Source organism: Aquarana catesbeiana, linkage group LG12 (genome assembly GCF_042186555.1).
Source record: "Aquarana catesbeiana isolate 2022-GZ linkage group LG12, ASM4218655v1, whole genome shotgun sequence".
NCBI classification, from domain to species: domain Eukaryota; kingdom Metazoa; phylum Chordata; class Amphibia; order Anura; family Ranidae; genus Aquarana; species Aquarana catesbeiana.
The window spans coordinates 221182551-221254639 of record NC_133335.1 but is presented as its reverse complement, the minus strand read 5'-3'; the positions used below and the strand labels follow the sequence as shown (position 1 = coordinate 221254639).

The following is a 72089-nucleotide window of genomic DNA, read 5'->3' as shown; positions in this document are numbered from 1 at the left end:
TTTTATATTGGCTTTTGGAATTTACAAATGCAGCAATTTAGAAATCAGATGAAAGGTTTAGCACTGGAAAACACTTTTTGATAGATAAAAAGTGAATTTTATATACAACTATATAGAAAATGAGGGACAAATGAGGAGGAATGAGGGACATTGTTCCAAATCAGGGACAGTCCCTCGAAATCAGGGAGCTATGCCCACCCCGCATTGGAATCCATGAACCGGCGCCCCGATATGTAGATCAGGGGGCCGGACGCATGGACAGGGGAGGCGGCGCCCGTGCGCCCCTTTATGGATGGGCCTCCACTGGTTAACACTAACTTGCTTTCATCCATCAGGGGCAGCTGACAAAAAAAAAACTCTGTGAGCTTTGTTCATGAACAGAACACCATGCAAAAAGGGAAGCTGGCTCTCATCCATAGATGATACACTGAAAGCAAATAGATACTATCGGGCAGATCTGTGGGGCAAAATCCAATGGACAGATGGATTATGACTTCAGTTCTAGGATTACATTAATCAGGAAATATACTTGTTTTCATTTTAAACATTCTTATCACTCCTTTGAATCATTTTCATTACATTTAACCCATCACTTGCTGAGCGGCCGTAAAATTGAATTGCCTAGAATACTACACTGAATACTACAATGACGATCAATAGAACAATATGTCCCATTGTTTCGTGCAACAATCTGCTGCCCCTAGTGGTGGGCAGCAGGAACTGTGCCTGGGAACAGGTGGATGCTACGTGAGCTGCAAAGGTTTTTTTGTTAATTTTTTTTTTTTTAATATTCAAACCACAAATAATTTCTCAGAAAGAAACAGACTCCTGCTTAATGCCGCTGCTGAGGTTCACAGAATGACTACTGTTCATTAAGCGCTGCGGTTCCTAATTCTGTTTACACAAAGGTTTCAGAAAAGTTTATCTTTTTTTTTTGTCTCCGCAACATTTTTACTGGTCCAAACTTTGTGAATTAAACAATTCGCTACCATTGACGTTTGATATGACATTTTATCCCATGGCCCCAGGACCACCTACCACTATGATCGCGTTCCTTCTTTCGAAACCATGGCTCACAGACCTTAAAGACCAACTCTGGGGAAATTTGCAGCCACTGCAAGGGTTAACCATTCGTTTATTCAAGTAACAGCACTTTAATTTATCAAAAAAAAAAAATTTGAATTTACCGTGTATCCTCACAGGGTGACACTGTGGATGCACCAATAAAAGTATGCCAACGTCCCGATATTGAATGAAAAAGACTATAAATTACAAAGATGGACTTTGTAGGCACACACATAGGATAAAAATGATTTGAAATTTTAATTGGATAAATTTAAAAAGGTAATGTACAAAACATAAAAGAAACACACATCATACAAATGTTTCTTTTATGTTTTGTACATTACCTTTTTAACTTTATCCAATTAAAATTTCTAAAATAATTTTTATCCTATGTGTGTGCCTACAAAGTCCATCTTTGTAATTTATAGTCTTTTTCAGCACTTTAATTTACCTGATCCTTGTACCCCCCCAAGATTCTCCCGTGTAGTTCTGGGCTGATTCCTCACCGTTCTCATGATCATTGAAACTCCACGAGGTGAGATCTCGCCTGGAGCCCCAGACCGAGGGAGATTGACAAATAATTTGTGTTTCCTCCATTTGTGAATAAATCGCACCAACTGTTGTCACCCTCTCACCAAGCTGCTTGGCGATGGTTTTGTAGCCCATTCCAGCCTTGTGTGGGGCTACAATCTTGTCCCAGACATGCTTGGACAGCTCTTTGGTCTTGGCCTTGGTGGAGAGATTGGAATCTCATTGATTGCTTCTGTGGACAGGTGTCTTTTATACCGGTAACAAGCTGAGATTAGGAGCACTCCCTTTAAGAGAGTTACATAGTTAGTCAGGTCAGGTTGAGTGCTTTTTTTACCACTACTATTCCTTCATATTGGCTTTTGGAATTTACAAATGCAGCAATTTAGAAATTGGATGAAAGGTTTAGCACTGGGAAACACTTTTTGATAGATAAAAAGTGGATTTTATATACATCTATATAGATCAGACCAAAATGAGGGAGAAATGAGGAAAGAGGGACAGAGGGACATTGCTCCAAATCAGGGACAGTTGGGAGGTATGTTGGAACCCATGTTCGACCACACCCAGAAGTCAGTTGTAATTGCCAGGCCAAGCTGCTGTGGGTGGATGCGCAGACATAAAGGGGCGAGTGCTTATGACATTATTGGCCTAATTTTGCCATATAAGGTCAATGTCATATTAGGTCAATGACATCACACAAAGGGGCGGGCATGTTCATGACATCATTGACCAAATATGGCCATATAAGGTTGATGTCATAGTAAGTCAATGACATCAAACAAAGGGGCAGGGATGTTCATGACATCCATAGGTGTGTGCCGGGGGTGTGTCGGGTGTGCCTCAGAACACCCTAATCACCCTGTGCGGCATAAATTCCCCCTACTGATATTTCGCCAACCCCCCCCCCCCACAGGGCTCCCCCAAAAATTGTACAAAATAATATAAAAATAAAATTGTAAATAATAATACAAAAATAAAATAATTAAAATACAAAAACTAATGGCACATACTATTACACATATATACATACATACACACACGCACGTGTGTTTGAGCTTTGGGGTGCATACCCTAATGCAATAGGCTGCGCACACCTATGATGACATCATTGACTTAATATGGCCTTATAAGGTAAATGTCATATGACATCACACAAAAGGGGTGTGGAAATGTTCATGGCATAATTTACTTAATATGGCCATATAAGGTCAATGTCGTATTAAGTCAATGCCATCACACAAAGGGGCGTGGAAATGTTCATGACATCATTGACCAAATATGGCCATATAAGGTCAATGTCATATTAGGTCAATGACATCACACAAAGGGGCATGGATGTTCATGACATCACACAAAGGGGCGTGGAAATGTTCATGACATCATTGACCAAATATGGCCATATAAGGTCAATGTCATATTAGGTCAATGACATCACACAAAGGGGCATGGATGTTCATGACATCATTGACCTAATATGGCCATATAAGGTCAATGTCATATTAGGTCAATAACATTAAACTATTAGGGCTATGTGGCCATATTAGGTCAATGATGTCATAAGCATCCCCACCCCTTTGTTTATGTGCTGCAGCTGATTGGCCAAGGAAAGCTGTCTCCCAGGTTCGTATGAACCCAAGCTCATAATCCTAGCACCAGTGGCGGCCTCTCCATTAGGGGCGCTGCCCCCCAAATCCATGCGCCCGGCCCCTAATCTACATGCAGGGCACCGGACGCATAGATTTCAATGGTTTTTTTTTTTCTTAAACACATGATTAGAGCCTGAGGCTCTAATTGGCTTCAAAAAAGGGTAAACTGAGCCCACCCAGTTGTGTGGCATTAGCGAATTAATATTTGCTATTTTCTTCCTGCTTCTACTCCCGTCCAATCAGGAAGAGGGTCTTAAGATCGATTAGCTGTGAGGAGAAGCGACCATATTGGCTGCCTAGGAGGAAGCTGCCGAGGAGGAGGAGGAGGAGACGCAGGGGGAAGCCACCGAGGAGGAGGAGGAGACGCAGGGTGAAACTGCCAAAGAGGAGGAAGAGATGCAGGGGGAAGCTGCCAAGGAGGAGGAGATGCAGGGGGAAGCTGCCAAGGAGGAGGAGGAAACACAGGGGGAAGCTGCTGAGGAGGAGGAGACGCAGAGGGAAGCTGCCGCGGAGGAGGAGATGCATGGGGAAACCGCCGAGGGGGAGGAGACGCAGCAGGAAGCCGCCGAGGAGGAGGAGGAGATGCAGGGGGAAGCTGCCGAGGAGGAGATGCAGGGGGAAACTGCTGAGGAGGAGACGCAGGGGGAACTGCCTGGGAGGAGGAGATGCAGGGGGAAACTGCCGAGGAGGAGGAGGAGACGCAGGGGGAAACTGCCGAGGAGGAGATGCAGGAGGAAGCTGCTGAGGAGGAGACGCAGGGGGAAGCTGCCGAGGAGGAGGAGACGCAGGGGGAAGCTGCCGAGGAGGAGCAGGAGACGCAGCGGGAAACTGCCGAGGAGGAGGAGGAGATGCAGGAGGAAGCTGCTGAGGAGGAGGAGGAGGAGACGCAGGGGGAAGCTACCGAGGAGGAGGAGGAGACGCAGGGGGAAGCTGCTGAGGAGGAGGAGGAGACGCAGGGGGAAGCTGCTGAGGAGAAGACGCAGGGGGAAGCTGCTGAGGAGGAGACGCAGCTGGAACTGCCTGGGAGGAGGAGGAGATGCAGGGGGAAACTGCCGAGGAGGAGGAGGAGACGCAGGGGGAAACTGCCGAGGAGGAGGAGAAGATGCAGGAGGAAGCTACTGAGGAGGAGGAGGAGAAGCAGGAGAAGCAGGGGGAAGCTGCCAAGGAGGAGGAGGAGACGCAGGGGGAAGCTGCCAAGGAGGAGGAGGAGATGCAGTGGGAAGCTGCCGAGGAGGAGATGCAGGGGGAAACTGCTGAGGAGGAGACGCAGGGGGAACTGCCTGGGAGGAGGAGGAGATGCAGGGGGAAACTGCCGAGGAGGAGGAGGAGACGCAGGGGGAAACTGCCAAGGAGGAGGAGGAGATGCAGGAGGAAGCTGCTGAGGAGGAGACGCAGGGGGAAGCTGCCGAGGAGGAGGAGGAGACGCAGGGGGAAGCTGCCGAGGAGGAGGAGATGCAGGAGGAAGCTACCGAGGAGGAGGAGGAGACGCAGGGGGAAGCTGCTGAGGAGGAGGAGGTGACGCAGGGGGAAGCTGCCAAAGAGGAGGAGGAGACGCAGGGGGAAGCTGCTGAGGAGGAGACGCAGGGGGAACTGCCTGGGAGGAGGAGGAGATGCAGGGGGAAACTGCCGAGGAAGAGGAGGAGACGCAGGGGGAAACTGCCGAGGAGGAGGAGGAGATGCAGGAGGAAGCTGCTGAGGAGGAGGAGGAGGAGAAGCAGGGGGAAGCTGCCGAGGAGGAGGAGGAGACGCAGGGGGAAGCTGCCGAGGAGGAGGAGGAGACACAGGGGGAAACTGCCGAGGAGGAGGAGGAGATGCAGGAGGAAGCTGCTGAGGAGGAGGAGGAGGAGGAGATCCAGGGGGAAGCTGCCAAGGAGGAGGAGACGCAGGGGGAAGCCGCCGAGGAGGCGGAGGAGGAGGAGATGCAGGGGGAAGCCGCCGAGGAGGAGGAGACGCAGGGGAAAGCTGCCAAGGAAGAGGAGGAGACTCAGGGGGAAGCCGCCGAGGAGGAGGAGACGCAGTGGGAAGCCGCCGAGGGGGAGGAGACGCAGGGGGAAGCTGACGAAGCTGCCCGTTAAGTGCAGAGCTTGTGGGTGGACGGGCGAGTGACGGGTGGGGGAGGAGGTTGACTGAACAAATGGGGGAGGGGGGTGTTGTTTGGTTTGCTTGACGCCCCCCCTTCCTCCCCCTATCAAAAAATGGAGCATCAGCCACCCCTGCCTAGCCATGGGATGCTGCAGCCCTGAACAGAAGCACTCTGAGAAGCCTACTGAATCTGGACACAGTGTTTTTTTTTTACAGTATAACTGAGGCTAAAGGTAAACTATTCAATTTTAAACAGTATTTTTCTAATGACGTCAGATACGGCAGAAGATATCTCATGTAGGCAGGAAAGGAGCCAAATATTGGACATGTTTTTCTCCATGGGTGTGACCGGTGCTGCGTACCGTGCAGGTGTGTACACCCATGTCCTGGTCACCTATGGACCTTCCTCTGGTGCACTGCTGTTGGTACAAAGCTTTACCATCTGTCCCCCATTAACTTTGCAGCATGTTTGGCACAATCTATCGCTCTCACTCCGCACAGACGTTTTGCGTATGGTTATTAATGCCTATATTCTCCGACAGCACCGCTTGGCACACCGCTGCATGCTAGATCCTATCTCTTCCTAACACCCCCCGCCTTCTCTGGCAAACACCCCGCGCCTACTATCAGTACACACCCCGCCCCGCCATGCGGGCACGTGCCAAGCCTCTACTACCACCAGGTGTCTTATTTCTTATGGTTAAAGCTGAACTCTAGATGTAAAAGATACAAATTTATGCAGCTCTGTGTTCATTAATAAATAGTTAAGGGGAAACAGGAAAATTTGATTATTGCAGTGCCAAGAACACATTTGGAACACATACCTTATAAAAATATTTCTTTATTAATATACAATTTTAAAAGAGACATGTACAAGAGTTCATACACATATATCAAAACCAATTAATTTGAACAGAGAATAAGCTTCAACCATTATTAATTGATACCCAAGATGTTGAGTGGTGATCGATTCAATCGTTGATCCCTACTAGTTTCGCCAAAACATTGGCTTCATCAGGGGAGTAAGCAAATCATAAAAAAAGGAGTAAAAGCACTGAAAAAAGGAAAAGAAACGATACATTAGTTGTCAAACCAGTTCTCCCAAATTCATTCACGCAAAAAATCATGCTACGGAAAATCCCAAAGTTGTCCAACTAAAACAACCCCCACTCTCCCACCACCCCCCTCCCCCAGAATAAGAGAGGGGAAGCGTGATACCCCAAGATTCCCACATCCCAGACGTACCATGCCACACTGTGGGAACATCAACATTAATAAATGTTTTTTTTAAACTTTGTAGATTTACTGCGAGCGAGCGGCACAGCCGGGCACCGCAATGTACCCAAACTTTTACCTGTACCTGAACTGGTTTACAGGTGCCCATGCGTGGAAGTAGCATGAGTTTGTCAGCAGGTTTCAGTCAATCAACTGAAACTTGCTGATCGGCTGTGTACAACCACAAGGGCAGTGATCTGATGTCAGTTTGCAGCAAAATAATCCAGGGCCACTAGGGGCACTGGCCTATCAATCTTTACAGTGTACTCTAGTGAAGACCAAGCTGTCCCTTAGACTCCATACCCTGGGTGTGCCCACGTCACCTGCCAGTGGTGTCACTGTCAACCAAAACATCAGCAGGACAGGAAGCGAGGGAAAATTCTCTAAACTTTATATACTCCTCCATATACACAGATAGTACATTCTTGATATACAGTGCCTTGAAAAAGTATTCATAACCCTTGAAATTTTCCCTATTTTGTCATGTTACATCCAAAGACGTAAATGTATGTTATTGGGATTTAATGTGATAAACCAACGCAAAGTGGCACATAATTGTGAAGTGGAAGGAAAATGATAAATGGTTTTCAACATATTTCACAAATAAATATGTGAAAAGTGTGGCGTGCATTTGTATTCAGCCCCCTTTACTCTGATACCCCTAACTAAAATCTAGTGGAACCAATTGCCTTCAGAAGTCACCTAATTAGTAAATAGAGTCCACCTGTGTCTCATTTAAAGGGGTTGTAAAGGTAAAAAATTTTTCACCTTAATGTATTCTATGCATTAAGGTGAAAAAACCTCTGACAATACCGCCGCCCCCAGCCCCCCCGTTTTACTTACCTGACGCCTCGAAAGTCAGCTTCGCGTTCCCGACATCTATTCCTCCGCTCACCCTGGCCGCTGATTGGCTACAGTGGATGGATTGGAAGCAGCGCAGCCATTGGCTCGCGCTGCTGTCAATCACATCCAATGACGCGGCGCGCTGGGGGGCGGGGCCGAGTGATACAGTGAGCGGCTATAGCCGCCGGCTGTATCACGGGAGCGCGCCCGCAAGCACTAACCACCATGCGAGGGAGCTCGCATTAAGGTGGTTAATGCTTGCGGGGAGGAGCTGAAACAGCCGCCGAGGGACCCCAGAAGACCAGGTTCGGGGCCACTCTGTGCAGAACGAGCTGCACAGTGAAGGTAAGTATAACATGTTTGTTATTTTTAAGAAAAAAAATAATTACCTTTACAACCCCTTTAATCTCAGTCTAAATACAGCTATTCTGTGGAGCCCTCAGAGGTTTGTTAGAGAACCTTAGTGAACAAACAGCATCACAAAGGCCAAGGAACACACCAGACAGGTCAGGGATAAAGTTGTGGAGAAGTATAAAGCAGGGTTAGGTTATAAAAAAATATCCCAAGCTCTGAACATCTCACAGAGCACTGTTCAATCCATCATCCGAAAATGGAAAGAGTATGGCACAACTGCAAATCTACCAAGACATGGCCGTCCACCTAAACTGACAGGCCGGGCAAGGAGAGCATTAATCAGAGAAGCAGCCAAGAGGTCCATGGTAACTCTGGAGGAGCTGCAGAGATCCACAGCTCAGGTGGGAGAATCTGTACACAGGACAACTATTAGTTGTGCTCTCCACAAATCTGACCTTTATGGAAGAGTGACAAGAAGAAAGACATTGTTGAAAGAAAGCCATAAGAAGTCCCGTTTGTAGTTTGTGAGAAGCCATATGGGGGACACAGCAAACACGTGGAAGAAGGTGCTCTGGTCAGATGAGACCAAAATTGAACTTTTTGGCCTAAAAGCAAAACGCTATGTGTGGCAGAAAACTAACACTGCACATCACCCTGAACATACCATCCACACTGTGAAACATTGTGGTGGCAGTATCATGTTGTGGGGATGCTTTTCTTTAGCAGGGACAGGGAAGCTGGTCAGAGTTGATGGGAAGATGGATGGAGCCAAATACAGGGCATTCTTAGAAGAAAACCTGTTATGGCGCGTACACACGACCGGACTTTTCGACCGAACTGGTCGGACGGAACGAATCCGTCGGACAATTTGATCGTGTGTGGGCTTCATCTGACCTTTTCTGTCGAAAAATCTGTTGGACTTTAGAAATAGAACATGTTTCAAATCTTTCCGACGGACTCGAGTCCGATCGAAAAATCCGTTTGTATGCTAGTCTGACGGACAAAAAAGGACGCAAGGGCAGCTATAGGCTACTGGCTATGAACTTCCCTATTCTAGTCCGGCTGTACGTCATCACGTTCGAATCAGTCGGACTTTGGTGTGATCGTGTGTAGGCAAGTCCGTTTCCTTGGAACTCTGTTGGAACTCCGTCAAAAAGTCCTTCGGAGTTCAGTCTGACGAAAAGTCCGGCCGTGTGTACGCGGCATTAGAGTCTGCAAAAGACTTGAGACTGGGGCGGGGGTTCACCTTCCAGCAGGACAACGACCCTAAACATACAGCCAGAGCTACAATGGAATAGTTTAGATCAAAGCATATTCATGTGTTAGAATGGCCCAGTCAAAGTCCAGACCTAAATCCAATTGAGAATCTGTGGCAAGACTTGAAAATTGCTGTTCACAGACGCTCTCCATCCAATCTGACAGAGCTTGAGCTATTTTGCAAAGAAGAATGGGCAAAAATGTCCCTCTCTAGATGTGCAAAGCTGGTAGAAACATCCCCAAAAAGACTTGCAGCTGTAATTGTAGTGAAAGGAGGTTCTACAAAGTATTGACTCCGGAGGGCGCCATACAAATGTACCCCCCACTTTTCACATATTTATTTGTAAAAAAAATTTGAAAAACATTTATAATTTTCCTTCCACTTCACAATTATGTGCCACTTTGTGTTGATCTATCACATAAAATCCCAATAAAATACTATTTACGTTTTTGGTTGTAACATGACAAAATGTGGAAAATCTCAAGGGGTATGAATAATTTTTCAAGGCACTGTAGTGGCGCCTTCAGTGCTATGAACCCTGGAACAATTTCTAACCAGGCTCCATAGATACTTCAAGAGCCAGAAGAAGGTGGGTAATGGAGGCTTGCAATGTATTGAGCCATTGCAATAAAAGTTCACAGAGACGTAATATAAACATATGGTTAGCTGGTGACATTAATACTCTGCTGTGTAACGTATGTATTAGCGGAAGAAATCTGGACAGCTGTTTGATTAATACATTTTTTTTCGGGATAAGAGCCCCTGCGGTGTATGAGGGATATAAATACCGCACTGCGTAGGAGTAAACAGACCGCGACCTTAGCGAGACGTTAATAGGTATTAATGGTTAAATAATATCTGTTACACAAGTGTTAACATATAACAGGGCTTTTGATCAATAAAAGTTCAAGTTTAAATACACAGAGCCTGCCAAGTGTCGTCCAGATAGGAGCGACTGATCTCTCCTGCCCCCTGCTGGTGATACCGCAAGCACCACTGTGATTAAAATACGACTTTTAAGTGTTTTTTACCTTTCACCGTAGGATACAAAAAAACATTCAATCAAAACGGAGGCGCCGATTCACACCAATTGTGCCGTGGTAACACATTGGTAACGTGCGCCACTGCCGGAATATACAATGTGGTTGTTTTGCAGTGCCATCCATTGGGCTACAAACCACAGCACACCATAACGCTTGGTTATCTGTGTGTTGCAAAAAAATTGCATACAGCTCTTATTTTCTCTGTGTTGATGGAATAAAAAAAAAAGTAAAAGAATGAGGCTAATGATGGGCCGTATTTTGGCACAAAAACAGACCCAAGATAGCTGAAAGCAGCCCTCCGTAACCACCAGGAGCCATTTAAATCCCGCTGTACCCCTATAAACCACCAAAACACCTTAACCCCCTCCTTGGCGCTGGCAGCACGCAAATATGTGGCCTCTCGGCGGGTGAGCCTTGGCACAGAGCGGTCGCATATTTGCGTGAATCGGTGCAAATAGAGCTGCACACCTCCCAACATTTGGAGATGGGAATGAGGGACACCTACTAACAAATGCATGCAGGCATAGGACACGCCCCCCTGCCACACCCCCTTAAAGGAGAAATAACCCCCAAAAAAAGGTTAATTAAACCCACAAGGGCTTTTTTTTTTTACCACTACTATTCCTTTATATTGGCTTTTAAAATGTACAAATGCAGCAATTTAGAAATCAGATGAGAGGTTTAGCACTGGGAAACACTTTTTGAAAGATAAAAAGTGCATTTTATATACAACTATATGGATCAGACCAAAATGAGGGACAAATGAGGAGGAAAGAGGGACAGAGGGACATTGCTCCAAATCAGGGACAGTCCCTCGAAATCAGGGACAGTTGGGAGGTATGGAGCTGTGCTTAGAGCGAGCGCCCCGCACAGTTACCGGTGGCTAACGGAAAGTTCCCAAACGCTGCTTGCGATTGGGAGCTTTCCAATTATGTGACAGCCAATCACATGATTATAAACTTCTGCCCCCCCCCCGACATAGTAAACCTCTTAAAGGGCCAGGCGCCAAGAGGTTAAGATCCCATACACATCTCACATAGCGCGTTCCTGCTCCTGATTTTTTAAGAGCGATTAACACGCGTTTCTGCATGTCGCGCATAGGGCAGCCCATTCACTTGGGTGGAGTCCATGCTCGTGACGTTACCACGCCCACCGACCCCATGAGGCTGTCGGCTTGAATCCGGGGACGGATATACATTGAATATATGCTGGTTTTAAACTTCCTCTATGTAAGTACAGTAATACCTCGGATTGCGAATAACAGGATTTGCGAGCGTTTTTCGCAATACGAGCTATTTAAAAAAAAGAAAAAAATTCTGACTCGATTTGTGACCGTTGTTTTGCAAGACGAGCAGAATTCAAGCTGCTGGGGTGTGCAGTAACGCATGTGGCTAGAGGTGCGGGAGCGCCAGTGACGCTCGGAGACACTCTGTTCCCGAGTGTCTCCGAGTGGTCTCCGAGTGTTTCCGAGTGCCTCCGGTGCCCCCCCCCCCGCACCTCTGGCCACATGCGGCACTGCATAGACCAATTATCTGAGTTTCCATTAATTCCTATGGGGAAACTCGCTTTGATATACAAGTGCTTTGGGTTACAAGCATTCTTCTGAAACTAATTATGCTCGCAATCCAAGGCACTACTGTAGTTGGTATCTTTTATCTTCAATACGTTTTTATACAGTTTCACACTACAGGAGTTTCTTTGATTCATCTTACATGCATGATTTGCCGTAAACCATCGATTATTCCCTATGTGAGTGTTCCCATTACAGTACAGTAAGGGTAAAAAGTATTCTTCACTTCACTGTGCCCATCGTATGCAGCCACTGTGCCCATCATATGCAGCCAACTGTGCCCATCATATGCAGCCAACTGTGCCCATCATATGCAGCCACGGTGCCCATCATATGCAGCCAACTGTGCCCATCATATGCAGCCACTCTGTCCATCATTTGCAACCAACTGTGACCATCATATGCAGACTCTGTGCTCCGCAAATGCAGCCAACTGTGACCATCATATGCAGCCAACTGTGCCCATCATATGCACCCTTTGTGCCCCGCAAATGCAGCCAACTGTGCTCCATCAATTGCAGCCTTTGTGCCCATAATATGCAGCCACTGTGCCCCCCCCCCCTCCCCCCGCCCGCTGTCTGCCCGGCACTTACACCATCGTGCTGGTGGGTCAGGCAGCGTGACAGGTGGCGAGCTGTGGGATGGGTAGCATGGTGATCGCTCTGTATCCTCCATGCGTCCTCCGTGCGTGTCTTCTTCCTGCTTTGCTAGGCGGCCAATGAGATCGCCTCTACCTTCAGCCAATCAGGGCCTCCTGATTGGCTGAGAGGCGGTTCTGTGTTAGCAAAGCAAATATTCATTTGCTTTGCTAACACACCTGGGTGCACTGCAAGCCGGATGCCTGAATGGGGGTGTCTATAGTGGCCGTAGATAGATTGTTATCCATAGTGCACAGAGGGGGGTGGTTGGGGAGAGGGGGCAGCGCCTGAGCACCCCTAATGGACGCACTGCCACTGGTACAGGCCCGTCTGAAGTTTGCTAATTAACATCTGAATGATTCAGAAGAGAACTGAGTGAAAGTGTTGTGGTCAGATGAGACCAAAATCAGCAGGGGGTCTAATACTTTTTTCCCTCACTGTAGCTGCTGACTTTTAATATACAGAAACTTACCAGCCCAGGGATCCAGTGTCGTCATCGCTGGTCTTTGGGTTTCCAGCACCGCCATCCTGGTGAGTTTCCAGCACCGCCATCCTGGTGAGTTTCCAGCACCGCCATCCTGGTGAGTTTCCAGCACCGCCATCCTGCTTGCTTCTAGCATCTCATTTTAATACGAATGGACTTTCCCATAGGAAAACCAAATACACCATCAGAAGTGAATTCATTCAAGAACATTTTTTCATCCCGCTCCTTCAAATTTTCTCATCACTGCGGTCGGGAACGAAGTTGATTTGACTCTACGAACAAATTGAAGATGGAAGGAATGTTCCAAAGTAAATGCTACTAGTGTATGATGGTTGGTATGAGTTGTAAAAACTTTATTGAGACATTTCCCTGCACAAAGTTAGTACCAGATTATTGTTTTGTGTTAGCCAACAATCAGCGGAGACAATTTGTAGTTTTAAGGCTCGCTTCACAAATGTCCGGCCGCGGTTTTAGTGCGGCTTTTAAAGAAGTCCGGTGCGGTTTTGTTCACCAGTTAAGGTGAGATTCAGGTGCAAATTTTTACTCCAAATCCCACCTGAACCGGACTGAAAAATGTACAGGACTCTTTAAAAAAAAAAAGGGACTGCGGACGGCCTAGACATATGGTATGCCCCATTGAAAGCTGGTTCAGTTCACATACACTATATTGTCACAAGTATTGGGACGCCTGCCTTTACACAATTTTATTGAACAACATTAAAATAAGTCCTATAGACAATAGGGACTATGTGGTTTACACAAGAGGGTTTCACTAAAATGAGAAAAGATTTTTTTTAAAAATGAACACATAAACATATAATATCGTACAGCAATGGATGAAAAATAGCCCATGCCCAGAGATCAGACACTTTTCATCCATTTCTGTACGATATTATGTTTATGTGTTCATTTTTTTTTAAATCTTTTCTCATTTTAGTGAAACCCTCTTGTGTATTTACTGAAACCTGAATGTGTCCTGAGGAAGTTCTATACGAAATGCGTAGACACATCGGGGGCCTGTATCATGTATTTTTTTTATATAGATGATTTTTTACTATCTTTTGTCAATGTCTTTGTATTGTATGTATTTATATTGAATAACATTGATTATATTGTTATTTTTATTATGCTTTCTCAGTTTTGTTGTGCCTCTAAAGTCCGCTCAGGGGGTCCTTGTTGAACCCCCTTCTCTTTTCTTATGACCTTTGGAATGAATTAGAGCGGAGGCTGCGAGCCAGGCCTTCTCGTCCAACATCAGTGCCTGACCTCACAAATACGCTCCTGGAAGAATGGTCAAACATTCCCATAGACACGCTCCTAAACCTTGTGGACGGCCTTCCCAGAAGAGTTGAAGCTGTTATAGCTGCAAAGGATGGGCCAACTCAATATTGAACCCTACGGACTAAGACTGGGATGCCATTAAATTTCATATGCTTGTAAAGGCAGGGGTCCCAATAGTTACAGCATTATTTGCAATCCATTTATAGCAAACTGCTGGGGACTGGCTGCCATGTATAAAAGTAACCCGGATTTTCAGGATCTCTAATTTTCCTATAAGTCTTTACGGCCGCTGAAGAATGCAGTTAATTCTTCCTTCACATGGAGAGAATGGAGCCATTGGTGGATAATACAGCCAAGAGTAATAACACAATTTTGGATTATTGTGTGCTAAAGGAACCATTACCACCGAGGGCCGCATCTACCATCCGTCCGCAGGGGCGCTCGGCCGTGAATTGAAACTTTGTTTATATCGGCCTGAGCTCATTACCGAGAGTGGAAATCTGACATTTAATCTGAAAGAAAAACATGCTGTTCAGGATTTAGGATTATCAGTGCGTGTTAAATCTTTCCTGACACAATCTCCTCGCCCCTTGCCCGGGGAAAGTGCTATAATCCCAAGAACGTTCTCATACATGGGGCCATCCTACGGATTTCTTTTTTTTTTTGTTTTTTTACTCTTGGTGAAGTCGAGTTCACTGCAATCCCTCCGTCACGGCGCCAGAGGAAGTCATCATAAAATTAGGAAGCAAATATAGGATTGCTTCACCAAGGTGTGCGAGCGCGTCTTGTCTGCGATCGTCTGTGAGGTCATCCGGTGCAACTAAAACCGATTGAATTAACCACTTCAGCCCCGGAAGATTTGGCTGCTGAATGACCAGGCCATTTTTTGCGATTTGGCACTTCACCGCTTTAACTGACAATTGCGCGGTGGTGCGACGTTGTACCCAAACAAAATTGACGTCCTTTTTTTCCCTACAAATAGAGCTTTCTTTTGGTGGTATTCTGCGTTTTTTATTTTTTGCGCTATAAACAAAAAAAGAGCGACAATTTTGAAAAGAACACAATGGGGGTTATTTTCTAAAGGAAAATCCACTTTGCACTGCAAGTGCATTTGGAAGTGCAGTCGCTGTAGATCCGAGGGGGACATGCAAGGAAAATAAAAAAACAGCATTTTAGCTTGCACATGATTGGATGATAAAATCAGCAGAGCTTCCCCTAATTTCAGATCTACCCCTTAGGCTACTTTCACACTGAAGCATTGTGGGCGCTGGCGGTAAAGCGCCGCTATATTTAGCAGCGCTTTACCATCGTTTTAGCGGCACTATTCGGCCGCTAGCAGGGCATTTTGAACCCCAGCTAGCGGCCGAAAAAGGGTTAAAACTGCCTGCAAAGCGCCTTTGCAGCGGCTCTTTGCAGGCGGGTTTGGAGCGCTCCCCCATTGTTTTCAATGGGAAGGGGTGCTTCAGGAGCGGTAAATACACTGCTCCTACAGCGCTCCAAAGATGCGGCTTGCAGGACTTTTTAGACCGCCCTGCAAGCGCACCGCTCCAGTGTGAAAGCCCTCGGGGCTCTGCATTGTGTTGCCCTCGGGGGGTTGCCCTCTGGGCTTTCACATTGGAGTGCATTGAGCAGGTCTTTCAGGGCGCTTTGCAGGCACTATTTTTAGCATTTTAGCGCCTGCAAAGTGCCTCAGCGTGAAAGGGGCCTAAGATTTAGAACGACTGCACTTTCAAGTGCACTTGCAGCGCAAAGTGGATTTGCCTTTCGTAAATAACCCCCAATATCTTTTACTTTTTGCTATAATAAATAGCCCAAATTTTGTTTAAAAAAAACTAATTTTTTCCTCAGTTTAGGCCGATATGTATTCTTCTACATATCTTTGGTAAAAAAAAACAAAACGTAAGAAGCGTATATTGATTGGTTTGCGCAAAAGTTATAGCATCTACAAAATAGGGGATAGTTTTATGGCATTTTTATTATTTATTTTTTTACTAGTAATGGCGTCGATCTGTGATTTTTAGCGGGACTGCGACATTGCGGCAGACAAATTGGACTCTTTTGACACATTTTTAGGACCATTGTCATTTTTACAGCGATCAGTGCTATAAAAATGCACTGATTACTGTGTAAATGTCACTGGCAGGGAAGGGGTTAACACTAGGGGGCGATCAAGGGGTTAACTGTGTTCCCTCACTGTGTTCTAACTGTAGGGGGGAGGGGACTTACTAGGGGAAGAGAGAGATGGTTGTTCACACTTTGTATGAACACACGATCAGTCTCCTCTCCCCTGAAAGAACCGGGATCTGTGTGTCTTTACACACACAGATCCTGGTTCTCGCTCTGTCATGAGCAATCGTGGGTGCCTGCCGGTCATCGCGCCCCCCCCGGACACTCGCATCGGCTCCAGCGGCGAGCCGTGGGCACGCGCGCGTGCTTCCGGCAGCGAGCGCGTGCACCCCTAGTGGCAACAATGGGAAGCGACGTAAGGTAACATCGATTTGCCCAGCCGAGCCAACCTGCCGCATTAACACTGCGGCGGCTGGTCGGCAAGCGGTTGAATAAAAATTGCAAACCAAAGACCCTCCGTCCGATCGATTTAATGAATTTTTTATATTATTTTGACTCTAGCAAGTCGATTGGCCATGGCTAAATTTTGATTCTCTGCGTGTGACAGAGATCCGATCCTAATTCAGATTGATTAAAGTGTTACTAAACCCACAACAGTAAAATCAGTCAATGCAGTAAAGCATGCTTTTTATACGCACTTTGGAACCTAAGGGGTTCTGCATTGTGTAAAAAGGCTGTTTGATCCTGTATTCTCTGATCCTCCTCTTCTTTCACTGTCCCCAAACCATCTCCTGATAGAACAGGGGCTAGGGGGGTCAAGCTGCACATGCTCAGTTTGGTGTGTATTGCTAGAGAGTTTTTTTTCTTCTTTTTCTTGGGAGGGTGCATGTTATCAGCACAGGGCCAATCAGCGCTGTCCAGACAGAGGGTCGGGGGTCCTGCAGCCTCATAGGACAAATAATACAAAGTAGCAGCGCTGAAATAACGTGAATAAAAAAACGTGAAATAAAGAAGAAAATAGTCCAAATTGATGGTTGTATATAGTTTATTGTACACAAACAGCATGAGTGATAGATGAATAGTCCATATAAAGCACAAATACGTGGATTTATATGATATGACACCTCTTGACGACAGTGCACCTCCACTACATGAATTGCGTGCTTACCAGAAGGCAAGTTTTTAGAAGCCTGAGGCTAAATACCCAGCCAGGGCCTTTATCCAAAAAGGAAGACAGTTATCCACACATAGGTGTGTGCAGCCTGTTGCATTAGGGTGTGCACCCCAAAGCTCAAACACACATGTGTATGTATGTATGTGTATATGTATATTACACACACCCACACACACACTCTTATGGCAGAGCCAATGCAGTCAAAGAGAGGTGTGGTAGCACTTTATTAATGGCAGAACTGGTCAGAGGGAGATATTTCCCATCTCCCCGCCGACACACAGAGTGCTAATGCTAATGCGCTTGGGGTGATTAGGGTGTGCCCAGGCACACCTGGCACACCCCCTGCGCACGCCTATGTATCCACAGTTGGTATTGGGAAGGAACCTTAATTGAGCACCAAATACCCTGGGAAACTCGAACATCGGCCACCAAGGAAACAGTTAGTGTTACCCAAAAAATATAAAGAGAAACTCCATAGTGTAAACTGTACCAAAAAGATTTAATGGGATAAAGGATTGCACTTACAAAGTAGAAGATAAAAACGATCATAAAACACAGCCGGCCAGCAAAGTGAACACCCGTCCACTGAGTACAGCGCGATGACGTCAGCACATCAACCTCCCTACGCGTGTTTCGTCACAATCTGACGTCGTCATAGGACAGCATCATTGGACAGTCAGAGGAGAATGCAATATCCTGGTACAAGCTTTAACCAGACACTGATAGAAGTCACAAGACTGCTATATACTGCTGATGAGCAAAGGTATTTAGATGTTTATATTTACTAAAATAATTGCATTTCCATGTTCTTTGTACTGTGGGAGAGCAGATATAGTGACTGCAGGCTCCTGGGTTTAGTAACACTTTAAATCCAAAACCGAAAATGTTATATATTACAGCTTACCAATCATTAGATGTGGCGCCAGCATTAGTTTCACCTCTGTTTTCACCTGGTGATCTGGCCAGTAACACACCTCCTGTATTAGAGCGCCCCCACTCTGGTTGAGCACAGGGGGCACCTTTGGACAGCAACATTGTCAATCTGGGGGGAAGGGGAGTGTTAGATGTACTAGCAGATTTAAATAAACTAACAAATTGAAGCCAAACTCTACAGTGGGGAAAATAATGATTTGAACCCCTGCAGATGTTGTAAGTTTGCCCACTTACAAAGAAATGAAGGGTCTATAATTTGTATAATAGGAGTATTTTGAATGATAGAGACAGAATATCAACCTAAAATCCAGAAAAAAACACACAAATGTTATAAATTGAGTTGCAGTTCAGTGAGTAAAATAAGTATTTGATCCTCTACCAACCAACAATAGTTCTGGCTCCCACAGACTGGATACAGTATGTGCTCATGTGGTACACAGATTAGTCCTGTCAATTTAAGAAGATGCTCACCGCACTTATTGAACGAATCCAAACTATTAATCCCTAGATTCTGGAAACAGACCACCTGTCCAACATTGACGGACTGGAAAAAGGAGGTTAATCTGATAATGGAAGCTGAGAGGTGGATTCAAGTAGTGAAGGGTCAACAAGGGGAATTTGAGAAGACATGGGCGGGCTGGATACAATGTGCATCTGAGATGGGTTAATGGAGAGGTAACATGGAATGGGGAAGTATGAGATGTGACAGATCTGTAGGGGTTTTAGTACAGTTGTATGTGGTTTTAGCCATAGGAGATTAAAGAGTGGAATTATGAATATTGGTCAGGGTTTTTTTTCTTTTTTACTTCTCTCCATCGCCAACTCTTCGATTCCCCGATATTGTGGAGCATAATATCTGCTCCTAAAGAGGAGAGAGGGAACGAGTAACGTAATGTTGTAGCGGCGAGGGGAGGGATGGAGAGGTGGGTTAAGGAGTAAGGAGACCACAGGGGGGTGAAATGGGAATTTAAAATATGGGGAGGATAGAGATTGTACATGGTTATCACTGGTTTGGAGAAGGGGGGTTTTTGGTCTTTTTTTTTTTTTTTGATCTTTTGGATTTGGTTTTTCACTTAAAGAGTTGGGGGAGAAGTAGGCCATGAGGGCTGCTTATATATAAATACGTTAGATAAATATATGTAGCGCTGGTAGATTTGCAATCTACCGCATGTTAGGTAAATTTAGTAACTTGTTCGTTAGGAAGGGTAAGTTTGCCTCTGTCCCAGCTTGGCTAACGTTGTGTGTGTTTCCGTGCTGACCGGTGGGTGTCGCTGTTACCACTGGTTAGTGTTGGAAAGGCAACGTGTCGAAGCATATGGATGCTCTTCTGTCCCGGAGACAACTTGGTGGAGGTGGTCCTCCGAGTTGCATTCTGGGCGAGGGTATTTGTGGGACAGACGCCATATTTTGGGGTTCGTTTTACAGCCACCTGCTGGCCCTCCTGGCTGACAGGTATGCATTAAGGAGCTACCTCGTGGTCCTCTGTTCCGGAGGCCCACGATACTACGGCGCAGGGGTGGGCCCAGAGGCTTGTCTGGGGCCTACCACCGCGGCCGAGGAATGGTCCTGAGCTGTCGGTCCTGTGTGACGAAGCTGGACAACCGAGGAGATCCCAGGGGAGGACCCTTCATGGAAGGATCACGCAGCGTGCTGGTCTATAGAGGGGCCTGGTGACTCGGTTGGAGGACGTATCCGAAAGTAACTATACAGCATAGTGTTGCCGGGTTGGCTTAAAGGTTCAGGCACTGTGACTGACATTCATTACAGAAAATCTGATACATCCTGTGGCAGAGGATCGTACGGATTTTGTTCCCAAGCAAGTCTGTGGCAGAGACTTTGATTCGTGCTGTGTACTGGCTGCTAGACCGGTGAGAGAGGCCTATCCAGACGAGCAAGGAGTGTGTCCCACGAGGGGAGTGCATTCCATACAATATCTGAATTCTACCCGAACATTTTTTTAAAGAACCCTACAAGAAGATGTTTGAGTTTCTTCTGCAGTTTCCTTTCCGCCTCTTTCCTGCTATTTCCTAAGTCAAGTGTTTAATAAAGCATTGAAAACGTACTCAAGTGTTGGTGCGTGTGTCGTCCGGAGGTAAACTCAACGGAACCCTAGACCCGGTGCCGGTGAAACAGAGGGAAGCAGAGTGAAGGTAACAGACCCGCTTAAATCAGCAGCTCCACCGAGAGTTATTGCTACATATATAATCACGTTGTACAAGCACTTTATTTTTTTATTCACAAACGAATGGACATTATGGCCATTAGTGGCCTCTTATATGATCTTGGTGGTAGGAGAGGTTGTGCTATTTTTTTTTTTCTTTTATAGGGTATGGCTGCAGAAGTTCACAGTAGGATTACACTTGATTTTGAGTTGAAGGAATGAAGTGGGAAGTAAAGGGATAGATGAGATCCACTACAACCAAGGATGACGTAGAGGAGGGAGGGGGCGAAGGGAAGGGGAAAGGAGTGAATCTTCTTGGATTTTTTTTTCTTTTTTCTCTTTCTTTGACACAAATATATTCTCTTGGGGAGGGAGGGTGGGAGGGAAGGTATCACAACTGGTAAATATAATATAAGATAGTTTTGTATCTATTTTTTTTTTCTTGTAACCACTTTTCTCCTTTTATGATATATTGTTGGAATATGAAATACAAGAATGTATGATATTGAATGGATATGTTTAGGTATAAAGCAAAAATAAAAAATTTTGATTATAAAAAAAATTTAAGAAGGTGCTCCTAATGACAACTCGTTATGTGTATAAAAGACACCTGTCCACATAATTTCTTTTTTCTATTCAAACCTCACCATCATGGCCAAGATAAGTATTTGATGCCCTATCAATCAGCAAGATTTCTGGTTCCCAGGTGTCTTCTATACAGGTAACAAACTGAGATTAGGAGCACTATCTTAAGAGCCCATTCACACAGGGGCAACATGACTTCCAGCGCGACTTTGGGAGGCAACTTGGACACGACTTGAGTATGAATCACAGCACGACTTGGGGCAACTTACAACACAACTTGAAGTCGCCTCCAGGACAGGGAACTTTACAAGTGGCCAATCAGAGCTTATCAGCTGTGTGTGAGAAGGAGGGGGCTGGCTGTTTAGTGGAGGAAATTACTTTCTGTTTCCTTTCTGCTTCCTGTAAAGTTGCCTCAGTATGAACAGTGATCAGACTTGGAGGCAACTTCTATTGAAATCAATGGGTACAAGTTGCCTTCAAGTCGGATTGAAGTAGTACAGGAACCTTTTCTGAAGTCGGAGCGACTGCAGTAGTGTGCATTAAGACAGATCCATTCATTTACATTGATTTTTTCATGTAGCGCGACTTGAGGCAACTAGGGGCGACTTGGGGCGACTTGAAGTCGGATCCAAAGTTGCCCCTGTGTGAATGGGCTCTAAAGGGAGTGCTCCTAATCTCAGCTTGTTACTTGTATAAAGGACACCTGTCCACAGAAGCAATCAGATTCCAATCTCTCCACATGGCCAAGACCTAAGAGCTGTCAAAAGACGTCAGGGACAAGATTGTAGACCTGCACAAGGCTGGAATGGGCTACAACACCATCAGCAAGAAGCTTGATGAGAAGGAGACAACTGTTGGAGCGATTATTTGCAAATGGAAGAAATACAAAATAGCCATCAATCACCCTCGGTCTGGAGTTCCATGCAAGATTTCACCTCATGGGGTGAGGATGATCATGAGAAAAGTGAGGGATCAGCCCAGAACTACACGGGAGGAGCTTGTGAATGATCTCAAGGTAGTTGGGACCTCAGTCACCAAACAAACCATTGATAACACAATACACTGCCATGGATTGAAATCCTGCAGCGCCCACACAGTCCCCTTCCTCAACAAGGCACATGGACAGGCCCATCTAAAGCTTGCTAAATTTAAACATCAAAATGATTTAGAGAAGGATTGGGAGGAAGTGCTGTGGTCAGATGAGACCAAAATTGAGCTCTTTGGTATTTATTTGACTTGCTGTGTTTGGAGGAAGAAAAATGCTGACTATGACCCAGAGAACACCATCCCTACAGTCCAGCACGGAGATGGAAACATGATGCTTTGGGGCTGTTTCTCTGCTAAAGGTACAGGCTGGCTTTGCCACATTGAGGGGCCAATAGACTGGACCATGTATTGCAAAATCTTGGATGAGAACCTTCTTCCCTCAGCCAGAACACTGAAAATGGGTCTTGGATGGGTCTTCCAGCATGACAATAAAAACATACTGCCAAGGCAACATAGGAGTGGCTCAAGAAGAAGCACATTCAGGTCATGGAGTAGCCTAGCTATTCTCCAGACCTTAATCCTATAGAACATTTATAGAGGGAGCTGAAATTTCGAGTTGCCAAGCAACAGCCAAGAAACCTTAAGGATTTAGAGAAGATCTGTAAAGAAGAGTGGACCAAAATCCCTCCTGAGATGTGTGCAAACCTGGTCACCAACTACAAGAAACATCTCACCTCCGTGCTCACCATTTTTTGAGGGGGGCAGCAAACAAACCACACAACCCCCCCCCCCCAGTTTGGTTGGTCAATCAGTCAAACCCCTCCGCCCCCCTTCGCTCGTTCGTCCGTCCACCAGCCTCACACTTACCACATCTAGGTCGCAGGCAGCTTCAGCTCCTTCCTGCGTTTCCACCTCCTCGGCGGCTTCACAGCAGGTTCACCCAGCGTCTCCTCCTCCTTCCTCCTCCTCGGCAGCCAATATGATCGCTTCTCCTCTCAGGCTAATCGGGTCTTAAGACCCGCTTCCTGATTGGCTGGGAGGAGAATCAGGAAGACAATAGCGAATATTAATTCGATATTGTCACACAACTGGGTGGGCTCAGGGCGCAGTGCTCTGAGCCCCAAACCCACATTTTTTTAAAGCTAATTAGAGCCTCATGTGCTTAAAAAAAAAAAACATTGGGATCCATGTGTCCGGCGTGTTGATAAGGGGCTGGGCGCATGGATTGGGGGGAGGGGGGCGCCCCTGCACCCCTTATGGATGGGCCACCACTGGGTTTTACAGTGGTGGCCCAAGCAAGCACCCCTATCAGTAGTAAATGGTTTGTCTCAACCTTGTCACTAATATGGTTGCAGGGAGAACTTGTTCTGTTGAAAAACACCAGACTTACCGGCCAGATCGCCAGAATTAAATAAGCAAAAGAACAAGCCTAAAAAATAAATCTGATGAAGCCATCACATCTAGGAATTGGTAAGCTGTATTGAATTGTATTGTAATTGTACTGTCTTCCCCGATGTTGTAAAACTGTTGGCGCTATATAAATCCTGTATAATAATAATAATAATAATATACAGTTGTGCTCAAAAGTTTGCATAAATAGTGCATCCATGTGAGAACTAACAAACTCATTGGCTATTTATACACAGATAGTAATTGTGATTTAAAAAGCCACAAATGTGGGAAATGAACCTTTCATTGCCATTTTAACCTGTGTGTGCCACCTTCTGTGTCTGTACCAAGGCCAAACATTCCAGGGTACGTAAACTTTTGATCAGGGCCATTTGGGTGATTTTTGTTATCATTATGATTTTAAAAGGAGCCAAAAAAACAATGTGATAATAAATGGCTTCATGTGATCGCTATCTTTGAATAAAAGACAGTTTTTTTGGCATGATCAGTCATATTTTCAATATAAATGCCAAAATTTCACAATTTCTGCCCGGGTATGCAAACTTTTGAGCACAACTGTAATAAATGTGTTCTTTTGGGTTGAACATACCTCCCAACATTTTGAGATGGGAATGAGGGACACCTACCAGCAAACGTAGGTAGGCATGGGACACACCCCCTGCCACACCCCCTTAAAGGAGAATTAACCCCCAAAAAAAGGTTAATTAAATCCACAAGGGCTTTTTTTTTTAACCACTACTATTACTTTATATTGGCTTTTAAAATGTACAAATGCAGCAATTTAGAATTTGGAAGAAAGATTTAGCACTGGGGAACACTTTTTGAAAGATAAAAAGTGCATTTTATATACAGCTATATGGATCAGACCTAAATGAGGGACATATGAGGGGGAAAGAGGGACAGAGGGACATTGCTCCAAATCAGGGACAGTCCCTCGAAATCAGGGACAGTTGGGAGCTATGGGTTTAATACGACTTTAAATGATTACCTTACTTATTGAAAGATTGTATTTTCAATCGATATTCCCAGTCGACTGCAAAGTACAGAACAACGATATGTTCGTGTTGCATAATTTGAGATTCTAATCAGTAATGAATCGCTTGTTTGTGATCGGTTGTACCCAGGGGCAGACTGACAACTCATGGGGCCCTCCCGGGCAATAGGAGATTATGGGGTCCCCGGGCAATAGGAGATCATGGGGCCCCCAGGCAATAGGAGATTATGGGGCCTCCAGGCAATAGATTATGGGGTCACACAGTATACACACACAATATACACACACACACACACACACATATACAGTATACACACACAGACACCCAATATACACACACAGTATACACATACAGTATACACATACACACACTGAAAAGGTACTGGAGAGGCGGGGCGGCTATAATCTTGGGATTTTTAAAAAAACACAGATTTTTACATACTGTCCCTGGTTTTATTGAGGCTGGCAACCCCCGATGGGGCCCCTTAGTGACATGGGGCCCTCGGGCAGTGCCCGAGTGCCCGAATGGTCAGTCCGCCCCTTGTTGTACCTAAATCAAGCATAAATTGCAGCATGTACGGCCATTGCTAGTCCTGCGCTCATGAGGCCAATTAATTTTTTCTTCAAGCCAAACCTGAACACTTTACACACCGTACATTTTTTGTTTTGTTTTAGTATACACTATAGGATTGTAACAGACCCGGGAACACCTTTGGGCACGTAGTTGCTGCAGCACACATAGTGCGCCCTCACTCTCCTGTCAGGCCCTGTCCTCAGCCACATTCCTGTCTGAATAATGTGTCCAGGTTTCAGGTGGACTGAAACCCGGACACATGCTTTAAAACCCGGACTGTCCGGGTGAATCCCGGACAGGTGGCAACCCTAAGGCCAATTGAGGCAGCTGCACACACACACACACACATAGGTGGTGCTATTGCCCGAGGCGGCCACCAAAAAAAAATGACTGCCTTGGGCAACAACTGCCCCAGCACGGCCCTGCTTGTGTCCATTATCAAAAGTCACATTCCCTTGGCCAGCATGCGTCTGTGCGTGGCAAGATCCAATGACACCATTATGCTGCCTGGAACTGTCTCTGCCATGCATAGAAGGGTGACAACGCTGCCACTCCTAACAGTGCGTGCTAAGACAGTGTTATCGCCTAGTTAATTAAAGTCCAGAATTATGGGAAGGTGAGAATTTTGATTGAGGATTTTACTTAGTACTGTCTTAGCCTAGTTAATTAGTACTTAGCCTCGTTAATTAAAGTCCAGAATTATGGGAAGGTGAGAATTTTGATTGAAGATTTTACTTAGTACTGTGTGTTTACTGTATGTATTTCCTGTTCTATCTTTATCTATTTTTTTTTCATTATTATTTAGTTAACAGCTATATAACAATTTCTTTATAAATAATTTCTTCATTTAAAAAAAAAAAATGGAAAGGAAACATAAATGCATAAATGTTGCTAATCAGGTGGAACAAAGTATAGGAGACATTTTTTACTGTATTAATCAAATGAGGTGCCCATTCAGGATAATGGCGAAACTCCTACGGAAAACACTTGAAATGAGCTATTAAATGAAACACTGCTGAGGGTTTACCGAATTACTGCCATCTTGTTTAGGGATAGATATGTACTCGGTTTCTTAGAATGATCCTCCGGCCTTTATACACCCACGCTAATAGCCGATTTCCTGTTTGCTAATGGCAGAAGTATCGATCAAAACCTGAAGACACGAAGGTGTATCAGCAGAGGATGAGGCTAATAGAGCGGGCCCCCGGGGGAGACTTCTAATGTCTTCAACTGCAAGGCTAGCCATGGATATGAAAAGGCATTGGACGATAGCTCTAATGTTCTGTAGGATGATTGTGATTGTATGGCCATTTAGGCAGAGCTAAAGACTAATGGCCCTTCCACATGGTGCTGCTTCCCTTCATTCAGCAGGGGATCCATGAGCAAATCCCCTGCTGAACCAGAGCTGAACGGGACAGATAGCAGTTTTTTTGCATCCATGCCCGTTCAGTTTGTTTCCACATTTGGACAGCGGACATAGGTGGACCTGTGATGGCTTCAAAGGTGGTTGGATGTAAACTGGTTTTTGTCCATTCACCTCAGGCTACCTCCGATCCATCGCGTTTAGGTCCTGAAAAATGGAAAGGTTGCAGGCCTGCTTTTTTTTAATGGACCTGGGCAGATTCAGAGGTAGGTCGGTGTACACAGACTGCCCATAGGGCTGCATGAAGCTTCCAGTCAGGCCTGCATGAAAAACTGACTGGCGGACCTGATCGGAAAGCCCATGTGAAAGGGCCCTAAGGGGTCAGCATGACAGTCAAGCAAATAGCATTTTCAGAAGGTGCCACTTGGAAGATGTCTCTTTGGACGAAACGTGTAGGACGGAGCTAAGCGGTGACGTCATCACGCCCGACTTCGGATGTGACATTCCTATACTTTTTCTAGTCTTGTGAATACATGCAATTTTTTGTAATAAAGTAGGGTTGGAATGTACTTCACAATTAGTATTCTCCTCTTTTCCTCCTGTATAAGTGATTGATGCGGCACTGGTCTGAACAATTTTTCTAATGGAAATTTGAACAGGGCAGCCCAGAAGCATGGAGTGCTGTGCCTGGGATTAATTACCATCCATCCATTTTGGTGTTATCCCTTAAGCGCTGTTAGACCTCTTTGCAATTGGGGTACAACCCTCTGGTAAGTGGCTGTGTGGATTTTGCGCAGTGGTGGTGTCCTTTGAGATGAACCATCTTTACTGTTTGGTGGATTTTGGATACATTTTGGGACTCATGTACCGGGGACTTTTTTTGACTGTTTATGGACAAATAATATGAGAACTGTTCAATTCACAATTTATTCACTTAGATTGTTTGTGTTGGATTTTTGTGATTGAGTAAGGTTTATATGGACCACTTAAAGTGGTTGTAAACCTCAGATATGAAATATGAACAAAGCCTATCCCTCTATAGTGTGTACTTTTCTAAATTAAAAGCACTAAATAAGATTTCTGTCTGCTGCTTCCTCAGCCTCAGCTCTGTTCCTGTGTGCTGTATGAAGGGGGGTGTATCCCTTCCCACCAATCAGCATATCACCTGAGGCCAGTCACTTCACTGGGTATATGTAAGGGTTTACGACCACTTTAAAGTGACAGCGCAACACATTTTTGTTATTTTATTAGGGTATATTTATAAATGTGTTTAAATATTGGTGAGGGCTGCTGTAAAGCTTTTAGCGCGGGTTGCTTATTTCTATTTTTGATCAGGAATGGAAACCTGCATCTTTTGGTCACCACAGGTTTACTTTAGGAATAACTAAACACAAGATCGTGCGCTGCGACTGTTGATCCTGCCTGTATTGCCAACTCAAACCCGTCATGAAGTTATAGATGTTTCCAGGGATGTGCGCGAGACAAGATCCACATCTGGTGGTCCTGCCCCTTGATTGGTGGGGTTCTGGTCGAGGGTCTTTGGACTCTTGATGACACTCTTCCACATCCCTTTCCACGAAGATGCTAGACATGGTCTTCTCCACTGCCCAACCCGGGGCTTCTTTTCCCATCAACAGAAATTGGCCACATACCTTTTAATTGCTGCCAAATGCGCTATAGCCGGAGCCTGAAAGAAACCATCAGTCCGATTCACAGAAGTGAAGAGCATCCTGACTACCGTAATGATTCATGAGAAGATGTCCAGTATCCTTCATGGCTCCAATTCCAAATTTCTCCAAGTGTGGGCCCCATGGTCGTTATATGCTCTCCTGACCCTGCACCTGACTATCCTGGGCGCTCCTGGCTTCCACCATGTGTTACCTAGCCTGCTGGAACCTCTCTCTTCTTCCTAGTCTTGCTGGCTTCTTACCTCCATTTTTTTTTCCTCTCAATCCTCTCTCTCCTTATGCCCCCCCCTTTTTTAATTTCCCTCTCCCCCCACCCACACCCGGACTACGGTCCCTCGACCTCCAGTGGATAGAGTTTACCATTCCTATCCCCCACACCCGGCCCTGGGCCTTCGAGCCCAGACTTTCATGGTTGCCACCGACAACATTTTCCGGAGGTCGTTGGTTTATAGCTTTGTACACTTTAAAACTCTTGAATCTACTCTGAGATCACTTTGTCACATTGTTACTTATGTCCCCTGTGTAGGACTTATTTGTTTTGCATGCATATTCTGTCATGTTCTCCTCATCTTTTTTTTTTTTAATACAAAATATTGTAGCAGAAAAAAGGTGAAAATTGTATAAAAAAGAAAAAGAACATGGCAATTGCTTATGATACACATTATTTTACAAAACCAGATGTCATCCAGTTAGGGTTTACATCCACTTTAATAGGATTATGAGAAGTCTCTCCTTCAATCCATTCCTGTATCTATGCTGGAAGCCCAAGGCTGGAGTAGAACTTGATGAGATGGAGTCCTGTTACAGCTGAAACTCCTGATTAAGCTGCATTAGATGGCCATAAAGAAATCATCTCGGGCCTCTTTGTCATCTCCTGATTGGGTTTGTGGTAAATAAAATAATTGATTCCCTGGAGACGTTGAACTCAGGTCATTAGACACAAAAGCCACAGGGCTCCAGCCAACACACATGCACTGCTCATGGAACACAAAGTTCAACATCCAGTACCAGCCTTTTCAACCATTTTTTCCCCCTGAGAAACCCTTGAAATCATTTTCATAGCTGGAGGAACCCTTGCTAATGTAGCGCTACCCCAGTAGGAGCCGCTGAAAACTGCCCAGGTTCTTTTTCCCAGTAGTTGTCCCGCAGTCAGGCACATGATCACAGTCACTCTTTGGCTCAAAAACATGTCCAGGGGTGTTCTTTTTGGTGTTTTTATTCTTGGAATTACTTGGATAGGTTTGGGGGAATTGAGTGAGATATTCCAAAAAGAAACTATTACAAGATGAGGACAATAAGGTTCCTTCTGTAGAACTGAACCAAAAGTCGTTGCAAAAGCAAACTGTGGACTTGGCTTTGTAGTAGAAGCAGTTAAAAGCTTCTTTCTATTAGCAATCAGAGCAGAGTCCCTTCACAAAGAACTAGATAGACTGAGCTCATCAGGACACCAGCCAATTTGCCCTTTACACAAAGACACAGCTGACTCTCTAGCACGGTGGAAGATCTTGCACAGCAGTCTATACTCACAAATGTCCTTGGAAAGTTGGTTGCCTCCTTCCAACATCTATGCAACACCTTTTTCCTGATACCACATTAGATCTTCAGTCAACAGCCCCTCAGTCAGCTCTCTGCAACTTCAGCATCCAGGCCCCTCAGCTAGCCCAGCTGAGGCCTCAACAGCACATAGCAGGGCTTCCCAGAGGGCAGCAAGCCTTCCAGGCTGGACGTCTCCTTTCCAGGACAAGATCCCATTGCTCTGTGTCTCAGAGTATTTATACAGACTCCCAGCAGTCTTCAGGGCCACCCTCACTGGGATTGGCAAGGGCTGTATAAATATTCATACTGCCATTTACATTACTCCACACCTATGTTCCAGCGAGATCCACAGTTGTCTGGAAAGCAGAGGAATCAAACCTGCTGCAGCTGAAATACTGATCAGACCAAAATAATCAACTCCGCTCCACTAATTACAGTGAGCAGCACTAAATTTACCTAACAACAAAACAGCATCTCGATACAGTGAGCCAGAACTAAATTTACCCAATCCTAGCACCTATCTAGGAGGGTGCTACACTAAAATAAATTAATTAGTGATCAAAATGCCCCTTATGTTGATGACCAGTTGGAAGAATGCCCCCCTTACAGAGGTGAGCAGAATGCCATCCTTACAGACAGCTAAAAAGACAATTGGTGTCATGCACCAGGTTCTGCCAAGTGGCAACAACCCCAAAACTATGCAAGTACCATCAAATGAGAGGTAAGTCAGCCAAAGCTCAAGGAACCCCTAGCAATCTTTGGAGGAACCCTTTGGATCCATGGAACATGCTCTATATTGCTTATGGCACAGCTAAGGGTGGAAGCCACTGAGAATGTATATAAACATGTTTGGCTCCTGACAAGCCATGTTTAACTTTATGGTGATGGTGGTGAATGTTGTCACAAAACACTCTTCTTAAATTTCTTAGGTGCTCCATTAATAAGATTCCTGTATTTGAGTTCCGTCTCCCTGGGTTTGTGTGGGTTTCCTTGCAGTACTTCAATTTCTTCCCATGCTACAAAGACATGCTGATACATTAACTGGCTTTTGGCATGGCCCTAGTATGTGTGTACAAATTATCTATGCGCATGTGTTACCACATTCTGTATGCCTGAGCAATTGGGGAGGGTTGAGGAAAGACCTGGCAACCTACCTTGTTTCACCATTCATTCACCAAGAACACATACATTGGGTTGCAATTCAAAATCAATGGCACCAGCAACGTACCACCAATCCATGTTTTACCGCATGTTGCTGCAACGTGCATATGTGAAGCCAGGATTAAAGATAGGTGTGTACTTGTGCTTTTTTATCTTTTTGGGTGGGCATTTAAAAGACACAGTCCAGATTAGCAGGGGCAAAACTACCAGTAGTACAGGAGGAGCAAGAGTCATGAAGTGGTAGGGGGCCAGGGTTGAGGCATTCTCTTTAGAGTACTTATGGTTAAGATGAGACACAAGGTGACAATGTCTCTCATCATTCTAAACCAGACTTTCCTAACCAGGGTTCCTCTTGCAGTTTCTAGGTGTTCCGTGAGCAGTGGCAGATTAATCCCCCATCTACACTGACCAACAATGCAAGGGGGCCCTTTTCCACTGGCCACCAATGTAAAAAGTCACTTGTGTACTGACCACTAATGTAAGGGGCCATCATCATTTTCACCGTCTGCTTTCTCTCCTATTATTATTAATTTCAATTTTGTTACTGAAAATTTTTTTTGTTGACAACAGCGGGTAGGTGTTAACCGATTGCTGACCGTAAAACGTATACATACGCCAGCATGGTGGCTCTCCTGCGCTAGATCACGTACCTAGTTAGTACATAATCCACGGGCACACACGTGCCTGGCTGTGCTCTGATTCTGGGACCCGGTGATTGGCGCTGAACACAACTCTCTCATTATAAACAATAAAGAGCTGTTTTCACAAACAGGGAATCTTGTTGTTTTTTCATTCCCTGCTAAGCAGGGAATAAAAGCAACAAGATCCTTAGTAAAAGCAGAACACATTACACACATAAACACTTGTTAGGCACACATTTAACCCCTTGATCACTCTAGATGTTAACCTCTTCCTACCCAGTGTCAATATTACAGTGACAGTGCATTTTATTAGCACTGATCACTGTATTATTGTTACTGGTGATGTCAGTGGCAGTTCGTCAGTTGCCCCCCAGCATTAGGTAGTGTCAGACTGCCTGTAGGCACTATCAGAGTCCCATTGTAAGTCACTGATCACTGTAATTAGTAGTATAAAAAAAATTCCAGTAATACAGTATTTCACAAAAGTGAGTACACCCCTCACATTTGTGTAAATATTTTATCCTATCTTTTCATGTGACAACACTGAAGAAATGACACTTTGCTACAATGTAAAGTAGTGAGTGTACAGCTTGTATAACAGTGTAAATTTGCTGTCCCCTCAAAATAACTCAACACACAGCCATTAATGTCTAAACCGCTGGCAACAAAAGTGAGTACACCCCTCAGTGAAAATGGCCAAATTGGGCCCAATTAGCCATTTTCCCTCCCCAGTGTCATGTGACTCGTTAGTGTTACAAGGTCTCAGGTGTGAATGGGGAGCAGGTGTGTTAAATTTGGTGTCATCGCTCTCACTCTCTCATACTGGTCACTGGAAGTTCAGAAGTTCAACATGACACCTCATGGCAAAGAACTCTCTGAGGATCTGAAAAAAAAATAATTGTTGCTCTACATAAAGATGGCCTAGGCTATAAGAAGATTGCCAAGACCCTGAAACTGAGCTGCAGCACGGTGGCCAAGACCATACAGCGGTTTAACAGGACAAGTTCCACTCAGAACAGGCCTCGCCATGGGCGACCAAAGCTTAAGCAGAGCGTGATCCCCTCCCTTCGGAGACTGGCCCGCAGGGCAGTATTCCAACATGATAACGATCCCAAACACCTCCAAGACGACCACTGCCTTGCTAAAGAAGTTGAGGGTAAAGGTGATGGACTGGCCAAGCATGTCTCCAGACCCAAACCCAATTGAGCATCTGTGGGGCATCCTCAAATGGAAGGTGGAGGAGCACAAGGTCTCTAACATCCACCAGCTCTGTGATGTCATCATGGAGGAGGGGAAGAGGACTCCAGTGGAAACCTGTGAAGCTCTGGTGAACTCCATGCCCAAGAGGGTTAAGGCAGTGCTGGAAAATAATGGTGGCCACACAAAATATTGACACTTTGGGCCCAATTTGGACATTTTCACTTAGGGGTGTACTCATTTTTGTTGCCAGCAGTTTAGACATTAATGGCTGTGTGTTGAGTTATTTTGAGGAAGCAGCAAATTTACACTGTTATACAAGTTGTACACTCACTACTTTACATTGTAGCAAAGTGTCATTTCTTCAGTGTTGTCACATGAAAAGATAGAATAAAATATTTACAAAAGTGTGAGGGGTGTACTCACTTTTGTGAGATACTGCATATACAGTCAGGTCCATAAATATTGGGACACCGACACAATTCTAATCTTTTTGGCTCTATACATTAGGTGTGACCAAATCAACTGTTTGGAACATCCTTAAAAAGAAAGAACGCACCGGTGAGGTCAGCAACACCAAAAGACCCGGAAAATGTGAGGGGTGTACTCACTTATGTGAGATACTGTATATCCCATAGTTTGTAGACGCTATAACTTTGACATAAACCAATTGGGATTTATTTTACCTAAGACATGTAGCAGAATACATTTTGGTCAAAATTTTATGAAGAGATTTGATTTTTTTTACATTTTTTTATTGGATATGTTTTATAACAGAAAGTAAAAAATATCGGGTTGTTTTTTGTTTTTTTTTTTCAAAATGGTCTGTCTTTTTTTGTTTATATCGCAAAAAAAAAACAGAGTTGATGAAATACCACCAAAAGAAAGTTCTATTTGTGTGAAAAAATATTTTATAAATTTTATTTGGCGACAGTGTTTCCAGTTAAAGTAACACAGTGCTGAATAGCAAAAAATGTCCTGGTCAGGAAGGGGGTAAATCCTACTAGAGCTGAAGTGGTTAAAAAAAAAAAAATCAGTCCTGGTGGTCAAATACTCTAAATAGGATGCCACATTGTGTGTTCTCTTATTTAAAGCTTTCTTTAACTTACTGATCACTCTATAGCAGCCTTTCTCAGCCAGGGTTGCATGGACCCCTAAGGTACCTCGGACCTCTAAGGTTCCTCTTTAAGTTGCTAGGGGCTCCTTGAGCTGTGAGCAATGGTGAATTGATCTCCTGCCTACACTGACAGACAATATAAGAAGCAGAACCTCTACACCAGGGATATGCAATTAGCGGACCTCCAGCTGTTGCAAAACTACAAGTCCCATCATGCCTTTGCCTTTGGGTGTCATGCTTATGGCTGTCAGAGTCTTGCTATGCCTCATGGGACTTGTAGTCTTGCAACAGCTGCAGGTCCACTAATTGCATATCCCTGCTCTACACTAACCGCTAATGTTGTTGATTAAAATCGTATGTGATTGTAATTGTAATAGTGTGCTTGCAACAATACAGTTGAGTACCGTCTGATATATTTTTTTTATTTGCACTAACAAGCTTTAGGGAGTCTTCCCCCTTCTTCTCGGCCCAAGCAGTACCCCCGAAAATTTGTACTGAAAATGTAACTTGTTAGCGCAAATAAAAAAAAAAAGTATGATGGACCGTGCAGTATTTTCCTGGAAACGCTGTATTGTTTCACTGCATGTACTGATATTTGAGCTCCATCTGGTGGAGGATTTGCCAAATTTAGAACACGCAGACACTTAAAAGTAAAGCTAAAAGGCAAAACTTTTTTTTTTTCATTTTGGAGAGATTAAGGGAGGGTTTTAACCCCTGTCAGTTTTTTTTTTTTTTTTTTTGCCATCTGTGTCCCATTGGGGAGATTTCCCTTTACTTCCTGTCCCATAGCCAAAACAGGAAGTGAGAGGAAATCCCTGGTTGTCACCAGGGTCACTAACTAGTGTGCCCATTAGAAAAATTTCTATCAATTACTGTTCTGGGGACAACCCAAAATTTGGGATTTTCTTTCACTTTCGATGAGAATGGTAAACATTAATCTCCCCTAACGGGGCCACAGCATGAATACCACATTCCAATCTCTCTCTACTCTATCAAAAAAATGAAAATTCACCTCTTTCACCAACACATAGACCATTATATCTATACTTGGTCCTATTAGTAGGCATCATACTACCACATATTCACCTAATTTGATATAATCCATTTTTAATCGATACATCACTTATTAATCATTATTTTTACATTATCCATGACCTCATTTACACCTATCCAACACACCTCCCCCCCTTTCTTTTTTCCTCCTTTTTCTCTTCCCCCTCTACTTCTTTATCCTCTATTCCCCCTCTCCCATCCTCCCAATCCCATACCTTGTCCTCTTTCACACTTTCATTCACTAGTTCTTTCCTTTTTACCCAATTCTATTTCCTTTTCCTCCTAGAACCGGGTGTTTTTTCAAGTATGCACAATCAGTCCATCGGGTCATGCATTTTGAGTGGCCTGGTTTGTCCCCTGGCTGCCGCCATCCCCAGGTCCCCTCTTTGGCATTCTGGGGGGTGTTCTCTGCCCCTACCCTGGGTGAGACTACTTAACCCGAGCCGCCTTTACTACCCCATTTAGGAGCTGTGATTGGCCATGGGCTGATCTGTAAGTATCTTTTTTAAACTGATTTTTTTCATCCCGCCCTTCCTGTTTAGAGGGTTTACATTTACTAATAGATATCCCATTATTTCAAACCTTTCTAGTTTAAACAAGCATCTGACTCCTGACGATTGGTTACAAGCCAAGAAACACTTCGAGTTAACAACCTATGGATGCCAAAAAATATATTTTTATCTAAAATCATTCTATTCTTTGCATTTACCTCTGTATTAATTGCATTAATCATGTTTACTATTTGATTTATTTGTATTGATTGTACCATCATGTCCAGTGATTAATTATATTAAATATGTTTATATGAATATTATTATGTAAATACTGTGTGATTACGGTATTCAGCTTATATTATTAATTATTATTATATTTTTAATACCTTGGATCATTGATTTGGTGCCATGACATTACATTAAATGAAATTTAATTTACAATCTCCAAATTACTTTCGCTAAACAATTAGACTAGGGCTGAAACAACTAATCGATTAATCGACAACTAATCGATTATGAAATTAATCGATTACTATTTTCATAATCGATTAATCGGTCAGTAACATAATGGGGTTAAGAAAAACTAAAATGAGCCCTTTATAGTACAAAAAGAGCAAATAATCACTACTGTAACTATTACTTTCACAGTTCTACAGTAAAAAAAATGAACCCCTTACAGTAGTGATTATCTGCTTTTTTTTGTACTATAAAGAGCTAATTATAGTTTTTTTTTAACCCCATTATGCTACTAAACGTCTTAGACCTGGTTGCCCTTCAGTTCATTTACATGGTTTCCTGTGGAACGCGTTCACATCTATGCTTTTTTTTAGCCGCTGCGTATTTGGAAAGGGTCAGGGACTTTTTTTAACGCAAAATGGTGCTTTTTTGGTTCAATATACTTCAATGGAGAAGCTGCAGAAAAGCATGTAATGTGTTTTTGCAGAAATTTGTGTTTTTTAATCTGCCCAACAACAAGTTGGCCAAAAAAAATGCAAAAACGCAAATCGCCGCAAAATCACGTGTGCAAAAATCAAAATGCACAGCAAAAAGCACTGCAGAAATAGATCAAAAACAAACTGCATAGGTGTGTACTGAGCCTTATGCTGGCCACACAGATCAATTTTCAGACGAGAATATTCAGACAAAAAAATCTTTGTACATTCGCTGAATGAAAGAATGTTTGAAATTTTCACTTGTTTTTAACATTCTGTTTTTAAAATGAAGGAAAACCATATACACCGTCTGAAAATTCCTTTGACCAAGAAGTTTTCTATTATTTCCAAATTGTCACCATGGTTGAAAATGAATGTTGATTTGACCCCCACTAACAATTAGAAAATCGAACTAACGTTCTTAAAATTTTTTTTTTGAAGGTGGACATTGTTTGTTTTTTAAATAAAAAAAATTGGATCTTTGACTCTGATGATATTTACCAGATTCACCATTTAATAGTATATATCCTCCAATAGCATATACAGTATATCTCTCCTCTAATAGCATATACAGTACATCTCCTCTAATAGTATATCTCTTCTGTCTGTTATTCTCAGAGTGGATTAGATATTTTGCTCCCTAACCATATAGTTATTTATATTTACCACTACATAGAGATATTTAAGAATAAATTGCCTTTTTTTTTAAAACTTTACATATTAACTAAATTATACACCACACTTTTTTTTTTAAGCTTATTAACCGATTAATCGATTAATCGAAACAATAATCGGCCAACTAATCGATTATGAAAATAATCGTTAGTTGCAGCCCTAAATTAGACCTATATTCTTTGACATACCTCACTCAAAGTCCCGTCCAAATATCTCTGTCTTTGATTCCATACAAACCAGGGATGGGGGCATGTCATTGTTCATACCTAGGCTGGCACAGGTCACAACTCCATTCTCGAAAAAAAAAGAACATCTTGGCTTTAGTTATACTCAATGGCGACCCTAGGGGGGGGGGGCAGAGGGGGCACTGACCCCCCCAACATTATGCTGTGCCCCCCTTCTCGGCGGCTTTCGGTCGTTCTCTGCAGCTCTCGCAGTCCCGCGTGAGCCGGCGAAAGCCGCCGACAACAGCCGAGAGTGGCCGAGCACCGCCAAGATATACAGGACATCCGGCTCTGTATCTCGGCGGCACCATTTTTAAATGGCAAGGTACTGACAGTGTACAGACTGTCTGCAAATGACACAGGGGCAAGGCTGCAATTGACACTGACAAGGCTGCAATGATGGACAAGGCTGCAGATGGACACTGACAAGGCTGCATTGATGGGCATTTAAATGTAAGTTTTTTTTTTCCTTAAACTTCCCTCCTAAAAGATTGCATGTTATACGCCGATAAATGCGGTAATTTGCTTGATTTAAAAAGTCAACACAGCATGAAATTATCAGCCCCTGATATTAACAGGCAGTTGTAAAAAAAAAATCACACTGATGGGCAGCACTGACTGGCATCACTGATGGGTACAGATTGGCATCACTGCTGGGCACTGTTGGGGCTGCACTGATCATCAGGGCACTGAGTATATGTACAGTCTCCCCTATGAGGAGATGCCGCTGATCGTCTCTCCTCTCCTCACACTCTGTCAGTGTGAGTCGAGGAGAGATGATAACCGGCGTTTCCTTGTTTACATGTGATCAGCTGTGATTGGACACAGCTGATCACATGGGTAAAGAGCCTCATCATTGGCTCTTTATTGAGATCGGGGTTGCACCATGTCCCAGGGACACAGCACGCCCACGACAATGGGCGCGCAAGCGCGGTGAGATTAGGGTGATGTCATATAACGTCATATCCCAGAACAAGAGAGCACCCTGCCTGCCGTCTTTTGTCTATACGGAGGTGGTTAAAGTTTGGATATTATTTTCAACCATGTGTGTTATTTTAAAGCGCTACATAAACTGTTGGCGCTATATAAATCCTGTATAATAATAATATTTTTGGGTGCCTCAAAGTAGACTTTCACCACTGATGCTCCCCTTCCCCAATTTTTTCCCCCCCTTTCGTTTACCATTTTCTACAAAAAATGTTGTCCGTCCGCCCCCTAGCTGCCATTCGCACCTAAGCGACAATGACGTCTTCAATACTCTGAAGCCTTCTGGGATATGTATGTCACATATCCCAGGGTGCCTCACTTTCCAATCACAGTGGCTGGAGGAGAGCGGGCCTGGCACGCATCATCAGGGGGCTTGGCTGTCTGGACCAGCTAGAGGCACCTAGAACACGACGTCTGGAACAAAGATGACAGTGCAGGACCTGGCTTGTGAAAAGTGGCACGGTCGATCACAGCAGGACAATGCTGGATCTGCTAGGTAGGTACACTATATTGCCAAAAGAATTGGGACACGCACGTGAACTTTAATGGTATCCCAGTCTTAGTCCGTAGGGTTCAATGTTGAGTTGGCCCACCCTTTGCAGCTATAACCACTTCAACTCTTCTGGGAAGGCTGTCCACAAGGTTTAAGAGTGTGTCTATGGGAATGTTTGGCCATTCTTACAGAAGCACATTTGTGAGGTCAGGCCTTGATGTGGACGGGAAGGCCTGGCTTGTAGTCTCCGCTCTAATTCATCCCAAACGTGTTCTATCAGGTTGAGGTCAGGACTGTCAAGTTCCTCCACCCCAAACTCGCTCATACATGTCTGTAATGACCTTGCTTTGTCCACTGGTGTGGGTTTTTTTTTCAGGGTTTGGGTTTGGTCCCTTAGTTCCAGTGAAGGGAACTCTTAAGGCATCAGCATACCAAGACATTTTAGACAATTTCATGCTCCCAACTTTGTGGGAACAGTTTGGGGATGGCCCCTTCCTGTTCCCACATGACTGCGCACCAGTGTACAAAGCAAGGTCCATAAAGACATGGATGAGTGAGTTTGGGGTGGAGGAACTTGACTGGCCTGCACTACAGTCCATTTAACATGGTTTCCTATGAGACACGTTCACATCTATGCTTTTTTTTTTTTTTAACTGCTGTGTTTTTGGAAAGGGTTAGGGACTTTAACGCAAAATGGTGTGTTTTTGGTTCAATAGACTTCAATGGAGAAGCTGCAGAAAAGCATGTAGTGCGTTTTTTTGCTGTGACTAGGTGTTTTGCGTTTTTTTATCTGCCCAACAACAAATTGGCCACGAAAAAAAAACAAGAGCATTAAAAATGGTAAGTGGTTTGTGAAGGTGGAGGTTGCACACAGTGAATGAAGGCTTAAAGTGGTAAGTACAACAGTGGTTGTAAAGCACATGGTACGCTAAGGTACTTTTTTTTTATGCATAATGCACTTTATTTGGGACTTTTACACAATTTTTTGGACTTGTTATATTGGTTTGATGTTTCATATACAGTAAAATCATGTGGTTTTATGTATAAACTAAGGGTATTTTTGTATATATAGTATTGAGCACATAATTAGCACTGTATATATAATTCTTTATTCATTTATATACATAATTTTGTTTTCTTTACTTTGCTGGAATTTTTTATAGTTTGGCCGAGCGCTGTATTTATATAACTTATATCTTAGATTACATTCTGATCCAGTATATTATCTGTATGAAAAGTAGGTACATAGCGCGGGTTTATGAGTGTACACCTTGTCACTTTGCAAAACCAGAACAGGGTTCTTGCATGATAAGACTGCTAGTTCAAATATTTGCCTCACAGAGTTGAGGACTACAAGAAATACCAGCTTTTGCAGTAAGTGCGAAATGTCTCTACTGGGTTCAAACAGCACTCTTTGATTGAAGAAAGAGCTAGTTTCAGATCCTACAAATATAGGGGAACTACATGGAAGACTCCCAGTATAAGGTCTAAATAAAGGACTGAAAGGCCAGTGGTCTCTGAAACAAGGACATAGGGCAGAAACCTGGCCCCGGAAGAGCCAAGAAGCAATGCTGGTCCAGACCCAGCTGTAGGAAAAAAGGAAGACGATTCACCCAATGGAGAAACTCCTGAGGTGGAGGCCCTGAGACACACACCAAATTACATAAGGCCTTTCATATCCAATTATAAACCTTGCTGGATGTAACATTCCCAGCTGGTAGCATGGTAGAAATCACTAACCCAGAGACCGAGTCCATGATGTAACAAGGGGGCGGGGTATCCGAGTGCTGTCACCTGATGGCCATGCCCCATGGTTATATAGGAACTGTCAGACATGGAAGCTGACAGAACGGAGAGAGCCAGCGTTTTCTTTTTTTCATCTGGTCGGCGGCGGAGGTGGACATCATGATTGACAGGGGAGATTATTAATTTTTAATAAAACCAACTCATGCATTTTTTTTTTACACTTTGCTGCTTTTTTGGGGGTGAATGAGTAGGGGCACAATGTACCCCATACTCATTCACATAGGGGGGGGCTAGGATCCGGGAACCCCCTTTCTTAAAGGGGGCCTCCAGATTCCGATAAGCCCGATGCCTGCAGACCCCCACAACTACCGGCCAGGGTTGGGGAAAGAGGCCTTTGTCCCCATTAAAATCGCCCCCCCCATGTTGAGGACATGTGGCCTGGTATGGTTCAGGAGTGGGGGTGCTCACTCGTCCCCCCTCCTTTCCTGACCTGCTGGGCTGCATGCTCAGATAAGAGTCTGGTATAGATTTTGGGGGGGACCCCACACTGTTTTTTTTTTTGTGGTGGGGTTTCCCCTTAAGATCCATACCAGTCCCGAAGAGCCTGTATGGATTGGGGGTGGACCCCACGCCGTTTTTTTTTTTTTTTGCGATTTTGCATTGTTAACATTGACCTTGACACTTGACCTTGGAGCCCACGTCGCATGCCACAAGTACGGTTTAGGAGATATTCCCCTCGCAATGAGCCGCTGACTGCAGCGGGGCATGCACACAGGGGATTCTCGGCAGACAGCCCGGCAAACTCCGGAGCTTGCCGGACAGAAGTTTCCCGCACGCATGCGCAGAAGTGATGACATCGCGGCTCCGGCCACTCACAGCGCCAGAGCCGCGATACCCGTAAGACACGCCGAGGGGAAATGTCAGATCCCTCGGCGTGGACCGGGTGAGATGCCGGCGTCTCGTTCTAAGGTAAGTATCTCATAATGCGCTAGTATGCGGTGCATACTAGCTCATTATGCCTTTTCCCTTGCAGGTGTAGAAAAAAAAAAACAGCGGGTATACAACCGCTTTAAGATGGTGATCTGACTTGGATGTGACTTCCATTCAATTCTTTGGGCTGAAATCTCACCCAAGTTGGACCAAAGTAGTACAGGAACCTTGTCCAAAGGCGTGCCAACACAAGTTGGACCAGTTAAGACGGCTCTCAAAGGGAATCATTGTTTTTTACATGTCATGTGACATGTGCTCTCAAAGTCGGAGCATGTCGCACCAGTGTGAACCAGGCCTAATTCAGAAATCAGCCATGTCAATAAAGCTAGTTATCATGAACCATGATGGAAAATCAGTTCTTAACCCCTTCCCTACTGTCCCCTAATTTTTTACAGTTTGGAATGCCTGATGACGCTTGGAGAGCAGCCTTGTGTGTCAAGCCAGGGACCGAGCCGGTTTGCAGGGGTAAAGCTTGAGGAGTATCTGGAGTGCCAAGCATGGAAGCGTGGGTGACGCTTGAGAGAGATACCACCACAAAGCCTTGAGGAGCTCACGAGATTCAGAGTCAATGAATCAGAGAGTCCAGTGAGAGACCAGAAGCTCAAGGGGCTGAAGAACTACAAGTAGACATTGTAGTGAGTCTGAGAGAACTGTTGAACTTTGTGTTAGGAACTGTTAAGTAATGATGCCATAGGAGACAGCATTCCTGCACGTGCTGGGGCGTTTCCCTGTACGGCTGTCCTCCTATAGCAGTCTCAGAGTCTGCCAAATAAAACTGCAACTACTTAAGGGTGTCCTGGCCCTAACCCTCTCTCTTTAAAAGATAAAAAGGACTGTTAAAAGAAATAAAACCTCTTTTGCATCCAAGAAGTGTCTGGCGCCCAATGACTTTCACTATCTTTGCACCCACTATGCTTTACAACCCACTACATATTGAAGGATGTCAGCTGTCTTTGGCCTTGAAGGTCCTCATTAGGCTGGAAGAGGTTAAAGACTTTGCTACATATGCATGAAGGTAAAAAAAAAAAACCTGTGTGCAGCAGCCCCCCTAATATTTACCTGAGCCCCATCACGATCCAGCCATGTGCACAAGAGCCTCGGCTCTCCAGGGACTCTCCTTCCTCATTGGCTGAAACAGCAGCGGGAGCCATTGGCAATCACAGCCATTGAGCCAATAGGACAAGAGAGGGGGCAAGGCAGCGCCACGGCTGTGTGTGTGAATGTACTCGCAGAGCAGTGGCTTGGGAGTGAGCCTACTTGGGTGCCCCCATAGCAAGCTGTTTACACTGGGGGTAATTGGCAGGAGTGAGGGGCCAGGAGCGCCGGCAGGGAAAACCAAAACCATTACACATTACACTTTATTTTTAAAAATATCACTTTAACTTTTTTTTAATATCACTTTAAGAGAACATGTCCACTCTACTGAGAACACTAGAAAAAAGTGAGGCATGATGGTTATGGGCGGGGTTATACTGTGCTGGCCAATAGCTTTTTTGTTGCCAGTGTCAATTTCTCTTGTAGTTGACAGTATAACCCAACAGTGCGAGAATTCTGAAAATTCCTGTGTCCCTCAATGGACAATGAAGACAACAGTTTTGCATGTCATACACCTGTCGAAAAATCACTTGAACGAGTTTTCGAAAAACGAACACATGGTTGTGAGAGCAAACGATTTTGCCCTCATGTAATGACCGAAATTTTATCGATAAATCATTCAACTGACATAAATTAATCCATTTTTCGTTCGTTTTGTCACATAAGCCTGTTCGGGCGAGAAACACATTAACCTTTCAATTTATCGTCCGTTCAGCCAAAGTTTTCCAAAGTTTTCCTTCGATTTTTTTCGGCTCAAAAACGTCACAACCGATTTTCGATTTGTGCCCATTAACTAGACGATGAACAAACTGTCCAAATGACAACAGATTTTCTAATGATTATTCGTCTAGTGTATGCCCACCATAAGACACCGGTGTGCACTTTTTTTTTTTTTAAACTGCTAAGTATTGGCACTGTGCACTTGGCAACACCTGTGACTTTGTTCCTGAGTTCAGTCTTTATCAGTAAGCAGCGCAAGTCAACAAGCCCCAGAGTCTATTTTTGCCTTCTTATTTGACATTATTTCAATATCAAGTAATGAGCTCACACTTTCGTACTAGGAATTCCTAGCAAACTGGGTAATGATGCCAAGAGACTTTTTTTTTCCCCTGCTTGTGCCAGGCAACCCGCTTATGTTTAAGTACAAGCTGATCTGGCTGAAGGGTTGAGCAATCTTCCGGCTCGGGGTTAGTACATTCCGGAGGCGACGCACATCAATACTGTCATGTGCTGTAGCTGGGACAACAGAATGAGGACATTAAATGTTTATATTGTGCTTGTTATAACAGAATTTGTTGCAGTGCCACTGTAACCAGCCCTTAGATATGGTAACTGGGTTGTTTCTTTTTTTTTTTTTTCACCTGGTGCTCCTACCAGTAACGCATTTCCTGTGCTACAGGGACAACGCTTACAGTTCTGTATCTATGGAGGGGCAGTGTTGTCACCCTAGGATGGGACTACAGAACACCTCATCCTCTCGATTACATATCCGCTCACTAGATTACTGGTAGGGTCAACAGGTCTATTTTGCACTTATCAGATATAACAAAACATTTTCAATGCTCTATAAATAATTATAATGTACATAACGAAACCAAAAGGGAGAAAAGAGGAGAAGTTCATTGTTCATTTACATGACATTTCTATGCACTGTAGCAGAGCAGCGATGCTGCATTTTTCCGCACCTCTCAGCTCCATTGTGGTGTGAAGGGGGCACAAGTGCCATCTTAATAACATCATGGGCACCTGGGCAAAGTAATGCACTGGGGCTTCTACCAGTCTGCATCAGGTGTCCCCATTACAGTGCCCCCTTCCTTCAGGTGTCCCCATCACAGTGTCACTGTCCGCATACATCAGATGTCCCCATCACAGTGTTCCCATACATCAGGTGTCCTCATCACAGTGTCCCCATACATCAGGTGTCCCCCATCACTGTGTCCTCTTACATCAGGTGTCCCCATCACAGTATTCCCATACATCAGGTATCCCCCATCACAGTGTCCCCATACATCAGGTGTCCCCATCACTGTGTCCTCTTACATCAGGTGTCCCTATCACAGTATTCCCATACACCAGGTGTCCCCATCACAGGGTCTCCATCCATCAGGTGTCCCCTTACATCAGGTGTCCCCATCAGTGTCTCCATCCATCCGGTGTCCCCATCACAGTGTCTCCATACATCCGGTGTCCTCAACAGTGTCTCCATCCATCAGGTGTCCCCCCATCACTGTGTCCCCATCACAGTGTTCCCATACATCAGATGTCCCTATGACAGTGTCCCCATCCATCAGATGTCCCCCATCACTGTGTCCCCATCCATCAGGTTTCCTCATTACAGTGTCACCATCAGGTGTCCTCATCACAGTGTCCCCATTTATCAGGTGCCCCCATCCATCAGGTGTCCCCCATCACTGTTTCCCCTTACATCAGGTGTCCCCCATCACAGTGTCTCCATCCATCAGGTGTCCTCATAACAGTGTCCCAATACACAGTGGTGTATTTAGATACACAATGGGAAATTTCCTCTTGATGGGACTTTGAAGGGCAGGAGTCTCAAAACAATGTATCAACAAAGTATGGATAATAATTACATGTTTTATTTGTCAAAAGGTTAAAAAAGACATAACAATCGATAAAAGAACAAAGAAAAAACGGATGCTAAGATTCCAATGATGATGATACAGCAATAATGTAAGACAGATTCACAAAGATACACTTATCCCCACAAAAACTGTTCCAGCAAGAGGGAAGCTGTACAGTAGAGCCCGACGCGTTTTGAGGTTTTATCAGTGTTGAGACCTCTTCTTCAGGGGGTGGTAGTGAGGTACTTAATCTGTCTAAAGACATTTTATAAACAAAAGGGTATATGTAAATGAAGGAAAAATTATTATTCATCATGTGAATCTGTCTTACATTATTGCTGTATCATCATTGGAATCTTAGCATCCGTTTTTTCTTTGTTCTTTTATCGATTGTTATGTCTTTTTTAACCTTTTGACAAATAAAACATGTAATTATTATCCATACTTTGTTGATACATTGTTTTGAGACTACTGCCCTTCAAAGTCCCACCAAGAGGAAATTTCCCATTGTGTATCTATATACAGGGATGTGGGCAAGGTGTCTCTTTCCATTAAGTCCTGGTCACTACTCCATGTTCAGTGGTGTATTTAGGTTTTGTGCTGCCCTAGGCTGACTAAACTAATTTAAATATGACCCACCCCTTCCTGTTTAAGACCCGTCTTGTTGTCACCAAGGGAAGAGGACAGAGAAGGACACCGTGGGAAGAGGACAGAGAGGGGCACTGCCTCTTTTGATTTGGGGGAGAGGGGATAAGGGGATATGTGCTGGGGGTGCTTTGAGAGGGGAGTGGACATGTGCTAGTGAGGGGTTCGGATCCCTCTACTAGCACATTTCCTCTCCCCTCCCAAAGCACCCCCTAAGCACATTTCCTCTACCCTCCCATCACTCCATCATTTGTGCATCTGTGTTACCTGCCCCCCATCCCCCTCTACTGTAAACAATGCACAGGCCTCTAAACAGAAGCGTGACTCTTGCAGTGCACTCATGTCCCTCCTCCGTGGCTTCTCCTCTTCCTGGCTGTGCACACAAGAACATTGGAGCAGAGGAGGGGGATCCTCAGTGAGCTGTATGCGGCTGTCAGTGAGGAGAGAGGTGTCCACTGCCACAGAAAGGCAATCGCCGCATGCAAGACCTCGGGTGGCAGATGTCCCGAGTACCCACACTAGCACGCCCCTGTCAGGCCAGTTACCAGAGCTCAGTGCCAGAACTTGTTCTGGCACTGGGCTCCGGGATTCAGCCCAAGTGCTATAAAGTGCGGGAGCGGCCCTGTGTGCGAGAGCCAGAAGGAAGGGGAAGGGGGCTTTTTTTTCGTGCAGGGGCAGCTTTTTTGCTGCCCCTGGCAAAGTGCCTTGTGGGCTTAGGCTAAGACACAGCCCTACCCATACATCAGGTGTATCTGGCTTTAAAGTTCACTTGTCATGAAACAAACATGAGGGTTGCATTGCTGGACTACTGAAATTGTTAGAGCAAGGATTTGGGACTTTGAGATACCACAAAAATGTAAGAATATACCATTAATGAGGAGGGATTGTATCTAAAATTACACAATTTTATTGAACAACATTAAAATAAGTCCTATAGACAATAGGGACCATGTGGTTTAACAAAGCAACCACTACTAATAAAAACACATGTAGTATTAAAAAACATACAAAGTCCAGTCCATACAAGAAAAAACAATGGTAATGAGTTAGTACACCATCAGCAGAAACCTTGATGTGTTTCAACGGCCTGTAGTCTTCCTCAGGGGGTAGGCACTGATTGATGGTTCACCAAATCTAACTTTAGGAGCACATGAGTGTTAGATTGGACATACACTATATTGCCAAAAGTATTGGGACACCTGCCTTTACACACACATGAACTTTAATGGCATCACAGTCTTAGGCCGTATGGTTCAATATTGAGTTGGCCCACCCTTTGCAGCTACAACAGCTTCAACTCTTCTGGGAAGGCTGTCCACAAGGTTTAGGAGTGTGTCTATGGGAATGTTTGACCATTTTTCCAGAAGCGCATTTGTGAGGTCAGGCACTGATGTTGGACGAGAAAGCCTGGCTAGCAGTCTCCGCTCTAATTCATCCCAAAGGTAATCTATCGGGTGGAGGTCAGTCAAGTTCCTCCACCCCAAACTCGCTCATCCACGTCTTTATGGACCTTGCTTTGTCTGCGAGCTAGGCTTTCTCGTCCAACATCAGTGACTGACCTCACAAATGGGCTTTTGGAAGAATGGTCAAACATTCCCATAGACACACTCCTAAACCTTGGGGACAGCCTTCCCAGAAGAGTTGAAGCTGTTATAGCTGCAAAGGGAGGGCCAAGTCAATATTGAACCCTACGGACTAATGCCCCGTACACACGGTCGGACTTTGTTTGGACATTCTGACAACAAAATCCATGGATTTTTTCCGACGGGTGTTGGCTCAAACTTGTCTTGCATACACACGGTCACACAAAGTTGTCGGAAAATCCGATCATTCTGAACGCGGTGACGTAAAACACGTACGTCGGGACTATAAACGGGGCAGTGGCCAATAGCTTTCATCTCTTTATTTATTCTGAGCATGCGTGGCACTTTGTCCGTCGGATTTGTGTACACACGATCAGAATTTCCGACAACGGATTTTGTTGCCGGAAAATTTTATATCCCGCTCTCAAACTTTGTGTGTCGGAAAATCCGATGGAAAATGTGTGATGGAGCCTACACATGGTCAGAATTTCCGACAACAAGGTCCTATCACACATTTTCCGTCGGAAAATCCGACTGTGTACGGGGCATAAGACTGGGATGCCAATAAAGTTCATGTGTGTGTAAAGGCAGGCGTCCCAATACTTTTAGCAATATATTGTATATAGGATGCTTCTGGAACAAGCAGAAAAAGCAGATATGTTGCCCCTCAGTTTGTTTCAGTAAGGGTACAAAAGGATACTTCTAAGACCCCCTCACCAATTGGAGTTCTAAAGGGGATATGTGGTCCTTTGACCCAAAACAATGGTGGCAGACTCCTACTATTTTACATTCAATCCCTAATCATTTATGGTATACGCTTACATTTTTGTGGTATCGCAAAGTCCCAAATCCTTGCTCTTTCCCACTATAGTGGGTTTTGCTCCAGTAAATAGAGATATGATAACCCGTTGATAGGGCACAGAAACACCCTGTATAATCTGTATGCTGAAAATGTTAGTTGCTTGGCTGTAGCTAGATTCAATACTTGGAGTTACAGACCAGAAACATACATGTTGTAAACGTGTTTCAGAATTCCCTAGGTCTATACCTGTTCTATGTCGGTGAACCAGAAAACATTAAAGAAAACCCATCAGCATGACAACCAGACAACTATCATTTTCAGTAATAGCGGCAGCCTTTGTGATTCTCCATTGGAAGGTTTCCTTTACGCAAGTATTAAAAGTTTTGTACATTGGGCTTCAGGTGCCTGCACATACCTCTACCAGGCATCTCAAGCGCCCTGAGAAACCCTAAGGCTCGGCTCACATATATGCGAATAGGATGCATTTTTAACCACTTGCCTACCGGGCACTTTCACCCCCTTCCTGCCCAGGCCAATTTTCAGCTTTCAGCGCTGTCACACTTTGAATGACAATTGTGCAGTCAGACAACACTGTACCCATATGAAATTTCCATCACTTTTTTCACACAAGTAGAGATTTCTTTTGGTGGTATTTAATCACTGCTGGGTTTTTTGGGGGGGATTTTTGGCAAAAAAACAAAAAAAAACCCCAAAAAACAGTTAAATTAAAGAAATTTTTTTTTCGTAGTTTCTGTCAGTAAGTTTTGTATATAAGTAATTTTTCTCCTTCACTGATGTGCCACTGAAGGACACTGATTAGGTGGCACTAATGAGCATCGATAGGCAGCACGGATGGACGGCACTGCCTGGCATCACTAATGGGCACTGCTAGGGCTGTACTGTAATCAGGGCACTGATGTTCAGTGCCCCGATTACCTGTACGGGTGTCCCCTGCGAGGAGATGCCGCTGACAGGCTCTCCTCACCACACACTGTCAGTGTGAGCTGATAAATTGCACTTCCTTGTTTACATGTGACCAGTTGTGATTGGACACAGACGATCACATGGGTAAATCATCAGCTCTTTATGGAGATCGGTGTCATGCCATGTCCTAGGAACACGGCGTGACCACCGCACAAGAGGCGGTTCTGAGTGACTGTCATATGACTTCGTCCCAGAAAGAGGGCATCCCACCCGCCGTCATTTTACTATACGGCGGGCGGGAAGTGGTTAACCGCATCCAATTCACCTAACAAATCAGACTAGCTTTCAATAGAGCTGGTTTACTGTGCGGGGCAGCCGCAGTGCGATTTTGGGTCTGGTTCAGGTGAGATTTTAGGTAACAATCTGCAACTGAACCGGTGAACAAAACCGCACCAGACTGCCGTACTGAAACCACAGCCGCATATGTGTAAACCAAGCCTAAACCTATGACACGTACATATGCAAACATTGGGGGGAGATTTACCAAAACTGGTGCAGCTGTGCAAAGTAACTAATCAGCTTCGAGGTTTTAGTGGCAAAGCTTAATTGAACAAGCTGTTACTATGCACAGCTGCACCAGATTCTGTGTGCACCAGTTTTTGTAAATCTCCTCTAATGACTCCTAGGCCCCTTTCACACAAAGGGTCCGATCATGTCCACCTGTCACTTTTTTAGGTGGATCTGATCGGACCCTCAAATCACCTCTATGGACTGGCGAGTGTAAACGGACTTGTGTCTGTTTTTTTCACAAGAAAACTTGTGTCCATTTACACCTGCCTATCTCCAATATGATCCAGTCCACAGAAAACACAGACGGGGATCTGTCCTCCCTCCGGATCAGTTCAGGGGAGTCAGTTTACACCCGCCCCCCCCCATAGAGCAGAGCGGCATCGGTCCATGTCCGCTCTGCATAAACTGAGCGTCCACGGACCTGTCATCCACCCGCTCTGCTCTGATCAGCAGGGGATTGGCAGACAGATCCTTTGATGATCCAAACAGAGTCAGCCCTGCATGAAAGGGGCTTTAGGTAGCAGACTGACTCACCTCTTCCTGCCACTACTGGGAAATGAGGCTGCCTATTAATTCAACAACCAATACGTGGTTGCAGAAGGCTGGTGAAGCCATCAAGTGACTTTTGTAAAAAAAAAAAAACACAAGGTTTGTATATCAGAGCACTCAGGGTTTAAAGCAGGGGTCTCAAACTGGCGGCCTTCCAGCTGTTGCGAAACGACAAGTCCCATCATGCCTCTGCCTGTGGGAGTCATGCTTGTAACTGTCAGCCTTGCAATGCCTCATGGGACTTGTAGCTTCGCAACAGCTGAAGGGCCGCCAGTTTGAGACCCCTGGTTTAAAGCTATCGGTGCTCAAGGCACTGGGATAAAGGCTTTGAACGCAGGCTGCTTCTTCACATCATCTAAGAAAAGGAAATATTTTCGATAAAACAACAAATGTATTCTTTCTTGTCCAGGATACACTTTTTTTTTACAGCCCGGTCTGTATACTCACAATGCTTTGCTGCCCTTTGTTAGTCATCCAAATTTTAGTACACCGGAAGGCTTCTTGCTTTTTTTGTTTTAATCTTTAATAGAAGGAGTAGTCTGGATGGTATTGCAGGACAACAGCTGAACACGGTATGATGAGCCATTTAATAGCTAGTTGACCTATGGAACTTTGATGCTGGGATTGAGCATGAACCCAGCTACCGCATAAATATATAATACCACCCTCAAAGTCAGAATCTCAGTTGGATAAATAATTATTAAAAATGGGAGCTTCAATAGTTTTTTTGGGGGCTTTAGATGCACGGATGGAAGGGAAAAGGACAAACTAAGGTATAGGGGGAAGCATTTTCTCCTCTTACTGGGGAAGGGAAGATGAGGAAGAAGGGGGGGGAGGGGGTGACGCAGAAAAACTCTGCCTAGTCCAAACAGTACAGTCTCAAAGAAGATTCGTTCTGTCAGTAATGGACGAACAAATGGAAAAGGATGAAGGTGAGTCCCAATTGTGCCAGTTGGAAAAAGTCGAGCAGCTGTAAGAAAATTATGACTTCTTGGGGTCCTGTGTGCTTCTCCTCTTCAGGTCGTTAAGATCAACTGGTTTGAAAGCTAATGGGGGAACAGAAAGGAAATCCGGTAAACTTCATGCACACATATGCAAAGCCAGAAAGAGCGATAACAAATGTATTCTCCTAACTACAACTGACATCTGTGCACTATTATGGGAGAATATTCGCTATTTGTCTTAATTTTATAGGACCAACATACAAAACAGTGTTTTAAAGAGAACAATCCCATTCACATTAGTTTCTACCATTAAAGCAGAAGTAAACTCTGCCACCATGATCCTTTTTTAATCATAAGATCAAGATCTTAAAGCGGAGTTCCAGCTGTTTTTATGTTTTGTTTTTTTTTTTAAAGTCAACAGCTACAAAAAGTGTAGTTGCTGACTTTTAATAAACACACGCTTACCTGTCCCAAGTACCAGTGATGCGGCCGCCCGAAGCCTCGCTTCTCTCCCCCGCGCTGGGATCACTACTGTGGCCCGGCTGTGACAGCTTGCTGCTTCACAGCCAGGTGCGCACTGCGCATGCGCGAGTCAAAATGCACCACCTGAAAGGCCAGCAATCTTCCAGGACCTGTGACGTGTCCCAGAAGATTGCAGGGAGGAAGGGGGAGAGGAGAACTTCCGCTCAAGTCGCCTAGGAGGCCGAGCAGAGGCGGGAGCTGGGCACCTGTCAAAACTAGGTACCCCCTCACCCCCCCAAAAAAAAAAAAGACGACATGCCAAATGTGGCACGTCAGGAGTCCTTAAAGCGGAAGTTTCACTTTTGGGTGGAACTCCGCTTTAAACCTTTAAAAAGCACACCACAATGTTCTCTCTCACTCCTTTGAGTCGTTTGTTGCTTTTACAGCTTACTTTCTTTTCACGTCTCCTGGCTGCAGTCTGCACAATACTAGCTGTTGGCATCCTCTTCCAATGGCTCCCGCTGCTGCCTCTCTGTCCTGTGAGAAGAGAGAAAGCTGCTGCTCTCAGGCACAGCACTGAATACAGATTGTGCCCAGGTAAGTATAAGGAGGGGGAAGGAGGGGAAACCTTAAAGGGTAAGTTCACCTTTACAGAAAATCTGTAATGTGAACTTACACTGGACCCTCACCCCACCCCTGATCCTGCTGTACCGGAGTCCCGCAATTCCCCGCTGTCAGACACCTGGAGGCCTCTTTACCGGTCAGGGGATTTGAAATCCTCCTGGCTTTTTCTCCTCCAGCGCTGACAGGATGGGCTAGGCGGATTCTGATTGGTTAGCACAGTCATATGGATGGCGCTGACCAATTAGAAGGCCTCCTATCCGTACATGTTGGGAGGTACAGATAGGAGATTTAGCCACTGGGATTTCAAATCCCCGGACCGGTGAATCAGCGACTCGATGTCTGACAGCTATGGCAGGGGGAGGGTGATGCGGAGGGGGTCCAGTGTAAGTTCACCTTACAGATTTTCTAGAATAATAAACTTAAACTTCAAGCCTTTAGAAATACTTTAACACATGGTGAGTATTGGGTGGACTGGAATACTTTTTAAAAGAAAATAATCATAAACCAGCAGGACCAAGCTATTTATTCTAAAGGAAAAGTCAAGATTAACATAAAACTGCTGATAGCTGTATCTCTGGATAATATTTAGACACATGGTTGTCGCTGAAAGTTACCACTGCTTGTGCAATTTTTTTCATCATATGGTCAGTATGAACTGGTCAGATTTATGTAAGAAAGATGGAAGGGATGCTGATCTGCTCAAACTGCCTAATAACCATTATGCCAAAAAATTTAAACACAGAGAGGAGCCTGGCTGTAGGGTGTACCAGCATGAAGAGAACTCTGTGCCATCCCTCAGCTGTATGCAGGACTTCTCTGACTTTACACTAGAAGCCATCTCTGATTTTATTACACCATCTCTGAACTAGGGCAAAAAACGATTTAAATCTTGAATCGAGTTGAGAGGTCAAATCGATTCAAAATTTAAGCAAATCGATTTTTTAAATTTTTTTTTTTCACCGCGCCTGTCCTGAGGAGCTGCGGGCAGGAGTTTTTAGGCTTAGTCTGCTGCTTCGGCCTAGTCTGCGAGGCCGGACGCCGCGGACTAGGCTGAAGCTGTGGCCTCGCCTGAAAACTCCTGCCCGCAGCTCCCCAGAACCGGCGCGGTGTCCAAAAAAAAAGAAAAAAAAAAAAAAAAACTCAATTCGAATCGTGAATAGAGTTTTTTTTTAGAAAATCTCCCAGCCCTACTCTGAACATGAAAATACTCCTTAAAAAGTCTCCACTTTCAAGCCTGTCATATTCCCCTGTCATCTGTAACCTCAGCCATCCCACACAATACAATGGACACACCATTCCATTCTCTCCACTCCACGTGTTTATTGGTTACACATCTTTATTATCAGTCTTTTTTAGATGTAACTGATTCACTTCTGTAGGACCTGTTGTGTTTTCCGATATCTCACAAAAAACGTATAAATATTCTTGTATGTCAAAGAATAGATAGGCTGCCATTGCTGACCTTTTTTTTTTGAACATGCTAGTTGCCAGGCTGGTTCTAAAGCTTTGAGTCACTGACCTGAAACAATAGGGCAGATAGTTAATAACAGAAATCAGAACTTCTGATCTGCATACTTGGACGGCTAGTGACTCTGGAAATACTGAACAAGATCAGACATCACTAAATGGCGGACCGCGGTCTGGATCTGGACTGAGTCAGTGCCCCATCAAGACTGCTGCAGTCATGCCACTTAATAGCCGGTTCTTCCCCCCCAGGCACTGCTGTCATTTTCACAGAGCAGACTTTAGGAGGCTGTACAGTTCCGCACAGAAGGCAGGAGCTGCCCGACCTCATTTTTTTTAAAGAGCAACTCCACTTTTGTTGAGAAAAAAAAAAAAAAATTCCCCTCTGGGTGATCTGTTGTAGGTATTGTAACAAAATTTGATGGAGATTCCTTTTGTTATTCTGAAGAAATCCATGTGTGCGTTTCTGTGCCCATGTGCAGAAGTCAGTATAATGGGAGTTGTTTCATAATTATCAATCAGCTGCTGCACCTGCAGGCCTCCAATGTGGAAACTGCTGGGCCTGCATCCCTTTAGGTGTGATTTTCTATTGGGAGTATCTCACCAAAAATTAAATTTTTGTTGCAGGGGGTGCCCAAAATCTGACTTGTATCTTAGTGCAGACTTCTGGAAAAATCAGCGAGTCAATCATACAAGCAGGAAATGACATATCTGGGGGACGTTCTGCGTACAGAACACCTCCAGGTAGCCATATTACATTTCACAGAAAATTACAGAGCTGCAGATTGAAAAGGAAAGGTAATTTTCAATAACCTTCAATTACAATATGAATTGTGTTGCAATTGTATATGCTATATTATTTTTTCCACAAAAGTGGAGTTACCCTTTAAGTTAACCAGTGGGTGCTTGGATGCTAAGATAGGGGGGCCGAGGACAGTAATGTGGGGGGGGGACCAAGGACACCACTGTGAAGGATTTGCAGCAGGGGGTGATGTGAAGGGTGGCTGAGAACACTACTGTGAAGGAAGAACTGTGATGTGACGGGGGGGCTAAGGACACTGATGCAAAAAACAAGATTGTGATAAAAGAGGGGAGCTGTGATCTGAAGGATCCGAGTCTTCGCACAAACATGCGATTTGGACCGCTGCTGGAAGAAAAATTACCAGTTACACTTACCAGTAACAGTGTTTCTGGAAAGTCTTCCAGGACAGCACCCTGAGAGATCACTGGTCCCACCTGACAGGAAACACAATCAACAAAGAGGTTAAAACCCCCGCCCCTCCCCGTGCTCTTCAGTTGTGAAAAAAGTATTGACCCACACCAGTGTACGAGAGTGAAACACCTCAAAACTCTATACAAAAACAAAAAGGGCGGGTGGGAAGTAGGCCTGCCGTCCTGGAAGACTTTCCAGAAACACGGTTACCAGTAAGTGTAACTGGTCATTTTCTCAAGTCATCTTCCAGGACGGCACCCTGAGAGAAGAGCAAGTACCTCAGGCCTACCTTAGGGCGGGACAACAGCTTGTACCAAACGCCAGATCCTGAGGAGACAGCAACTCCACCCTGTAATGTCTCAGTAAGGTTCTCTGGCTTGTCCATGTAGCTGCTCCACCAATGCTCCGGCCCTTTCTGCCCAAGAGGTCGCCAGAGACCGAGTGGAATGTGCTTTAAGGTCACTCGGGGGTGCCCTACCAGCCCGATCATAGGCTAAAGAAATAGTCTGCTTGATCCATCTTGATATGGATATGCCCTAGACGCTTGCTGGCCCTTCTTCTGGCCAGAAAAGTTAACTAATAAATGTCTGAACCTTCTAAACTCTTTCTTTATCTAAATAAGCCCACAGACAACATCTGACATCTAAACAATTAAAAGAACTCTCTCTCTCGTTCTGAGGATTGGTGCAAAAAGAAGGAAGGACAATCTCTTGAGTTCTGTGGAACTTTGAGGGTACCTTTGGGAGATACAGAGGGTCCTGCCTAAGTACAACCCTGTCATCAAATAATACTAAAAAGGGCTCTTTTATTGACAGAACCTGAATGCCGCTTATCCTCCTGACCATTGTAACCACCAGCAGGAAAGCTATTTTAAAGGTAAGAAACTTAAGAGGGATAAGAGCTAACGGTTCAAACGGTGCCCTGGTTAGCGCTTCCAAAACTAAAGTAAGGTCCCAGGGTGGAAATCTGCTCATCTGCACTGGGGATAGTCTATCTCTGACCGACAAGAACCTTTTAAATCAGAAGGTCCAGAGCCAATCTCCTGTCCAAAAAACAGGACAAAGCTGCAACCTGAACCCTAAGTGTCTTGGTCGCCAGCCCCTGATCCGCGCCATCCTAGGGAAAGTCCAGGATGGCAGGGATCTCTCGTTGGGAAGTCCCCTTCGCCTGGCACCAGCATGGGAAGACTACCCAGACTTTTGCGCAAATACACCTGGTAACCGGCTTCTTACTTAAAAGAAGTGTGTCGATTGCTCTCTCAGAACACCCCCTTTTTCGTAGGTTCTCCCTTTCGAAACCAGGATCTGGGTGGCAGACTGGGCCCTGAAGCAGAAGGTCCTGCCAGACTGGAAGATGTTGAGGAGGAGCTATGAACCAATTTCCCAGGGAAGGGAACCAGGTCCTCTTGGGCCACCATGGGGCGATCAGAATCAGTCTGCCCTCTGAAAGACTTAGTTTCTGCAGTATCCTTGGGGGGAAAAGGAATATGCTAAGCGGAAGTCCAAAACTTGGGGCAGTCTGTTGCCACTTTAGAGGATATGCCCCTGCGTGGGTAATGTTTGGCCCGTTTGTGGGCAACGCTGTATGACAATATAAAACTTAATAAAAAGATTTTGCAAAAAAAAAAAAAAAAAACTTGGGGCAGTGCGTCTATCCCTTATGAATCCCTTTCCCGAGAGAGTAAGAAGAACCTCTTCACTGTTCTGTTCCTTCTGCGGGCGAAGAGGTCGAACTCTGGGTTGCCAAACTGCCAGCACACAAGGGAGAACACATCGGGATTCAATTCCCACTCCCCCTGGTGAATCGGCTGCTGACTGAGATAGTCCACTTCGACATTGAATGACCCCTTTATATGTACAGCTGAAATAGAGGGGAATTCATTGCTCTGTCCACCCGAGGATTTCCAGAGCCAGGATCAGAAGAGTGCGAGACCTGGTGCCTCCCTGATGATTCAGGAATGCTACCGCGGTTGCATTGTCGGAAAGGATCTGGACCTCTTGGCCCCTGATTCTTTCTTCGAAGGCCCTTAAGGCCTCTCTGACCGCCAAGAGTTCTCGGAAGTTGGAGGAAGCGTTCCTCTGACCCTGGTTCCAGGCACCCTGGGCTCGAAGTTCCTCTAAGTGGGCCTCCCAACCCCAGGCGCTTGCATCCATTGTTATCCTGAGGGGTTGGAGTTGACCCCAAAGGTGGCCCTTCTGCAGCCTCTGAGGGTAGAGCCACCACTGTAGAGACCCCCCTACCTCTGCTGGAACAGGAACCCTGTGGTCCAGCGTTCATCTCTTTTCCGACCCAGGAGGATACCAGGAATTGCTGGAGAGTCCTAGAATGGTGCTGACCCCATGGAAGTACTGGAATACACAATGTCATCAGTCCAAGAACTCTCATGATCCCTCTGTAGGAGATCTCCCCTAATTCTAGAAGGGACGCTACCGCTGAAATGAGGCCCTCTACCTTCCCCCGGGGTAAAACAAGCTTCTGTGCTATTGAATCCACCAGGAATCCTAGATAGACCTTGGTCTGAGCAGGAACCCGCGAGGACTTCTCCTGGCTGATGATCCAACCCAGAGAATCCAGGGTACTCACTACCCTGGCCAGGTCGGAGAGAAGAAGATCTTGATTCTGGTTGTAAACCAGTATGTCGTTGAGATAGGGGGATCAGGGTTCCCCCCTGGAGATGAAGGAAAGCAACCACCTCTGCCAGAATCTTTGTAAACACTCTCGCACTGGCAGCCAGTTCGAAGGGTAGGGCAGAGAACTGCCAGTGCTGCACTCTCTGCTCCAAGGGGATTGCGAACCTTAGAAAAGCCTGGTGTTCTGGAAAGATGGGGACGTGGAGATAGGCATCCTTCAAGTCTATCGTTATCGTAAATACGTCCTTGAGAAGGTGCTTTCTGAGAGTATAAACGCTTTCCATGCGGAACCTCTTATACCGCAGGAACGCATTTAGCCTCTTTAAATTTATTATGTGTCTACGAAGATGTGTGAGTAAAATCCCTGCCTGCATTGTCCTGCTGGGACTGGCACTAGGACTCCTTGCTCTGCCAGCTCTCTGACATTGTGCAAGATACCCGCTGCCTTGAGAAGATCCTTGGGAAAGTGGTTTAAAAGGAAACTTTGGAGAGGAGAGTAGAGAAACTCCAGCCTGTAGCCATCTCTTACAATCTGGAGGATGTGGGGGCTCTGAGTAATCCTTTCCCACAGAGAGGAAGTGGGAAAGTCTTCCCCCTACCCTTCATTCACTTAGTGTCCTTGTCGAGACCTCCCTTCTGCTTGCCTTTTCCGATACCCCAACGCTTGTTAATGTTTACCCTTTCTATCTCCAAACCGGTTTTAAGCAAGGGGGCCTCAAAAAAAATTTCCCCTGTCCTTAGGTTTAATGGGAAATTTCTTGCCCTTCTTTGTAGACCTAGAAAGGGCCTGATCCAACCCCTTTGCCAAAAAGCAGGGAACCCTCAAATGGAAGGCCACACAACCGAGTCTTAGAAGAGTTGTCCCCATCCTAGGTCTTAACCCACAAGGCTCTTCTTGCAGAATTTAACAGGGCACCAGTCTTGGCAGTTTTATGCACTGTCTCGACTGCAGCGTCTGCCAGGTAGACTACTGCTCTACTTATCACCTCTAAAGAGTCCAATACCTGTTTGGATTTGGAGGTTCGTGACACATGATCCATTAGTTTGGCGACCCACATGTCTGCGTTCCTTGTCACACAAGCCGAAGCCAATGCAGGACTCATAGCCGCTGCATTGGCTTCCCAGGCCCTGTGCAACAGGATCTCGGATCGTCGGTCCATCTGGTTTCTGATGTTGCCTGCATCCTCAAAAGAGAGGTCAGACTGCTTGGACACCTGCGCAAGGGAAGCATCTAGTCTAGGTGTTTTAAAGAACCTCTCTTCTTCTTCCCCCTTAAAAAAGGGACACCTACGTTTCCATCCCCCTGATGAAGATACGTCACTTCCCTTGTATCGACACGCGTAGTGAAGGGGACTGGACGGTGCAGGAGATAGCTGGTCTGTCGGAAGGAGTAGGAGCACACAATCTCATCTGCAGCTGGGTGTTTTTAAGGCATATTACAGAGCGGTGCACTGACGCATCAGACCCATGTGAGTACCCTAAACTAGGGTTGTGTTTGCGTAAATAAAATTGTTTTAACTATATTACACTATGGAGTTTCTTTTTGCTATTTATATGTGAGGAGCCAACATCATTGGGCTATTGAGCAGTTTTGGGACCCTGCAACCTAACCTGGAATCCTTTAAAGTGATTCACAAGCGTGTATTGACCAAACTTGATTTTGAGGTCACATGCTCTGGAGGTGAGCGGCAACTACCTTGGTGCACCTGAGTGAAATCACCACAAAAGATTGTTATTTTCAGTCACCTATCAAGTTTTTGAGGACTATACTATATCAAAACTGACCCTTTATGGTCAGAGTGTCAAGGACTTTATGGATCACTTTTGTGTTATCATATATGTCACTTTATATGTTATATATATGGATTTATGATCTATTTATGATATATGATGTGGGAAGCTGCATGGTATTAGCGGATGCTTACACATTATCCCAGTCAACATTGGTGCTTTTTTTCACAGATATTATTATAGTTTATTTTTGGTATTTTTTTTATAATTTTGCTGCAGGTTCAGTGAATTAATAAGGGGATAGCACAGCATATTATTTATTTTACCTACGTTTCCACATTTTAAACGTCAAAAGCTTTCTTTCAGGTTCCTTCCACTCCCTCAGGATGATATCCTTGAGGGCCTAAAGAACCGGGAGAACTTTGGCCTGGGGCTTAACCAAGCCTCTATACATCCTGTCCTTGGCAGACACCTGGGCTGCGGGTTCCTGTTTTTCCTCTGGCGTATATACTGCCCTAAGGAGGTCCTCCATGACCTTAGATGTTTATTTCCCTGCCAACTTGTGAATACATTTGTAGCAAAAGGGCTTAGAATGGTCCTGGGGTAACTTATCGTTACAGTATTTGTATCTTTTAGAGCGGGAAGGAGTCTTTATAGGACGGCTGGCAACCCCCTAGGCTGTGGCGTCCTCTCTTGTAAAAAGACACACAAGGTAGCTTACAATAAGCGCAAAGCTGTGTCCCACAGGGGTAAGAGTTGTGGTGCCCTACCCCATCATAACCCCTGCCAGCTAGACCGACTCACCCCCTGTGGTCACCTCCATAGCTGTAGCCGCTGCGGGCCTCTTCTCTCGCTCCATCTGCCACACCACTTGTGTCCTGAAGTGGGTAGGTATTGACCAGACCGGCGAGAGAAGGGTGTGGACGCCTGTTCCTCTGTCAGCCAGACCTCCGCTCCTGGACTATAAACGCCGCTGCCATTTTCTTGAGGCATGGAAGCCGGATGTGAAGCGGGAACGCGGCGACGTCATTTCCGGCGCTGGAGAGGAAGCCACGTCATTCCTCTTCCAAATGCTGGAAAGATGGCGCCGGGCTCCCATTCCTCTGTAGGAGAACTGCCGACTGGCGCCATCTCCTCACTGCCAGCCGCCCCCGCATGACCCAGCAACAGCCTCCAGGAGTTGGGGGAACGCCGTGAGAGCCACTGCTGTAGATTCCGGTGTTCCCCACGGGAAAGAACGGACTGCCAGCTCCCCTATTGAACGGACACACAGGTAAGGTAAGGTCAGGTAAGGGGGAGGGAGCAGGAAATTGGTCCCTGAAGTACTGGGTACCCCACTGTACCCAGGGTCCTTCAGTACTCAGGGGGTCTCTTCCAAATCTCCTGCCCCCCTGAGAGAAAGGGAGACCCCCCCAGGAAGGAAAGATATCCTACCGGACCTAAAAAGGTTCACAAGCTTGTGGTCCGGCTCCCAGGGGGTGACCACCAGCCCCAGGTCTTTCTTGGGAAAAAAATAAACGGTTTTGCTGTGGGGAAACACAAATCAAGAACTGAGGAGCACAGGGAGGAGCGGGGGTTTTAACCTATTTGTTGATTGTGTTTCCTGTCAAGTGGACCAGTCATCTCTCGGGGTGCCGTCCTGGAAAACGACTTGAGAAATTTTACTATCAGCTCCTATAATTCTTTAACCACTTCCTTACCGCTTTATAGTAATATGATGCCCATGGGAACCCTTCATCCCTTCAGGCAGGCTTCATATAACATCCTGGGATTCCCTGCATTCCGGAGAGCGCGCACCCACCGCATCACTTGGGACCCGATGCACGTGCCCGGCGGCCGTGATGTCCGCCGGGCACCCGCAATTGCTCGTCACAGAGCAGGAACGTGGATCTGTGTGTGTAAACACACAGATCCACATCCTGTCAGGTGAGAGGAGACTGATCTGTGTGTTTCTATTACAGAGGAACACCGATCGGTCTCCTCCCTTTGTAAGTCCCCTCCCCCTACAGTTAGAATCACTCCCTAGGACACACCGTTAACCCTTTGATCACCCCCTAGTGTTAACCCCTTCCCTGCCAGTTACATTTATAATGTAATCAATGCATTTTATAGCACGGATCTCTGTATAAATGTCACTGGTCCCAAAATAGTGTCAAAAGTGTCCGATATGTCCGCCGCTATATCGCAGTCACGATAAAAATCGCAGATCGCCGCCATTACTAGTAAAGAAAAAAAAAATAAAATAATAAAAAACGCCATAATTCTATCCCCTATTTTGTAGACCCTATAACTTTTGCCCAATCCAATCAATATATTGCTATTTACCAAAAATATGTAGAAGAATGCATATTGTTGCTCTTTTTTTGTTTATAGCGCAAATAAAAACCGCAGAAGTGATCAAATACCACCAAAAGAAAGCTCTATTTGTGGGGGAAAAAAATGATCAAAATTAATTTGGGTACAATGTCGCATGACCGCACAATTCTCATTCAAAGTGTGACAGCGCTGAAAGCTGAAAATTGGCTTGGGCAGGAAGGGGGTGAAAATGCCCGTTATGGAAGTGGTTAAAGACAAGTACCCTTGAACTTATATGCTCACACATTAAAAATGGACTAACATAACTACCTATATGCAGGTTGGGCTACATAAAACGATATGACTTAGGATGTCATGAAATAGCAGGACTTACATTTCAGGTTGTTGCTTGGTTGCTTCTCCACATACTCTTCCACAAATCCACGGTCCCCGCCAGACACTTGGTTCCTCAGGTCCCGCTCCACACTCTGCCATGCTGATGAAGAATGAGAACATAAAGAAATGTGTGACTGGTCATCACTGAAGCCTTTCACACATAATAACCAAAAAGAGGCAACTTCCTGAGCCAGCCAGGGTGTAACGAGCATTTTGCAGCAGTTTTAAAGAAAATCTGCCAAATGCAGCAGGCCCATTAACTTGCTTTGCCTCACCCACACAAGGAAATGGTTTCAAAGCCAAGTGGAATAAGTCCCACAAATACAGACACATCAGATGTGTCCCATGTGCACAAATCCAGGATTACCTAAATTGTCTACATGGAGAGAGACAGTTATGGTCATTTCTGAGTCACTGATCACATGATCTGCTGGAGTGGCTTTAAGGACTGTTCACTGCCCACGTATGCTTAAACAGAGATATTTTACCCTGGGGCCACGCCAAGTGACTAGCAACCAAAGGAGTGGCACATTTCTTTTTTTACAAAAAAAGTAACAAGTTTTAAGCCTGTTGTTCACAGGTAATCATCATACAGGGAAAAATATGTAGTTTTATGATGTCTGCCTTTGCACAAACTTTAATGGCACCCCAGTCTTAGTTCGTAGGGTTCAATATTGAGGTGGCCCACCCTTTGCAGCTAGAACAGCTTCAACTCTTCGGGGAAGTCTGTCTACAAGGTTTAGGAGTGTGTCTATGGGAATGTTAGACCATTCTTCCAGAAGCGCATTTGTGAGGTCAGGCACTGATACTGTACAAGAAGGCCTGGCTTACAGTCTCCGCTTTAAATAATCCCAAAGGTGTTCTATCGGGTTGAGGTCAGGTCTCTGTACAGACCAGTCAAGTTCCTTCACCCCAAACTCACTCATCCATGTCTTTATGGACCTTGCTTTGTGCACTGGTGGGCATTGATGTTGGAACAAGAAGGGGCCATCCCCAAACTGTCCCACAAAGTTGGGAGCATGAAATTGTCCAAAATGTCTTCCGGTCCAGAAGTGGTTAAAAAAAACTTGAGGAAGGCGCGCGCCTGTTGAGCACAGTGCGCATGCGTCGAAACGTCGTCGCACTGCTAGTGACGTCACCGCGCCCGATGCCTGTGTTCCAAAGCTGACCAGAGCCAAGCCTCAGTTTCAGCCCCGAAAGACTGAATCAGGATATCCTGCTGGACGGGACCCCATTCTCTCTTATGGACGGATCTTTCTCCACAGGCTGACAACACTGGGTAGACGCCACTATCTGAGGAATATTTGTGCTGAACTCGTCTTAACCACATGTAAGTGGACAAATATATCTGTATATCTAATAAATGTAACTGATCCTGATCCGGAGGCGCTTTTTTCTGTCTGTTTTTTTGGTTAAAAAAAATGCATTTTGTATTTACTCTGGTTATCTTTGTGTAATATTAAAATGTGTTTGTACACACACATATCAAATACTTTTTTCTTTTTTAAGTGATCACAAAACCTCTGTTCTCAGCTTAGAGAGATAGGGGTGGGGAAACAAAATTACAATTACACTGATCTTCACAGTGACTGGTGATGCGGGGGGGTCTTTGCCATTGGAGGACAGGCAGGCTGTTCTCCCTCCCAGCACAGCCAGAAAGCTGACCATGCTGAAATAGATGCAAGACATACAGAGCGTGGCTCAGTCCCGCCCCACACTTCTCATCACTGGTTCTAAATGACATCAGGGGGAAGCCAAAGGCTACTGCATCTGAGCCAATGAGAAGCGAGAGAGCCTTGGCTCTTGTGAACATCGCTGGATCGAGATCGGGCTCAGGTATGTATTGGGGGGGGGGGGGCTGCATGCAGAAGGTTTTTTAACCTAATGCATAGAATGCAGTAGGATTAAAAAAAAAAAAAAAAACTTCTATGGCCCGTAAAGCTGTAGCACTTAAGTGGATCCAGCCCACACCTCCATCCATACATGGCTTTGGTTAGTGAATCAGATATTACCCTATGAAAAAACACATTATTTGAACACAGGGGTTGCCCAACTAAGTATAATAAAATGTGGGGTGCTTAATGTTCTTCTGCCCTTACTGTAACCAACATGTAACTAAATCACTCAAAGATTTGAGAAATAGCTATTGTACTTTAGTGTTTCTATGGTGTTTTCTATAACAGGTGTATCGGGATCAATATGCTGAGAAATGCAGTGTACTTGTAAAGACATTGAAATTTTAGCAGTGTAAGATGTACCGCAATGTTTTGTTCGCTCATGTTAAGCGCATTTGATAACTGTCATTGTCATTTACCTCTTTCAATAAAAAAAAAAAGTTTAAAAAAAAACACCTGCCTTTAGAACCACTTTAAGAGTAAAAAGTGACAAGTTCCCACTAATGGGCTTTCTCACCTTCGTAAATGAAACGTACATTCTCCTCATGAGCTGGTGTGAATATCTCGCTGCTGCTTGGAGAGCGTGTGCTGCTTGTGGGGCGCTTGCCGTTATAAACTACACGGGACACCGGAGAGCTATTAAAAAAAAAAAAAGGAAGAAAAAAAAAAACATTAGACACACCTCTTCACTGTCTATTCCAACAACCATAGGCCACAACTTTTGTTTTCAACCAGCTGTCTCTTTAACCATTCAGGGTGACAGGTTCTCTTTATAGGTCTCCTCCCTGCGCCGATGCATATAAATGAACAGCACTTTCTTCAAATGTCTTGTCAGAAAGTCAAGTAGGATTCCCCCTTCACTGGATCACCTCCAAGACTCCGGACCACATGCAGTTAAATAACTAATACCAACAATAATCTGGAAACACAGTTCACATAAAGCATTAATATTCTCACCTGGTCATTGCTGGTCAGCGGAATGCCAGGAAAACGATTGTCCTGGAAAGCCTAACAGGAGAATCTAAGAAGAGAGACGGAGAGTCAGATACTTAGCAGAGTCCATACATAGCATAGAAAGAGCTGGTCAGCCCATCCATACACACAGCATTGTGGGAAGGCGAGGAGATATCAAATGTCCCCAAACTGCAATGCTTGAGGCCTGTGCCTGCCAAATCCTGGAAGAACAACCTAGAGATACGTCATGCTGGTATGAGAGGCTGTGTAAGAAGAGACCAAAACATTGAGGAGTGTGTGGGGCTGATCAGACATATCACTGCGTGCAGCTGGTTTAGGGGGTGGGGGAAAAAAAAAATTGTAGGGCGCCAGAGAAAAGTTTAGGAGGTGACATCACTAATTTATAAGTTTACACCCCCGAAAGACAGGTCATTGCATGCTGTAGCAAACAAGGCTGTCATACTGCTTTCAGCCCTTAAGGTGGCACTCCAGACAAAGGGTGTTTTTTAATTATAGGTAAAGAACAGAAAGTAAAGGAGTTAGTAAGGTCACATGACTACTGATCGCTCAGTTCTCAGTCCACAGAGAGCAGTGACTGTCATAGTTGTTAAATGAATAAACCTTTAGACCCTTTTCACACTGGGGCACTTTGCAGGCGCTACAGCGCTAAAAATAGCGCCTGCAAAGCGCCCTGAAAGTGCCGCTGCTTTGTCTCCAATGTGAAAGCCCCCGAGGGCTTTCACACTGGAGCGGTGCGCTGGCAGGACGGGAAAAAAAAGTCCTGCTAGCAGCATCTTTGGAGCGGTGAAGGAGCGGAGTGTATACACCGCTCCTGCCCATTGAAATCAATAAGGCACCACAGCTATACCGCCGGCAGTGGTTTTTAACCCTCTCGGCCTCTAGCGGGGGGGGGGGGGGGTGAAACCCCCCCGCGCGCTAGCGGCCGAATACCGCCGCTAAAACAACGGTAAAAATAGCGGAGCTTTACCGTCGATGCACCTCCCGCCCCAGTGCGAAAGGGGCCTTAGGTTAATGCATTTAACACCTATGGTCTGCATACAAGATATTTTTTTTCTCGGGTCCCCTGCTGGTGCTCCTCCCCTCTGCTGAGTGACCCCAGATCAAGCTGCTTGCTCTGGGGGCACTCGTGCCTGCTCGCTCCTGAGCCACCTCTGTATGTTTAAAAGACACACGGAACATGTCTTGGCACGGCCCCCTCCTCACTGGCTGTGACTGACAGCAGCGATGGCTCCCGCTGCTCTGTCTCAGCCAATAAGGAGAGGGGGACCCGGGAAAACTGAGGCTCCTGTGCACAGAGCCGGATTGGGCTGCACACAGAAGGTTTTTACCTTGATGCATAGAATGCATCAAGGTAAAAAACCTTCAGCCTTTACAACCACTTAGGCTGGGTACCCACCGCAGCACAGAGTGGCTCACAGCAGGAGGTCCGGTGCATCCCTTTTCACCATTTCAGGTCTGATTTAAGCCTGAATTTTTGGCTGAATTCGGACCTGAAAACGCATCTCCTCTCCGGAGATGTGTGAACCGGCTCCATAGGGAGCCAGTCATAATCTCCTGACATGCGAATTGCATGTGGGGGGAAAAACTCATCCAATTCGCAATAATGTGAACCCAGCCTTAAATTTTCCACTGACGCCTGCTGCAAATTGCAAGCCCAGTGCAATTGGAATGCGCTGCGGGAAATCGCACTGGAACACAGGTTTCCTGCACTGTATTCTAGTGTGAACAGACCCTAAATGCACTGCAACACATAAAAGCCCAAAGAAGAAGATGCAAACATGCGTAAAAAAAAAAAAAAAAAAGTGTGTGTTAATGCACATCATTGCACATGCAAAAATGCTCAGTTTCTGGTGTGAATGGGCTGTCAAAAACACACCACATGGAAACAAGCAATAACGCATACGTTCCAGAGTGAACCGACTCGAAGGCAATTTTGTGTGTGATTCTCAGTGATTCTACGAGCCACACATAGGGGCTAATGGGGTCGCGCAAAAGAAGCTTGTGCACTTTTTTTGACAATGAGCTTTGTGCGACAATGGCGGCACAATCACACCATATTTGGGGTACCATTAAAGTGTTTCTAAACCCACAACAGTAAAATCAGTCTGTATAAGCAATAAGCATGCTTGTTATACTCACTGTGGAACCTAAAGGGTTAATCCTCTGCGTTGTGTAAAAAGGCAGATTGATCCTGTCTTCTCTGATCCTCCCCTTCTTCCACTGTCCCCAATATGCCGTATTTATCGGCGTATAACACGCACCTTTCTTTTAAAAGGGAAGTTTCAGGAAAAAAAACTTAAATTTTTAATGAAGAACTTCAAAGAAAAATAAGGGTCAGTGGCCATTAATGCAGCCTGATCAGTGCTTATCTGCAGCCTCACCATTGCACAGAGATTAGATTACACAGAGCGGGGGATCTCCTATTCACTTGGCCGCCTATGTAATACATAGTCCCGCCTCCTGGACGGACTCCTATGATAGATGTCACATGTCCCGGCATTTGGCCATTGTTCTGTCTATCATAGGAGCCGGTCCAGGAGGCAGGACTTCGGATTACACAGAGCGGGGGATCTCCCATTTACTCGGCCGCCTATGTAATACAGAGTCCCGCCTCCTGGACCGGCTCCTATGATAGACAGAACAATGGCCAAATGCCGGGACGTGTGACGTCTATCATAAGAGCTGGTCCAGGAGGCGGAACTTCGCATTACAGAGGCGGCCGAGTAAATGGGAGATCCCCCGCTCTGTGTAATCCGGCGGCGCTAGCTCCCCCCTTCCCTTCTGAGGCAGCCCAATATCGGCGTATAAAAGGGATCTGCAATTAGCGGACCCCCAGCTGTTGCTTACCCATCATGCCTCTGCCTGTGGGTGTCATGCTTGTGGCTGTCATAGACTTGCTATGCCTCATGGGATTTGTAGTTCTGCAACAGCTGGAGGTCCGCTAATTGCATATCCCTGGCATACAACATGCACACATCATTTTTAGGGTGAAAAAGTGCTTGTTATACACTGATAAATACGGTATTTCCTGATAATACAGAGCCAGGGGACAGTCTGCACATGCTAAATTTGGTGTGTCTTGCTAGAAAGTGCATGTGATCAGCACAAAGCCAATCAGCACTGTCCAGACAGAGGGTCAGGGGTCCTATATCTTAATAGGATGGTCAGTACAGAATGAAAAATCCTCCTACAAGCTTTAACCAGGCGCTGATAGAAGTCACAAGACTGCTATATACTGCTGATGAGAAAAGGTATTTAGCCGTTTATATTTTCTAAAATAATTGCATTTCCATGTTCCGTGTACTGTGGGACAGTGGTTCTCAACCCTGTCCTCAAGTACCCCTAGCAGGCCATGTTTTGGGAATATCTCTTAGAATAAAATAGCTGTCCAAAGTAGCAAGTCATTGACTCTGATTTAAAAGGATAACTAAAGGTTTGTTTTTTTTTAACCACTTGCCGACTGCCGCACACAGAAACGTCGGCAGAATGGCACAGGCAGGCAAAGGGGCGTACCTGTACGGCCCTTTAAATTTGCCGCCTATTGGGCACGTCCGCCGCGGGAGTGTGCCCCGGAGAACTCGATGTTCGCTGGCAGCCCGCGATTGCGGTGCACAAGGCGTTTCCCTGTTCTGCCTAGCAACATGACAGAGATCCATTGCTCCCTGTGATCGGGAGCGGTGATCTCTGTCATGTTGTAGTGAGCCCATCCCCCCTACAGTTAGAATCACTCCCTAGGACATACTTAACCCCTTACCTGCCAGTGTCATTTACACAGTAATCAGTGCATTTTTATAACACTGATTGCTGTATAAATGATAATGCTCCCAAAATAGTGTCAAAAGTGTCCAATGTGTCCGCCATAATGTCGCAGTCCCGATAAAAAGTGCAGATCGTCGCCATTACTAGTAAGAAAAAAATAATAAAAATGCCATAAAACTATCCCCTATTTTGTAGACGCTATAACTTTTGCGCAAACCAATCAATATACGCTTATTGCGATTTTTTTTACCAAAAATATGTAGAAGAATACGTATCGGCCTAAACTGAGGTAAAAATTAGTTTTGTTTATATATTTTTTGGGGATATATATTATAGCAAAAAATATTTCTTTTTTTTTTTTTTCAAAATTGACGGCTTTTTTGTTTATGGCGCAAAAAAATAAAAAATCTCAGGAGGCGATCAAATACCACCAAAGGAAAGCTCTATTTGTGGGGGGGGCAGGACGTCAATTTTGTTTGGGTACAGCGTCGCACGACCGCGCAATTGTCAGCTAAAGCGACGGAGTGCCGAATCGCAAAAAAATGCTCTGGCCAGGAAGGGGATAAAATCTTCCGGGGCTGAAGTGGTTAAACAAACATGTCATGCTTACTTCCTTTGTGCAGTTGGTTTTGCACAGAGTGGCCCTGATCCTCCTCTTCTGGGGTCCCCAGCAACGCTCCTGGCTCCTCCTCCTTTCTCGAGTGCCCCGTCGGGGAGCCACTCTCCTGCGGGGCACTCGTGCGGGCACGCTCCTGTGTCCTGCGGTCTGTGTCAATGGGCGCAGCAGCTGTCAGCCCCACCCCACCCCCACGTCATTGGATTTGATTGACAGCAGAGGGAGCCAATGGCTGCGCTGCTTTCAATCTATACAGTCATGACCCGAGACACTGGCTGGAGCTGGTGTGCTCATCCCCCGTCACTGGAAAAACCGGGTTCAGCTGCATCACAGGAGGTGTTTCACCTTAATGCATAGAATGTATTAAGGTGAAAAACCACGAGGGTTTACAACCCCTTTAAAAGAACCTGTGCAAGATAAAGGAAAACCTGCAAACATGGCCTGCTGGGGGGGACTGGAGGACTGGAGGTGGAGAACCACGGCTGTGGGAGACCAGTGGATGCAGGCTCCTGGGTTTAGTAACAATAAGAAAAATGGCCCCCCAAACGTGCGGCCGCGATCCTGAATTGCGGGCAGAAATGCTGCAATTCCAAATCGCCGAGTGTGAATTCAACCTGAGAGTGAACAGTCTGAAAACATTCCTAGAAGTTGCAAATATTTGCATCCTGCTTCCAGATTTTCAATAAACATAAGGGCGGTTTTATCCAGCAAATATTATTATTATACAGGATTTATATAGCGCCAACAGTCTGCGTAGCGCTGTACAATATGAGGACAGGCAGTACAGTTACAACGCAGGCGGAATCGTCTCCGGGGAGGAGATTGGACATCCGGCGCGGATCCTGGAAATGACGGCTCTTCTCCTCCATCAACCTTCTAAGGTTATCCGACCTACAGGACACGTGATGCGGTTGCCCTGAGCAACTAAGACTCCATCTCTCCAGGAGTCTCCTGGTGGTTGCTATGGAGATCAGCAACACAACAGCTCCAGTTCTCCCCCCACCCCATTTGGCTACACTGTCTATAGCAACCAATCAGGAGTCCCCTCTGGGGGAGGCCTGGGACAATGATGTGGCAGGTTGCCAGGAGCAACAGCTCACTACCCAACACAGGGCCCATAAACACTGAGAAAGTGAGATAATAAAGGCCTTTATACACACACACACAGCCCCCCTTCCACGCCCACACATACTACCGAACACCACTAGGGAATCCCAGGCGACTAGGCAACCGTCATCTTCCGGTTTACTGGCCGCTACTTCCGGCGCCTTACCACTGTTGCTGTTTTCTCCGGTTCCCAGCTGGCAGGCCCGGAGAGGAAGTGACGTCACCTCAGGCAGGCGCGCCCACGGGAGGCCGTGCATGATTGGGGGGGGGCGCGCGCGCGATCCAGCGAGACGGCGTGGGAAACGTCGCGACGTCTGGCGAGGGAGGACGCGTGGAGGGAGCATGGGAGGGGGCGTGGTTATATAGTGGCAGTCATCTCTATGGAGATGGATGACTGTGACAACCAGAGTCACTTGTATGTTATTTCCCTGCTGGTGACACACACAAGTGTCAGGATATATATATTTTTTATCCATGTGTAGCTTATACAAGGGAATACGTCTTTTTATTAAAATATACTCTGTCATAAATTGAAGAAAGTGCTGTTAAAAGCACAAACAAATGGAATTGTTTTCTGCCTGTGTTTTTCTTCTATAAATTGATTTCCATGGAACTTGCTATATATGTGACCTCTTCAGGAAGAGTCAGATCTTTACACAGCCCCCTCCTCCCATATATGTCATAGCCCTCCCCTCTTCCTGGGAGTGTCTTATTACTGTCTGTGCTGGCCCAGCTACACTGCCCCTTACCTCCTTACGTGACCTTTAACTACCTCAATACCGGGCACTTACACCCCCTTCCTGCCCAGGCCAGTTTTCAGCTTTCAGCGGTGTCGCTGTTTAAATGACAATTGCGCGGTCATGCTACGCTGCACCCAAACAGAATGTTTATTATTTTGTTCCCACAAATAGAGCTTTCTTTTGGTGGTATTTGATCACCTCTGGGATTTTTATTTTTTGCCAAACAAATAAAAAAAGACCAAAAGTTTTGAAAAAAAAAAGTTTTTCTTTTGTTTCTGTTATAAAATTTTGGCACTGATGAGGTGGCACTGACGATGAGCACTGATAGGCAGCACTGATGGGGGGAACTGATATGCAGTACTGATGGGCACTGATATGCAGCACTGATAGATGGCATTGATAGGCATCAGTGATGGCACTGTCAGTCATTGGGGATGGGCACTGATTGGCATTTCCCTGGTGGTCTAGGGTGGCATACCTGGTGGCCCAGTGTGGTGCCAATTCCGGTGGTCCTGGCGGCATCCTGGTGGTCCTGGGTGGGCATCCGAGGGGGGGGGGCTGCGCTGATAAACAATCAGCACAGACTCTCCCTGTCAGGAGAGCAGCCGATCGGCTCTAATCACGTCTGTCAGACGCAAGTGAGGAAAAGCCGATCAACGGCTCTTCCTGTTTACATCGTGATCAGCCGCGATTGGACACGCCTGATCATGTAGTGAAGAGCCTCCGTCAGAGGCTCTTTACCGAGATCGGTGTAGCGGTGTGTCAGACTGACACCCCACACCACCGATCGCCATGATGCGCGCCCCCCAGGGGGCACACAAGAGCGGTCGTTCTGGAGGGCCGTCGTATGACGTCCACCCAGAACGAGAGCCGCCCCACGGACATTTGACGGTGGGCGGACGGCAAGTGGTTAATGTGTGAAGGGGAATACTATAGAGCGGTAATGGTGAACCTTGACACCGCAGATGTTTTGGAACTACATTTCCCTAGACGTGGTGAAGATGACTTGCTGAAGTTCAAACCAAACATCAGAATGGGGAGGAAAGGGGATTTAGGTGACATTGAACGTGACATGGTTGTTGGTGACAGACAATACTGAGTATTTCAAAAACTGCTGATCTGCTGGGATTTTCATGCACAACCATCTCTAGTATTTACAGAGAATGGTCCGAAAAAGAGAAAATATCCAGTGAGCGGAGGTTGTGTGGAGGAAAATGCCTTGTTGATGTCGGAGGG

General features: G+C 45.3%; 1 protein-coding gene across 4 annotated transcripts; it reads right to left on the bottom strand.

Annotated features, from left to right (window-relative positions):
• Nucleotides 1-50500: 50500 nt before the first annotated feature.
• MCRIP1 (MAPK regulated corepressor interacting protein 1) lies at nt 50501-70405 on the bottom strand. Of its 4 annotated transcripts, none has more exons than XM_073606730.1 (7): nt 70280-70405; nt 64614-64677; nt 64174-64292; nt 61760-61861; nt 54673-54732; nt 51860-51945; nt 50501-51048 (listed from the first exon to the last, which is right to left on the bottom strand). In XM_073606730.1, the coding sequence occupies exons 2-7, from the start codon at nt 64619-64621 to the stop codon at nt 51019-51021; spliced, it is 405 nt and encodes a 134-aa protein (XP_073462831.1). In that variant the 5' UTR covers nt 64622-64677; nt 70280-70405; the 3' UTR covers nt 50501-51018. The 4 variants fall into 4 exon arrangements, with proteins under 4 accessions (XP_073462831.1, XP_073462833.1, XP_073462832.1 ...); XM_073606732.1 differs by having other exon boundaries at nt 70202-70340; XM_073606731.1 differs by having other exon boundaries at nt 70199-70335.
• Nucleotides 70406-72089: the final 1684 nt, after the last annotated feature.

Coding starts and splice junctions, on each gene's coding strand:
- MCRIP1 (XM_073606730.1), bottom strand. Junction 61,862..64,173: donor TGTACGTTTCATTTACGAAG/GTGAGAAAGCCC, acceptor ATTCTTCATCAG/CATGGCAGAGTGTGGAGCGG. Junction 54,733..61,759: donor ACCAAGCAACAACCTGAAAT/GTAAGTCCTGCT, acceptor GTTTCCTGTCAG/GTGGGACCAGTGATCTCTCA.